The 69,943-nt window shown below is 54.8% G+C and overlaps 1 protein-coding gene across 1 annotated transcript; it reads left to right on the top strand.

Moving 5' to 3' along the window:
- The first annotated feature begins 2,047 nt into the window (after positions 1–2,047).
- Positions 2,048–35,266, top strand: EPHA2 (EPH receptor A2). The gene is made up of 17 exons (XM_033228226.1): positions 2,048–2,351; positions 7,143–7,210; positions 9,404–10,073; positions 20,620–20,775; positions 20,872–21,204; positions 23,502–23,617; positions 24,398–24,551; positions 24,985–25,084; positions 25,609–25,664; positions 25,915–26,040; positions 26,153–26,341; positions 27,200–27,261; positions 27,364–27,573; positions 27,768–27,917; positions 29,229–29,422; positions 30,064–30,219; positions 34,270–35,266. Exons 1-17 carry the CDS (start codon positions 2,096–2,098, stop codon positions 34,373–34,375), a joined length of 3,102 nt encoding a protein of 1,033 aa, XP_033084117.1. The 5' UTR covers positions 2,048–2,095; the 3' UTR covers positions 34,376–35,266.
- The last annotated feature ends 34,677 nt before the right edge of the window (positions 35,267–69,943 follow it).

Consider the following 69,943-nt stretch of genomic DNA (forward strand, 5'->3'; position numbering starts at 1 on the left):
ATTTCATGCGTGCTTTCTGTAGTTCTGGCCCCTGTAGTTTACATGCATGACTTTATTTGATCTTTACAGTAACTCTCTGAAATAGGCTTTACATCTTCCCAGTGAGCAAACTGAGACTCAGAAAAGTGAAATAACTTGTTCAGAACCTCGCGGACTCACTCCACAACTACTGCGAAGTATGGCACACTCACAAATACATGCATACACAAATCCACACTCGCATGCACTCATACACAAATCTCTCACACCCACATGCACATTCATACACACATCTAGATACATCCACACAATCCACACATTCAAATACACACTCACACACACTCATACCTAAATCCTCTCATGCCCATGCACACACACTCATACACACATATACCAATATATATATATTTTTTTTCTTTGGAGACCGAGTCTTGCTGGCCCAGGTTGGAGTGCAGTGGTGCAATCTCGGCTCACTGCAATCTCTGCCTCCGGGGTTCAAGTGATTCTCCTGCCTTAGCCTCCTTAGTAGATGGGATTACAGGTGAGTGGCACCACGCCCAGCTAATTTTTTTGTATTTTTAGTAGAGACAGGGTTTCACCATGTTGGCCAGGCATGTCTCGAACTCCTGACCTCAAATGATCTGCCTGCCTCGGCCTCCCAAAGTGCTGGGATTACAGGCGTGAGCCGCCATGCCTGGTCACATACAACACTTATGTCCATACACACACACGCAGTCATACATACATCAACACTCTCATGTCTACACACATGCATGCACATTCAACACAATCTCACACCGTCACACACATGCACTTATTCTCACAGGCACTTGCATACTCACAGGCTCTCAGAGGACCAAGGCTCTCCTCCCATCCTCTTGGTCAAAGGCTTTAATTAACCCCAACACCTGTAATTAACCCTTCCTCTCCTCCTGCAGGAGAGACGTCTGGACCCGCTTCCCAAGAACAGGCACCAAGGCAAGAGGCCAAGATGTCCATATCCGGCAGAGAGGACCCAGGTGCCTGGGTAGCAGGTCCCGGGCATCGAAGCAAGGATGGGGTCAGAGAGGAAGAGGTAGGCAAAGGGAGTCTGGGGCCTTCCAGGAAATCAGGCCTGCCACAGTTGCTCTTCCTAGACTGGTCAAATGGTGATTGGCCAACAGGCAGCCGTGGGTGGCCGGGCAGGCCGGACAGAGCACATTTGCCGTTTGTTTCACTCACACTAGCCGCTTCTGTCAGGAAGGGAGATGAGCTCATGTCTGAGGAAGTTTTGTGAAGAGGCCTTATCAAGGAGCAGGTGGTATGCAGGTGTCCTCCAAAGTGTCAAAACCTATCAACCAATCCTGCCATGCCAGGGTGGAGGGCTAGGGGTGCTCTGCACTGCCGCCCCTTCCCCCCTTCCCCAAAAAGAAGCAGTGGTTCAAGCAGAGACCACCAGGATTCAAATCCTACTTCTACTACCCATGAACTGTACACCCTTTGGGCATGTTGCTTCTGCTCCTGGAGCCTCAGTTTCCTCTTGATGACCCCTGCCTCCCAGATGAGAATGATTAATAAATAAGATAGTGCATGTCTGATCCATTGCCAGAGGAAATGAACCCACTCTTAGATCATAGTAGGCTTAGAGGCTTCTGAACAGAGATACTCTTCTTGACCATCAACAGCTTGGTACACTCTTCAAGGGTTTTAGGAAGGAGGGCATCTGGGTCTATCTCTGGGCCACTCTCCCAGCCCTGCTGCTTAGGAGGCAACTGCTTACTGGACCCCCAATCCATTTCAGCTCAGGCCTTCAGGCCAGCGTTGAGCTCAGTCGCATTGAGCTCTGTCTCAGAGGTGAAGGACAGAATGGGTATGGCTCAGCGCAAAACCATTCCACGTTTGCAACGAGGATCCCAGGCTCAGAGATCCCTGGGGACTAACCCGTAGGGGCGCTGGCGCTTTGAGACGCTCAAATTCTGGAGGGCCTGCAGAGAGCCCGCGAAGAGCCCGCGAGTCCAGAGGGCCACAGGATCCTCCTCCAAACCCCTTCGGACTTCCCCTCCCTCTCCTCCGGGTGCCAGCCCGGCCCCTTTAAAGACATTCCTGAGGGCGTGGCCTCGGTGACGTCACGCGGGGCATGAATGAACAGGAGTCGGTTCTCACCCAACTTCCATTAAGGACTCGGGGCAGGAGGGGCAGAAGTTGCGCGCGGGTTGGCGGGCGGCAGCGGACACCGAGGCCGGCGTGCAGGCGTGCGGGTGTGCGGGAGCCGGGCTCGGGGAATCGGACCGAGAGCGAGGAGCGCGGCATGGAGCTCTGGGCAGCCCGCGCCTGCTTCGCCCTGCTGTGGGGCTGTGCGCTGGCGGCGGCCGCGGCAGCGCAGGGCAAGGAAGGTGAGTGCGCGCGGCGTCTGGACCCCTGGCCCCCGGGCCCCAGTGCCCCCCAGGGCCCGGCGCGTCTTCACCCGCGCAACTTTGGAAACCGACCTGGTGCCGCCCAGTCCCGGCGAGCTGGAGTCCCGAGGGTGCACGGGCTGCGATGGAGGCGAGCCCTGGCCCCCAACCGGGGTCATAGGGGCTCCGGAGAATAAGGGGTTTCAACTTGGTCGCACGGGCCTCGGAGGCTGCGGAGAAGAGGACGCGGCGCAGGCCACGCGGTTGCAGTCCAGGCGGCGGCTTCGGGAACGGGTCCCGGCGGGGGGCGTGGGGAGTCCCCTAGAGAAGGGGGTGTTTGGGAGGCTTTCCGCGGGCTCAGCTTCTTAGTGACCTGAATTCACTAACCCACTTGCCGGGGTTTTGCGGAGAAGGCATACTGTGCAGGCCTTGCAGTTTGAGGAGGGGGCTCGGGCGGACGGGAGCCCCCTGGCGAAGCCCCTGTTCCCTGAGATTTTCTCCATGCCCCCCTTCACCTCCAGTCCTGGGGGAGAGCGTGGAGGAAGGTTCGGGCCAATCCCTGCTCACACACTCCTTTCCCTCCTTCCCAAGCCGCACTCCCGGGCTCCCGGGGCAGGTTAGGGACAGCGAGTGCGGACAGGAAGTCCCAAAGTCAAGCGTTCTGAGCAAGGGTGACTCAGAACGAGGAAATGCGGCAGGTGGGGGCGCGGCCTCCCTACGTTTGGAGCTGTCAGCCCAGGGCCACCAGGGAGTCAGGACACCCGGGGGTGGGGGACTGAATCATCCACCCCCGCCCCAGTGTTCCCGGAGCCGCGCAGGGTGAGGGGCCGAAGACTTTGCTCATGGCGCGGCGGGTGTGTGGTGGGGGTGTTGTCCCTCCGCTAAGGTCGCGGTGAGGATGGGGGCTCCTGCCCTGGCCGAGGACCTTCCTGTCTACCCAGCCGAGGCCAGCTTCAATTTCCAACAGTGAGGGCAAGGTTTCCCCGCCTGCCTGGGCAGAGCGAGGTTTCCGCAGGCTCCACAAGGGGGAAGCCGGGTGAGAAGTTCCTTTTTTCTTTTTTCTTTTTTCTTTTTTTTTTTTTTGAGACGGAGTTTCGCTCTTGCCCAGACTGGAGTGCAATGGGGCAATCTCGGCTCACTGCAACCTCCACCTCCCGGGTTCAAGCTATTCTCCTGTCTCAGCCTCCTGAGTAGCTGGGATTACAGGCGCCTGCCACCACGCCCGGCTAATTTTTGTGTTTTTTAGTAGAGACAAGGTTTCACCGTGTTGGCCAGGCTGATCCTGAACTCCTGACCTCAGGTGATCCACCCGCCTCGGCCTCCCAAAGTGCTGGGATTATCGGCATGAGCCACCGTGCCCGGCCTGTTTCCTTCTTTTTCTGCCTCCCAATCTGGGTTTGAAGGTTTTGCTGTTCCATGTTGGGAGAAGAAAGAGGCCAGATCTGGAGCCGTTGTGCAGTGGCAGGTGTTGGCCACTATCAACAGGACCCGGGTCTCAACTGGGACCTCTGGTTGCAGGAGGCGCTCATGGTAGGGATTTCTGCCACCCTCAATATCCGCCCCACCAACGTTTGGTCCTCCCCCTTCCTGAGGGACTGTGGTTGGAGAGAAGGGGAGAGACAGCTGGAATCACTACAGGCCTTTCTCCTCGGCTGCCCATGGGGAATGGGGGATTAGGCGGGTGCTTTGCTGCTGCAGCCCCGAGCTGGCCTGGAAGCCTGGAGCTGCCTTGTTCTTGTCCCCTGCGTCCACCTCTCCCTAGCCTGTGATTAAACCCCACCCCCACACCCCATGGGATGCACGGGGAAAGGCTTGTGTATTGCACTGGGGTAGGGGTACATTTTTGCTTCGACTCTGAGTCCCCTTGAAAGACTCCCTAGAGAAGTGTGCCTAGGTGGGCGTGGGCATGATGGCCCAGCTGGCAACTGCTGGTTTCAGTTCCTGGGAACCAGGCTGGATGTGATGTGACGGCCTGGGGGTGCCTTAGGGGGCAGGCAGGAGGACACAGGTGCCTTTTTCACCTACCCCCAGGCTGCTTTGGACTTCTTTCTTGCCCCCTTGCCCCTAGGCTGTACTTGGTTGCCCACGTGGCTCCTGTTAGGTCGTCAACAGCTACTGAATCTGCCCTCTTTTTTACAAATGGGGAAACTGAGGGAGGCCCAAGTCCTTGCCAACCAGGGACCTCTGAACAGAGAACCAGACCTAAGCATCCCGCTTCTCGGCTGCTGGAGCCAAGGCCCTGCCTGCCTTATGGTTGGTGTCATGGTAGATTTCCTGGCATAGCTGGACAGAGGCCTGGGTGGGTGGCAGGGGGTGCTGAGCTGGGGTGCTGCTGATGGGAAGAGGGCTGGAGAGTGCCAGAAAGCCCTTGGTTTCTGGTTCTGCTGGGGCCCAGTCTGCCCTCTGTCCCCTTCCCCTTTTCTTTCATGTTTTCCCCAGAGCCCCCACCTCCCCGCTTCCTATAGGGCTCAGCTAGTCTTGGTTAGAGAGGAATGGGGGGAGCAGGGAGGGAACCACAGGGCAGTGGGTGGTAGTCCTGCATTTGTGGAAGAAACTGTGGAGCAACATGGACCCACAAAGATGGCACTTACGATGGAACTCATGGCAAAGAAGGAGGTGTTTTTTACTTTTTTTCCCCACAGAAATGGGAAGGTAAGGGGATAGAGGGCTCATGGATAAGCCCTGCTTAGCCTAAGCCTCTCCAGGAAGCCGTCTGGGGCAGCTGAGGGGCTCCCAGGCTCCCACCCTTTCCAGGGAAGTGGGAGCCTCTGTCCCTGGAAGAACCTGGGGAAAGAGCCGCGCCCGCGTCAGGGCGGAGGGACCCAGCGCTGGGCGCCTCCTGTTCCTGGTGGTTGGTTTGAGGGAATTTCCCTGGGAGGGGGCCGGGGTTGGAAACCCGGGGCTGGGGGGGCTTCTTCCTGTGTGAGGGCTTCTTTTCTTCTCTGATTGAGCCCTGTGCTACTTCTAGAGCCAGGCCTAGGCTGGAAAGGGAGGGCCCTCCATGCCAGGTTAACCCTTCAGAAGCCTGGTAGCGGTGAGCCCTCTCACTTGGGCACAGACTTCAGCCTCCTGTCAATCTGAGGGGGGGCTGCAGGACTGTGAGGAACCTTTGTCCTACCCACCCAGCTGAAATCAGGAGCCTCCAGATTCCTTCCTGTGTAGCTGGAACATTCCATTTACTAGTGGGGTTAGTGAGTTTCAAAGCCCCGGCCCTGGGCATGTCTGAACAAATCCCTGCCCCTGCCCACCTCGCTGCCCCAGCCACCCTCCCCTATCCCCCACAGCCTCTGCCATGGGGCCGGTGCCACATTGGATTTCCTCTTGCCTGTCTGGGCTGCCTGACCCTTCTTAGAGAGGTTTGGCCCGGTCAGTAGTGGGGGTGGCAGCATTTCACTCCCCAGCCTGGGACCTTCAGCCCAGGTAGGAGGGTCATGTCACTTCAGGAAGGGGTTTCCAAGACCACCCTCAGAGCCCAGCTCCCATCTCCCCAAACCAGTCCATCCCTGCTCCCAGCCTGCCTGGAGCTCTGTCCACCCTTTGAGTCCTTCTCCGGTCTTGGCCTTGAGGAATGGGGCTTCTGAGGCAGATCCCTCATGCTCCAGGGCCCAAAGGAAGCATTGACTTGGTTTCTTTACCCCCACCTTAGGGCTTTACCCTCTGAATCCATCTTGCGTAGGTTCTGTGCCTCAGTTTTTCCAATCTCCTTACCCTCTAGGGAGGGTAACACTTATTGGCAGCTACCTGGACTTTACTTGGAAATGGAGCGGGGGCAGTACCTAGGGTGTTAGGTTTTGGCTATGGCCTCTGAGCCTGGCGGAGAACCTGGGGTGGATCAGTGGGAGGTACCCAAGGGCAGGACTGGTCTAGGGAAGCCCCTGGGAGTGCATCCCTCCGCCAGGCTCCAGTTGCCTCTCTGGGAACAGGATGGTCCTGACACCTGGTCCCTCTGGGCCTAGACTGTCCCCTACAAGCGCTTTCATCCCTGATTCCCCAGGAAACTCTGGCACCCCTGGCAGGGCAGTGGTCAGGATGTGAGAGGCAGGGATGGTGGGAGTGACTTTCCCAGGGAGGGGAACTCGCCAGCTGTATCTTTGGGCCCCTCTTAGGGGCCCTATGGGTTCAGGGATTTATCCTGCCTGCTCTGTGGCTTTTGTGGTGAGAAGATCGGTTTCCAGATACCCCCTTCCCTCCTCCACCCTGGAGCTGTTCCCACCTGTTAACAGGACTCTCTTCTTGGAGTGCCACAAGATGCATGTGTACATATAGGTGCATATGTGTGTGCTACATGACCTGAGTGGGGTTGGTGTGTTTCCTGCTGGGGGGAATGTGGCAGAAACAGACACCAGTGTCCCCAAGGCCCACATGCATGTGAAGTGCTGCCGAAGGGCCTTGTTCAAGGAAGCAGACGGGGTGGTGTGGTGTCATTTAATACCCTGCTCAGTCAAGCTCTCTGCCCAGCTGCTGTTCTCCTGCCGGGCTGAGCTCCCTGGCCTGCTCTGCCCAGCTGGGGACTAACGGAGGAGGGCAGCATGGCTGGAATCCTGTGCCTGGGAGACAAGAAGCCCAGTCCTGACCCCAACCTGCTGTGTGGCTTCAGCTGGGTTCCATCCCTTTTCTGGGCCTGTTTCCCTCATGAGTCAAGGGATAGTTTTCTTGGATATGGTGACCCTGTGTGGTGGGGTCTCTCTCTGTCTAAGAGTTGGGATTCCTGGAGGGATCCTCACCTTTTCTGCCATGGTCTGACTCCTGAAGACACCCCCAGGCTCACCCCATCTCCCTTCTCTCTTTCAGTGGTACTGCTGGACTTTGCTGCAGCTGGAGGGGAGCTCGGCTGGCTCACACACCCGTATGGCAAAGGAGTACGTAAGCCTTCGGGTGGGGAGGGGTGTGGGAATGGGGCTGCTGGTCCCCTGTAGAGATGGAGAAACTGAGGCCCAGGGAGCATGGGACATGGCTTCAATTCAGCAGCTCAGCCAGGTCTCCGGCTCAAGGTCCAGCTTCTCACACCAGACTCAGAGGCAGCCGGCCCAGGCCAGGGCTAGATGGGCATGGGAAGGTACTGGGGGCGGTGGGTGTAAGCCTGAAAGGTGGGGGGAACTGGGGAGACAGAGAAGGCCCTAGTGGAGCTGGGCCTTCCATGTTTCAGAAAGGCTGACAGTCAGAGGGATCTCTGACACCCCCCATCCACCTCTTGGGAGGGAAGGGGTTAAAGGTGTCCCCTGTCTTGAGATCTCAGCCCAGGAGGTGAGAGGTGAAGAAGAGACAGGGAACAGGAAAACCTGATCAAGTTCCTTCCTGCCCGCCCCTTTCCCACCTCCAGCTGTTGTTTCCCCTTCCTGTAGGGGGCTGCATTTCTCTGCCTCATTCTCACCCAGGTCTTCCCGCCTATGCTGTCCTGATGTGACCAGGAATGGGGGCAGGGGCTGGAGGTTTTCCCCCCAGCTGTGTGTGTCTGCTGTGTGATCTTGGGGAAGATGCTGCGGCTCTCGGGGCCTTGTTTCCCTCTCTATACAGTGGGCCCTTGCTGAGTTCGTCCTGGGGCCCTGAGCTGAGAGAGGGGACTGTCTCCCAGGGGCTACTTGGAATAGTCCCCACAGCTGGCCAGATCTGCATGAGTCGGGTTCTTGTCCCTAGTCACCCTAGCTCTGGGCAGGCTTGGCTGGGGTGTAGCCCTGAGCAGGTTCCTAGGATCCTGGAAGTCTAGCTGGGAGGGAACATGGGTCACCTAATACAACCCAGGCATTATACAGAGTGGGAAACTGAGGCCCAAGGGCATGTAGGGCCTTGGCCAATGTCCCACAGTATAGCCTGGGCCTCTCTCCTCCTCCCCTGTGCTTTCATCCATTCTTTTGTTCATTCATTCAATAAACGCTTCCCTGAGCACCTACTCTGTCTCAGGCAGGCTCTAGGGACACAGGTGAATTAGATGCAGACCCTGGCCAAGGAGCTCAGAATCTCGTGTGGGAGCCCAGATGTAGGTGTCCGCATGTGCTGTACCAAGTGCATCTTGGTAAATGGCAAGGGGTACAGGGCAAGGGGAACATGGGCAACTGTGGGAGCTGGGTGGCAGGGGGCACTTGGCCCAACTGTGGCTTAACCTGGGAATTCTTTCCAGAGAAGGCTGAGTTGTGATCCAGGGAGGGAGGAATGTGTTGATCTCCTCCAAAGCCAGATTCTAAATGATGGAGGGGATCATCCATTGTTTTCTGTTTTATTTTATTTTTATTTATTTTTATTTTATTTTATTTTTTTTTGAGACGGAGTCTCGCTCTGTCACCCAGGCTGGAGTGCAGTGACCGGATCTCAGCTCACTGCAAGCTCCGCCTCCCGGGTTTACGCCATTCTCCTGCCTCAGCCTCCCGAGTAGCTGGGACTACAGGCGCCCGCCACCTCGCCCGGCTCGTTTTTTTGTATTTTTTAGTAGAGACGGGGTTTCACCGTGTTAGCCAGGATGGTCTAGATCTCCTGACCTCGTGATCCGTCCATCTCGGCCTCCCAAAGTACTGGGATTACAGGCTTGCGCCACTGCGCCCGGCCCTCTCATCCATTGTTTTTGACTTAATGCCACTCCTGTGCTTGTCAACACACATGCGTGTGCGTTGAATAATACTAACAGTAACAATAATCATACTATCGGCCCATATGCCTATTACCTTGTGCCAAGCACTGTGCTCGGCCAGTGTAGATATTCTGTCCTTTATCCTCACAGCAATTCTGCGAGGTAGGGGGTCTTGCTCCTATTGTATAGATGAGGAAATTGCGGCTTAGAGAGCATAACCCACCTGAGGTCACATGGAGCCCCGGACTCCGCCCTCAGGCTCACAGTCTAATAGAGAGGTTCAGCTTCCAGACATGTGAGAGAGAGACCAGGGGCCAGATTCTGGCTCAGCCACTTATGGATACATCCCCTACCGGCCCCAGGCCTCAGTTTCCTTCACTTTAGAACCGGGAGAGCACGTACCAGAAAATGTCTTCCTAGTGCCCCACTCTGCCACCTGGGCCTCAGTTTCCCTAGGCACCTGTGCACGCTAACCTGTGTCTTCCCCTCACAGTGGGACCTGATGCAAAACATCATGAATGACATGCCGATCTACATGTACTCCGTGTGCAACGTGATGTCTGGCGACCAGGACAACTGGCTCCGCACCAACTGGGTGTACCGAGGAGAGGCCGAGCGCATCTTCATTGAACTCAAGTTTACTGTGCGTGACTGCAACAGCTTCCCTGGCGGCGCCAGCTCCTGCAAGGAGACTTTCAACCTCTACTATGCCGAGTCGGACCTGGACTATGGCACCAACTTCCAGAAGCGCCTGTTCACCAAGATTGACACCATTGCGCCCGATGAGATCACCGTCAGCAGCGACTTCGAGGCACGCCACGTGAAACTGAACGTAGAGGAGCGCTCTGTAGGGCCGCTCACCCGCAAAGGCTTCTACCTGGCCTTCCAGGATATTGGTGCCTGTGTGGCGCTGCTCTCCGTCCGTGTCTACTACAAGAAGTGCCCCGAGCTGCTGCAGGGCCTGGCCCGCTTTCCTGAGACCATCGCCGGCTCTGATGCACCCTCCCTGGCCACTGTGGCCGGCACCTGTGTGGACCATGCTGTGGTGCCACCAGGGGGTGAAGAGCCCCGTATGCACTGTGCAGTGGATGGCGAATGGCTGGTGCCCATTGGGCAGTGCCTGTGCCAGGCAGGCTACGAGAAAGTGGAGGATGCCTGCCAGGGTGAGTGACGGTTCTGAGTGGCAGGGAAGGGGTTCTGGAGTGACAGGCTGCATTCCGGGGTTCTGGTCTTTAGCTTTGGAATCGTGGGATCTTGGCTCATCCCTGCTTTGACACACATTAGTTCTGTTAGTGGAAATTATAGATCCTTCCCAGACATCAGTTTCCTTATTAAGGCTGGATTAACTCATTCATTAAGAATGAATGAATTGTGGCTGGGCACGGTGGCTCATGCCTGTAATCCCAGCACTTTGGAAGGCTGAGGTGGGTGGATCACTTAAGTCCAGGAGTTTGAGACCAGCCTGGGCAACATAGTGAAACCCTGTCTCTACTGAAAACACAAAAATTAGCTGGGTGTGGTGGCGTGCACCTGTAATCCCAGCTACTTGTGAGGCTGAAGCACCAGAATCAATTGCTTGAACCTGGGCGGTGGAGGATGCAGTGAGCTGAGATCGCACCACTATTCTCCAGCCTGGGGTGACAGAGTGAAACTCTTGTCTGGAAAAAAAAAAAAAAAATTAATGAATTCAGAAACAGTAGAATGTGGATTTTATGACTGTTGACTCTAGAACAAGAATGGCTGTGTTCAAATCCCAGGTCTACATTTTTAGCTGTGTGGCTTTAGGCCATTTCCTTGACCTCTCTGTGCCTGAATTTCCTCATCTGTAAAACGGAGATGATCATAGCGTCTATCTCGTAGGGTGGCTGTGATAATCAAATGACTTAATAGTAAAGTGCTTAGGTCAGTGCCTGCCACGTAAGTACTTTTAAATGTGGCTGTTATTTTTGATTCATCCCACGAATGTATACTAAGTAGCTCCTGTGCAGTGGCACTGTGGTCCCATGGTGGAGTACCAGGAGCGAGTTCCATGTCTGTTATCAACTCACTATGTGGCCTTAAGCAAGGTACTTAGCCTCAAACTCCTCTTTTGTACATAGAAGTGACTGAGTTGGACCCGGGGTGCACATCCCCTGGCCGCATTTCAGGATCACCAGCGGAGCTTTTGGGAAATGCTTTTGTTGAGGGAGAGGTTGGAGGGGGGCCAAGGGTCTGCCTTTCTTGTCTGAATCTCCCCAGGGCCACAAACTTCCCATTGGGGCCTCTATTGGTTTTCCATTGGGGCCTCTATAGGTGACACACTGGGCCCAGAAAAGGGCCGATTAAATCAGACTCTCCTTGGGGAATGAGGCTTGGGCATTAGTGAGTTCACATGGAGGAAGCTGTGGCGTGGTGTGGCACAGCGGAAATCTCCACAGCAATGTGGATTTTCAATGGGTGACTTTTTCTGGAAATTGCCATGAGGCAGAGCATTTGTGGAATGCAGGCGGACCTTTGGAGGGCTGGCTCATCCCCTCTCTCTGGCATCTTCTTTGCTGAGATAAGCGGGACATTAAGGAATTGGAGGTTTAGTGGCTGCAATGCACACACCTCGGCTAAATCCCCCCTCATCTCTGGCCTTGGGTTTCCTTTGAGTCAAATGAGAAAGTTCAACAGCACCAGCAGACTTTATGCTTGTTTTCTAGCCATGGATCCTGCAGCCCTGGAGGGGGTTGAAAGGTTGGAGGACCTTGAAGCCCTTTGTGATAGGCCCCACTTGCCTCCCAAAGCAAGTCCTCAGAACCTTACTTAACACGGTCTGTAAACCCCGGATGAGAAGTTCCCTACGAGCCTTTCTGGCCGTAAGCCTGTGGTGTAGGTTCTGCTCCGGCCCATCCCATTGCCCCCTTGTCTTCCCAGCTCCCCTCTGCTGAGTGAGCCCCACTTCCCCAAGCGGCCCCTGCTTTTGGTGACCTCGAATGCACACTCCCAGTTTCAGACAATGACTGCGGGTTGGGGGGGCCCCGGACGAGGCAGCCCAGTGGGGCGAGCAGGCTCCTCCTACATGACATCCTCGCACAAGAATGCGGGGGTGGGGGTGAGGGGCAGCTGAAAACTTTCCACAGGCTGGGGAGACAGGCCCCACAGAGATAAGAGGACGGTTGGGGTGGGGGTGTCTCTCCAGGAAGGAGAGCAGCCTTCCCTCCTCTAGAGGTGGGGGGTCAGGGTTCTGGCAGATTTTGTTTGCAGAGAGCCGAGCAGTCCCCTGTTGGAAGATCAGCCCAGCAGGAGGACAAGTTTCCAAGAGGGAAATTTCCTACTTAGTTGGTGGGACCCTGTCAATCGCTAGTCACCTATTGCCGGATTGTTCCTCCTCAGGGTCCTCCCACCAAAATTCCTTTCAGTGTGGATGGGTGCCGGTGCGTGAGATGCCAGGAACGCCCAGCTGGCTCCTCTTTATGCCTCTAGACTTTTCTCAGCAGCCCCTGGCCATGCTGCCGCGGGAAGTGATGACAGTCGCTACCATATACAGGAGCCGTTGGAGGGGCAGGTGCTGAGCCAAGCAAGCACTTTATCAGACGTGCGAGTGGAATCCACATTGCCTTTCTGTGCAGCAGGGACTGTGATCAATCCCATTTGATAGATGAGGAAACTGAGGTTCAGAGAGGTAAAGAGGCTTGCCTGAAGTCACACAGCTAGGATGTGGCTGCATCAGGATCTGAATCCAGGCGGCGCAGCGGTGCCCAGGCTGCAGGATGGGTCAGGAAACAGGGCGGGAAGTGACCAGTTCCTTTGGAATCCCTGACTCAGCTCCTGGCCCTGGGGCAGGCTCTCTGGCCAGCCCTGGGCATGGCAGGGTCTATTGCAGGGGTTGGGGGCTCTGTTGGAGGCAGGAGTCCTGGAGAGGGTACTGCTGGGCACATTGAGGGAGAATCAGAGGGAGGCACAGGGTCTGCCCTCCCTGCCGGACCCTCCCCAGGCCTGGAGACCCAGATTCTTTCACTAGGGCTCCTGCTGGTGACAAACCAGACCCAGAGCAAGGCGGGGCACCCTGAGGTCACCTGGCACCTTGTCTAGGTTATTCCCAGCTTGTCCGTTTCTCCTCAGGGTTCTTTCCCCAGGAAGCCTGGAGCTCAGGAAAGAGTTAAGTGGACAGAGGAAGGGAGGCACCTCCCAGGTGCTGTGTGCGGCAGGTGGGCACGCTGCCCGGAGCGCTCCCGTGAACTATGTCAGGAATGAGCCAGCTTCCCTTGGTTCCCCCGCCCCGCCTCCGGCCCTGCCTGCGGGGACGGACAGTGGAGTCACTCGGGCTGACCACTGTCCCTGGGGGCTGCTTTGTCTCCCTGTCTCCGCTTCCTGTGCTGGCTTCAGCAGCTGAGCTGGCGGGGCCCCTGCTGGCGCCTCAGCCCTGGGGACCGCTGGCCAGGTGAGCAGGTGGCCAGCGGTCTTGGCCAGCGGCTCAGCTGAACAGCTGGGAGGCCAAAGCTGGGGTTGTGGGGGTTTGGAGATTCCCTCCTGAGAGGCTCCTGCTCCCTCAAGGGGCCCAGCCCCTTGGGGATATCCCCTCCCTACTGTTTCACGATCCCCCAGTTCACAGGGACACCCCATTCCAGGCACCGTGTTGGACATCTCATAATCAGGGCTTTCTTCTTTCTTCACACACAACCCAGAGAGGATGAGGACTTGATCCCCATTTTACAGATGAGGAAACTGAGGTCCAGAGAAGAAGCAGTGAACAGTCACCAAGAGAACGGGAGCCTGGCACAGGAAGGCAGTTGCCCCTGATGTGTGTCCTTCCACCCACGGGCTGTATGACCATAGCAGGTCCCCTCGGGGTCCCACCCCAATCTGTAAAATGAGTGGGCTGGACCTGTGGCCCTGAAGGACGCTGCCAACCTGGTGATCTGAGCTTCCCTCCTGTGGTTTCCCACTGGGGCTCAGTCTGAACCCCGGGGAAGCTATTGACTGTGTGACTCAAGTGTGGTGAGGAGAGGTCCCACTGCTTGCAGCCCAAGTGGCCTAAGGTCCAAAGCTGACAGGGAGGAGTCCCCTGGCCAGGGTATGGCTATGGTGAAGGCGGTCTTTAGACAGGGTGGTCTCGGGCTGTGGCGGGGGCTGTGGCAGGATTCCTGTTTCATCACAGCATGGGTGGTTCCCCAGGTGGGGGACTCTGGGAGCTGCTGACTGTGGCTCGCAGGCTTGTCTCCTCCTTGGGAAGTCCCACCAGGCCTTATTTCTGTGATGTTTCTTCTGGCCTACAGAGGTGGGACCACGGTGGCAGCCCCTCCAGCCCCCCATGGTGTCTCTCACCTCTGTGCCCTGTCTGCCCCACCCTCAACTCACAATGGGGGCAAAGCTAGGTGCTGGCAGCTCCGCTGGGCGGACACCGGCTTCTCCCTCCCTCTCACCCTCCCTCTCTCCCTCCTGGAGGTAAGTGGGTCCCCAGAACGGAAGGAAGGAGGCGAGGGAAAGCAAACAGAAGATGAAAGGCTGGTGGCAGGACGGGAGCGGGAGGCGGGGGCTGAGGTGGGGAGCGGTGCTTATCAATGGTGGAGGAATGTGCCTGCAGATAGCTTCTTAGGGTGTGTGTGAAAGGGACAGAGTGCTGGCAGCCATCGGGCCCTGAGGGCAGCCCCCCTTCTGCAGGGACGACAGGGCCTGCTGGGAGCAAGAAGCCACCAGGGCCTGAGGTTGTCAGCTCCCTTATTTGATGGGTCAGTAACCCATAGGTCACCATTTGCCGTCTGTCAGGGCCCAGAGACAAAGTCCAAGCTCCACATCCTTGGGCCAAGGTGGTTCCTGCGGTTGCCTGCTGGGGCTGGCTTGGGCGGTGACTAGCCCTAGGTGAATTGCCACCATGACCTCTTGACCTCACAACCTTGCCACTGCCAGCCTGGGAGGTGGCTGTGCCTTGGGATGAGGGGCTCCATTGGGGGCTGGACTTGCGTCACGATAAGGGCGTCTGTCCCTGAGTCACCTCATGCTGCCACCTGAGGGGCGGGCATCAGGAACTGGAAAAACCAGGGTATAGCCGGAGGTGCAGCCACTGTGCCCCAGTTCTCCTGCTCGGAGTGGCCCAGGCCTGCCAGACAACCAGGGCCAGAACAGCTCTCCACAGGTGTGCCACAGGTGTGCCAAAGTTAGGCTCTTGTGCAAGGCAGGTAGGCATCCTGGTGGACCTTCTCCACAGTGTCTCTCTGGGCGCTGAAACTGCTCACTTCTCTGGCCCTAGAGTGCATATTTCATGTGTACATGGTAGGTTTGCCACCCATTCTCTCTCCCACTCACTCTTCCATCCACCATCCATCCATCCATCCATTCACTCATCTACCTGCCAACCCACCAAACTACCCATCCACTTGTCCAGTCATCTGTCCATCCATCCACCCACTCATACCCCCTCCACCCATCCATCCATCCACCCCTCCACCCATCCCCTCACCCATCCATCCATCCACCCCTCCACCATCCCCTCACCCATCCATCCATCCACCCCTCCACCCATCCCCTCACCCATCCATCCATCCACCCCTCCACCCACCCACCTACCTATCCATCCCTCATCCATCCATCCATCCACTCATCCACCTGTCCACCCACCAACCCACCCATCCACTTGTCCATTCATCTGTCCATCCTCCACATCCATCCATCCATCCATCCATCCATCCCTCCATCCCTCCCTCCCTCCACCCACCTATCCATCCCTTATACATCCATCCATCCATCCATCCATCCATCCATCCATCCCTCCCTCCCTCCACCCACCCACCTATCCATCCCTCATCCACCCACCCACTCATCCACCCATCCACCCACCAACCCACCCATCCACTTGTCCATTCATCTGTCCATCCTTCACATCCATCCATCCATCCATCCATCCATCCCTCCCTCCACCCACCTATCCATCCCTTATCCATCCATCCACCCCTCCACCCATCCCCTCACCCATCCATCCATCCACCCCTCCACCCATCCCACCTACCTGTCCATCCCTCCCTCCCTCCACCCACCCACCTACCTATCCATCCCTCATCCACCCACCCACTCATCCACCCATCCACCCACCAACCCACCCATCCACTTGTCCATTCATCTGTCCATCCTCCACATCATCCATCCATCATCCATCCATCCCTCCATCCCTCCCTCCTCCACCCACCTGTCCATCCCTTATCCATCCATCCATCCATCCATCCATCCATCCCTCCCTCCCTCCACCCACCCACCCACCTATCCATCCCTCATCCATCCATCCATCCATCCCTCCATCCCTCCCTCCCTCCACCCACCTACCTATCCATCCCTTATCCATCCATCCATCCATCCCTCCCTCCCTCCACCCACCCACCCACCTATCCATCCTTATCCATCCATCCATCCATCCATCCCTCCCTCCCTCCCTCCCTCCACCACCTATCCATCCCTTATCCATCCATCCATCCATCCATCCCTCCCTCCCTCCACCCACCCACCCACCTATCCATCCCTTATCCATCCATCCACTTACCCACCTGTCTACCCACCAACCCACCCATCCACTTGTCCATTCATCTATCCATCCTCCCCACCCATCCATCCATCCATCTGTCCACCCATCCATCCATCCTTCCATCCACCCACCCACTCATCCACCCATCCACCCACCAACCCAAACATCCACTTGTCCATTCATCTGTCCATCCTCCACATCCATCCATCCATCCATCCATCCATCCATACCTCCCTCCCTCCACCCACCCACCCACCTATCCATCCTTATCCATCCATCCATCCATCCATCCATCCATCCATCATCCATCCATCCGTCTGTCCTTCCATTCAGCAAACATAACTGAGCACTGCTGGGCCATGGGACACAGATAAATTGGTCTCCATTCCTGCTCCTCAGGAGCTGCCAGTCTCACAGAAGCTCCTGATACATGCAGGAATAATTTCTAACGGAGCATGAAAGCCAAGTTATGAATTCCCCTGGAGCTGAAACAGTGTTTATCTGTCTCGCCATCATATCCTAGCACCCAACATGGTGCCAGACACATATGAAGTGCCCATTTCTATTTGGTAAACATAAGATTAATAGATGCCCTAATGGGGGCCAGGGGGGCCAGGAATTGGGCAGTCTGGGAGGGCTGTGTAGAGGAGCTTAAGCTGGGTATTAAAGGATGCATAGGAGTTTGCTGGTTGGCTAAGGAACAGTAGGTATTTAGTGTATGTGGGTGTGTTTGAATGTGTGTGACCCCTGTCCCCACTTGCCCGCCCAGAATGCCAGGAAATCCAACTAGATAAAGTCAGGAAGAACACAGGGGCTTGCTGGTGTCCTACTCATGAACTGTGGGACCCCTGAGTACTTGGAAACTCTGGCGGGGTCCTGGAGACAGGCCCTGGTAGCTCTGTGGTTGGAGGAGGGGAAGCACATCTCGTCGGGCAGGCACATGCCCTGTTGACGCTGCCTCTCCACTGTATTATCTGGCACATCCGCAGCGGAAATCTCTCCAAATTCCCTCTTTCCTGGCGGCAGCAGGCAAGCCACCCCCAGGCGCTGGGGCCAAAGAGCCCATCTCTTCCCCTCCTTCCTCCTCTTGGCATAGAAGCAGCCGCACGGTAGGGAGTCAGGGCATTGTGAGGGTTTGCTAAAGCCTTCAGTGGGTCCCAGCCCCAGGCTGTGGGGGTTTATGGCCCCTGCCTGGCCTGAGAGCCTGGGCTGGGAACGCCCCCGAGCTTCCCAAGTCTGCTGGCCCTGGACCACCTGGAGCCAGCACTTAGCCAGGTGAAGTCTCCTCAGCAGACAAGTCAGGGCATTTGGGGGAATTGAAACCCAAGGATAAACACGGCCCGGCTTTCTGGAGTCTCAGTTTTGCTCAAAGATCTGGGGGAGGAGAGAGCTATTTTTGTATCATGCAGATATGTTATGGGGAGGGATGCAATATACTCATGGGTTTCCAAATACAATAGAAGACTTGAAAGACATTTGGGGCTTGAAGACCACTTGAGCCACCCAACCAACCCCCTGGGCTGGATTCTACACTTCTCTGCTCACAGACACAAAAGTGCCCAGATCTGTGGTGGCCAATGCCCTCCCCCTCCCTCCACAACACAGAGACCCACAGCTGCTCTGAAATTAGTCGGGAGCTTCTGGCTTTTGAAGTGGATCAGGCCTTATCTCCTGTCTCTTCAGGCTTGTTTCAGAATGTTGATTGCTCTTTGCTCCAAATTGAAGTGTTCCTAAGAACAGAAGTGGGAAAAGAGGCCCAGTGCGGTGGCTTACGCCTATAATCCCAGCACTTTGGGAGGCTGAGACAGGTGAATCACTTGAGGCCAGGAGTTTGAGACCAGCCTGCATCTCTACTAAAAATATAAAAGTTAGCCACGCATGATGGTGGGTGCCTGTAGTTCCAGCTACTCAGGAAGCTGAGGCAGGAGAATTGCTTGAACCCAGGAGGCGGAGGTTGCAGTGAGCTGAGATCCCACCACTGCACTCCAGCCTGGGCAACAGAGCGAGACTCCATCTCAAAAACAAAAAAAGAAAAAAGAAAAAGGAGTGGGAGAGGAGAGAGGCTGAAAATCAGACATCCTAAGTTTGAGTTCTGGTTTCCTGTCTTGGGAGCTTGGTGACTTTAGGCAAGGTTTTTTGTCTCTCCTCACCTCCAAAGTGGAACGAGCACTAATAGTGCCTGTATATAGCAGGTCTGTTGCGAGGACTAAATGAGTGTAAAGTGCTCAGCCTGAGCCCTGCGCACAGTAGGTGCTTATTGGTGGTCATTGTCACTGGGAGTCCAGGCTCTGTGCAGAGCAGGAGTCGGGTCCCGGGCCTTCTCTGTCCTGCTGCATGACCCAGGACAAGTCCCCTTCCCTTGCCTGTGTGCTGGAGCTCTCGCAGGGCCAATGCTGAGGGTCTGCAGAAGCAGGATGGGCCAAGGAGGTGAGAGCGGCTGTTTGTGTGGTCCCTGGGCCAGGGTGGGGAGGGGACAGGGGTGCAGCGTGGTTCTGAGAGCAAAGTCATTAGCAGGAAGTCACAATCTGGCACCTTACAGAGCTGGGTGTCCTTTGAGTCCTGTTCCCCTGACTCCTGGTCCCCCTCCCCACCTCTGCTCACACAGGGGACTGGACGAAGAGAGTTCTGTTCTAGATTCTGTTCCTGAGAGTTAGCAGGCCTGCTTGGGCCAGGGCACTTGAAATTGGCTTCCCAGGAGAAGGTTGTCCTTAGGCTATTAGGAGCCAGGCTGTCCCCAGGGTCTTGGACAAAAGTTGCCTCCAGGCACAGATTTTTCCTGAAGGCAAGAATCTGACCTCCCCACATCAGACCTCCAGCAGCTTTCCATTGCATCCAGGATAAAGTCCCAGCTTCTTGGCCTGGCATTCAAGGCCTTTCTCAACTGCTTTATTGCTTGTTGCTCCCCACATTTGTGCCCACAAACCCACTCATACCTTCCGTGTTAGTCATACCCTTTCTCACTCCTGACTCCCTCTCCCAATAGCTATCACTCCCCTGCTGAACTCTTATGCAGCCTCTGAACCCCCGCCAAAATGTCCCCTGTGACTTCTCAGACTTCCTGGCCAAGGTTGTTTCCCCTTCTCCACCCCCTTAGCTCTTAGCTCGTTTCCTCCCTCTGTCTTGCAGACCTTGTCAGGTGCTTCTGCTCCCTGAGATCAGGGGTTTGTTTTCATCTTGGTGCATACCCAGCACTGGGGATGGGCCAGGCACAGAGCAGAGGATCATTGTGTGTGTGGTGAACGTGGTGCTGAGGTTGGAGGTGTCTCAGGACCCTCTCACCAGAACAATCTGAAGGATTAGAATTGTAGGGTTGTTGGGGGAGCTCCCTAGGGTGGCCTCTACCCACCCTATCCACTTCAGCAGCTGCCCAAGCCCTGGGCAGCCCTGCACCATGAGCCCTGTGTCTGGGCAGCTTCCTGCCTGTAGGGCCAGGAAGGGGCTTAGGGCAGGGGCAGGATGAGACAGGATAGGGTGGTGGGAGGAAGAAGCCCCCGGAGTCAGGTGCCTGAGCCCCCAGCCTGCTGGGCCAGGACAGGACTGGCCACTGGGGGAGGAAGAGTCACTTCCTGGCTGTCCTTGTGAGTGGCGGATATGACTTGGTCCTGGGAGCAGAGCCAGAGAAAATGCCGGGGGGCTTGGCCTTTCCTGCTTCCTGGTCAGCCCCGAATGGAAAGGCGAGCAGGTCCTGGGCTGGAGGGAACACCTGCAGGAATGGCATCCTGCACTGATGAGGCTGGCCAGTGAGTCAAGGTGGTGGTGACAGTCAACAAATACACATGGTCAAGAAGAGGCAGTCATTGCCCTGGGCAGCTCTCAGCTACCCAGGTGGGGATCTGACAGGCTAGTCTGCACGGATGAATGGGGATGAGGCCGGTGGGCAGCGTGCTTGGTGAAGTGCTTAGCTAGACTCTGATGGGATTCTTGGTTAGCTGAAAGGCGAGGTATGGCCTTAAATGCCAGGCTCAGGGGCGTGGTGCTTCTTGCAGGAGCCAGTGGGGAGTGAAGCAAAGGTTTGCAGCATGTGTGTGAAGCACTTCCTGAGTGCCTGGTACATGCTAGGCTCTTGCCATACATTTTTCCATCACAAGACATTTTGCCAATGAGAAAACAGGTCCATAGAGATTTATTGGCCTGTTTGCAGGGCAGGGGTCCCTGGTGAGGGAATGAGACAGTCACGTGGGGTGGAAGCAGATTGAACTGATGTCCTCGTGCTCTGTCTGTCCTGTGTCCACCAGCCTGCTCGCCTGGATTCTTTAAGTTTGAGGTGTCTGAGAGCCCCTGCTTGGAGTGCCCTGAGCACACGCTGCCATCCCCTGAGGGTGCCACCTCCTGCGAGTGTGAGGAAGGCTTCTTCCGGGCACCTCAGGACCCAATGTCGATGCCCTGCACACGTGAGTCTTGCAGTGGGTCAGGATGGCATGACTGAGGGTGACGTGTGACGTGACCGCCTGGGTCCAGCAGAGCACTGACTCCTCCCGTCTGTGCAGGACCCCCCTCTGCCCCACACTACCTCACGGCCGTGGGCATGGGTGCCAAGGTGGAGCTGCGCTGGACGCCCCCTCAGGACAGCGGGGGCCGCGAGGACATCGTCTACAGCGTCACCTGCGAACAGTGCTGGCCCGAGTCTGGGGAGTGTGGGCCGTGTGAGGCTAGTGTGCGCTACTCAGAGCCTCCGCATGGACTGACCCGCACCAGTGTGACAGTCAGCGACCTGGAGCCTCACATGAACTACACCTTCACCGTGGAGGCCCGCAATGGCGTCTCAGGCCTGGTGACCAGCCGCAGCTTCCGTACTGCCAGTGTCAGCATCAACCAGACAGGTGAGGTCCAGGGGTGGCAGCTGTGCCCTATGGGGCTTGCCCAGGTGGGGCTTAAGGAGGACGGCCACCTGGGGCTCGGGTGTGTTTAGAGAGAGACAGCAGAGTATGTGGTTAAAGGCACAGTCTCTAGAGCAAGCTTGTCCAACCCGTGGGCCACATGCAGCCCCAGCCGACATTGAATGCGGCCCAATACAAATTTGTAAATTTTCTTAAAACGTTATGAGATTATTTTTGCAATTTTTTCTTTTTTTTTTTTTTTTGAGACAGAGTCTCGCTCTTTTGCCCAGGCTGGAGTGCAGTGGCTCGATCTCAGCTCACTGCAATCTCTGCCTTATGGGTTCAAGCGATTCTCCTGCTTCAGCCTCCTGAGTAGCTGGGATTACAGGCACGTGCCACCACACACAGCTAATTTTTTGTATTTTTAGTAGAGACGGGGTTTTATTATGTTGGCCAGGCTGGTCTTGATTGCCTGACCTCGTGATCTGCCTGCCTCAGCCTCCCAAAGTGCTGGGATTACAGGCGTGAGCCACTATGCCCACCTGCAATTTTTATTTATTTATGTTTTTTAGGCCATCACCTGTCGTTAGTGTTGGTGTATTTTATGTGTGGCCCAAGACAATTTTTCTTCCATTATGGCCCATAGAAACTGAAAGATTGGACATCACTGCTCTAGAGCTGCTTCTGAGCTCTGTGACTGTGGGCAGGTTACTTAACCTCTCTGGGCCTCAGTGTTCTCACCTGTAAAGTGGGATAATTGAGGATTGAGGCCAGGCATGGTGGCTCACACTTGTAATCCCAGCACTTTGGGAGGCTGAGGTGGGCAGATCACCTGAGGTCGAGAGTTCGAGACCAGCCTGACCAACATGGAGTAAACCCCATCTCTACTAAAAATACAAAAAATTAGCCAGGTGTAGTGGTGCATGCCTGTAATCCTAGCTACTTGGGAGGCTGAGGCAGGAGAATCGCTTGAACCTGGGGAGCAGAGGTTGCAGTGAGCTGAGATCGTACCATTGCACTCCAGCCTGGGCAACAAGAGCGAAACTCCGTCTCAAAAAAAAAAAAAAAAAAAAGCATGCAGCAAAAGTTAGTTCTTCTTTAAGAAAAAAAAAGATAGCATTCAGCAAAAGTTATTTCTTCTTCTTCTTCTTCTTTTTTTTTTTTTTTTTTGAGGCGGAGTCTCGCTCTATCACCCAGGCTGGAGTACAGTGGCCGGATCTCAGCTCACTGCAAGCTCCGCCTCCCGGTTTACGCCATTCTCCTGCCTCAGCCTCCCGAGTAGCTGGGACTACAGGCGCCCGCCACCTCGCCGGCTAGTTTTTTGTATTTTTAGTAGAGACGGGGTTTCACTGTGTTAGCCAGGATGGTCTCGATCTCCTGACCTCGTGATCCGCCCGTCTCGGCCTCCCAAAGTGCTGGGATTACAGGCTTGAGCCACCGTGCCCGGCTCTTTTTTTTTTTTTTTTGAGACAGAGTTTTGCTCTCATTCCCCGGGCTGCAGTGCAATGGCACGATCTTGGTTCACCGCAACCTCTGCCTCCCGGGTTCAAGCTATTCTCCTGTCTCAGCCTCCTGAGTAGCTGGGATTACAGGCATGCGCCACCACACCCAGCTAATTTTGTATTTTTAGTAAAGATGAGGTTTCTCCATGTTGGTCAAGCTGGTCTCGAACTCCCAGCCTCAGGTGATCCTCCCGCCTCGGCCTCCCACAGTGCTGGGATTACAGGTGTGAGCCACCGCGCCTGGCCTTTTATTATTATTATTATTTATTCTCTCGTAAATATGGGACACCTCTGATGTGCCGGCCCCTGTGATGGGGACAGGTTGGTGGCCTGGGGCTCTGGTCCTGTGCTCCAGAACTGGAAGTTTAGGATCCTAGACTGGGATCTAAAGAGCCTGGGAGCTGGGCATGGTGACCATGCCCATAATCCCAGCATTTTGGGAGGTTGAGGCAGGAGGATTGCTTGAGCTCAGGCATTTGAGACCAGCATGGGCAGCATAGGGAGCCCCATCTCTACAAAACATACGAAAATTAGCCAGGTGCAGTAGCACGTGTCTGTAGCCCCAGCTATTCAGGAAGCTGAGGCAGGAGGATCACTTGAGCACAGGAGTTCGAAGCTATAGTGAGCCAAGATCGTGTCACTGCACTCGAGCCTGGGTGACAGAGCGAGAACCTATCTCAAAAAAGTGAAAGAATCTGGGCTGTGGAGGATCTGGCTCCACGTCCACTTGTCCCCGACAAACCCTGCCTGCCCGCAGGCAGCTTCTTACCTGCTTCCCCCACTGCCTGTCCTGCCCAGAGCCCCCCAAGGTGAGACTGGAGGGCCGCAGCACCACCTCGCTTAGCGTCTCCTGGAGCATCCCCCTGCCGCAGCAGAGCCGCGTGTGGAAGTACGAGGTCACCTACCGCAAGAAGGTAACTCCCAGAGGGTCAGGGCTGGCTCTAGCTGGGCCGAGAGCAGGGGACAGGCTGGTCACATAGATGCTCACCAAACCACCCAGCCATCTGAAGAAGCACTCTTCTGCAGATGGGGAAACTGAGACCTGGGGTCTGCCAGGGGGTTACATCTCCCAAGGCAGCACAGCAGAGATTTGTAGGAGAGAAGACATGGTATCCTTGGAAGAAGCAGTCAGGGTGAGGACACGGGCAGAATTTGGGGACCCCACACAGCTCAGTTTGAGTCCTGGATCATGCATTTAGTGGTTCTGACCTTGAGTGAGTCACTTAATTCTGAGTTTCAGTTTCCTCCTCTGTAAGAAGAGCCTTGGCCGGGCGCGGTGGCTCAAGCCTGTAATCCCAGCACTTTGGGAGGCCGAGACGGGCGGATCACGAGGTCAGGAGATCGAGACCATCCTGGCTAACACGGTGAAACCCCGTCTCTACTAAAAAATACAAAAAACTAGCTGGGCGAGGTGGCGGGCGCCTGTAGTCCCAGCTACTCGGGAGGCTGAGGCAGGAGAATGGCATAAACCCGGGAAGTGGAGCTTGCAAGCTTGCAGTGAGCTGAGATCCGGCCACTGCACTCCAGCCTGGGCGACACAGCGAGACTCCGTCTCAAAAAAAAAAAAAAGAAGAGCCTCAAGTTTGCTAACAAAGGCAAGCCACCTTGCTAGCTCAGGGTGGTCTCCAGCGGGCTGAGCCAAGGCCCCTGCCCTGCCCTCACTGCCTGCTCCTCTGCCTGCCACCCACCCACAGGGAGACTCCAACAGTTACAATGTACGCCGCACCGAGGGTTTCTCTGTGACCCTGGACGACCTGGCTCCGGACACCACCTACCTGGTCCAGGTGCAGGCACTGACGCAGGAGGGCCAGGGGGCCGGCAGCAAGGTGCACGAATTCCAGACACTGTGTGAGTTGGGGGACCCTGGGCAAGGACTGGGCCAGGGCCCAGAACCAAGCAATTGAGATATTTTGGGAAAGGAAGTGAATCAAAGAACTTAGAACAAAATGCCCCTTTCTCGGTCAGCCCTTCGGGGACTGCCCCCAAGCCTGGGGACAGGGAAGCATGGAGGGCTGAGGGGTGGAGGAGCTGGGATGTGAATTCACGACAGTGATGTGAGGAAGTTCAAATCCGCATTGCAGAAAGAGCCAGAGCTTTGAGCCCCATACACCTGCAATACCTCCTGTGAGACCTTTGGGAAGGCCTCTGCTTGACCGTCTGTGAAATGTGCAAAAGTGCAAAAGTGCAAGCACCCAGCACACAGTAGGGGCCCAGGTGTCTTGGGTGCGGTGCGGGTGTTGCTGAGATTTGTGATTTGTGATCAACTGGTTTCTTCCACCAGCCCCGGAGGGATCTGGCACCTTGGCGGTGATTGGCGGTGTGGCTGTCTGTGTGGCCCTGCTTCTGGTGCTGGCAGGAGCTGGCTTCTTTATCCACCGCAGGTTCGTTAGAGCCCATACCCTGGCTCCTCATGGGCTTGGGTGGGAAAATGGGGCAGGAACCTCCGTTTCCTCATCTGAACCATGGGGCCCATAGGACGCTAGTCGAGTCTAATCCCTGCCTCTGGATGGTGCGAGGATATACGAGCTGGAGTGAAGTGCCTGGCACGCGGCGGGGCCAGGACACGGGCTTCATTACCTCTGCTCTTGTTTTTAATGATGTGTCCACACTTCCTCTGGACATGCAGGCAGGAAACCCTGAGTAGCTGTAATGGGAATGCCTTCATCACCACTGCTTAAGGGGCCATTCTGGGGCCTAGATCCCGGGGAGGGAGTCTTGGCTCGCTCCACCTGCCTTCTCCGCACCCTCGGCCCTGAGAGTGGAGCTTGGGCAGCGACAGCGGGGACTGGGCTGCGTTCTGAGCACCCCAGGTCCCCCTCGGATCAAAGTAGGGTCAGGAGGCTTCCCTGGCCGGAGCAGACCTCACTGACCTCCCTGCATTTGGCTCCCCGTGGGGCTGTTTCAGGAGGAAGAACCTGCGCGCCCGCCAGTCCCCAGAAGACGTTTACTTCTCCAAGTCAGGTGAGATGCAGCCCCCGCTCCAGGCCCAGCCCTGCCGGCACCGTCCCCAGCTCTGTGGGGGAGGTGGGGGCAGCCAGGATGTTCCCAGGGCACTGGGGTTGGGCCACAGGCTTCCGTGGGTAGCTCTGAGGGGTCCATCCCCCACAGCCTCGTCCAAGTCTCTGAAGATCATGTGACCTTCTCTGACTGCACGGCACCCCCCATGGGGCCCCTCCTGAGCTGCCTGTGACCCCACCTCTTCTCCTTCCAGAACAACTGAAACCCCTGAAGACATACGTGGACCCACACACATATGAGGACCCCAACCAAGCTGTGTTGAAGTTCACCACCGAGATCCATCCGTCCTGTGTCACTCGGCAGAAGGTGATCGGAGCAGGTGAGGTCGGCCCCCTGCCGAGGGGCCCTGAGGAGGCAGTGGTGGTGACACAGGGTGGGAGCCCTCGTGCTGGGCCTGACTGGGGCGCTCCCCTGACCCTGCCTGCCCACAGGAGAGTTTGGGGAGGTGTACAAGGGCACGCTGAAGGCGTCCTCGGGGAAGAAGGAGGTGCCCGTGGCCATCAAGACGTTGAAAGCCGGCTACACAGAGAAGCAGCGAGTGGACTTCCTCGGTGAGGCCGGCATCATGGGCCAGTTCAGCCATCACAACATCATCCGCCTGGAGGGCGTCGTCTCCAAATGTGAGGCTTGGGGCCTGCCCACATCGGGTGGAGAGGGGCCACCTAGCAGAGGCTCTGTCTGTGACTGTGCCCCCCTCTCCTATACCTGTGCCCACCTTCCCCCTATACCTGTGACCACCTTCCCCCCATACCTGCACCCACCTCATCCACACCTGTGCCCACCTCTCCCCATACCTGCACCCACCTCCCCTACACCTATGCCCACCTTCCCCCATACCTGCACCCACCTCCTCTACACCTGTGCCCACCTCTCCCCATACCTGCACCACCTCCTCTACACCTGTGCCCACCTTCCCCCATACCTGCACCCACCTCCTCTACACCTGTGCCCACCTTCCCCCATACCTGCAACCACCTCCTCTATACCTGTGCCCACCTCCTCTACACCTGCACCCACCTCCCCAATACCTGAGCCCACCTCTCCCCATACCTGTGCCCACTCCTCCACCTGGGCCCACCTCTCCCCATACCTGTACCCACCTCCTCTACACCTGTGCCCACCTGTCCCTGATACCTGCACCCACCTCCTCCCCAACACCTGTGCCCACCTCTCCCCATACCTGTGCCCACTCCTCCACCCATGTTCATCTTTCCCCACACCTGTGCCCTCCTCTCCCCATACCTGTACCCACCCTTCCCCACACTTGTTCCCACCTCTCCCCACACCTGTGCCCACCTCTCCTACACCTGTGCCCACCTTGCCCCATACCTGTGCCCACCTCTCCCACACACCCGGGCGCACTTACCTCTCGCCTGTGCCCACCTCTCCCACACGCCCAGGCACACTTACTTCTCAACTGTGCCCACCTCTCCCACACGCCCAGGCCCACTTACCTCTCATCTGTGCCCCCTCCACAGACAAGCCCATGATGATCATCACTGAGTTCATGGAGAATGGGGCCCTGGACAAGTTCCTTCGGGTAAGGATGTGGGTTGTGGGGCGGGCATGCCTGGCCATGGGGCCTGGGGCTGGCCTGGCAGGTTCAGGGCTGGCCTGCAGCTGAGTGCCTATGCTCCGGCAGGAGAAGGATGGCGAGTTCAGCGTGCTGCAGCTGGTGGGCATGCTGCGGGGCATCGCAGCTGGCATGAAGTACCTGGCCAACATGAACTATGTGCACCGTGACCTGGCTGCCCGCAACATCCTCGTCAACAGCAACCTGGTCTGCAAGGTGTCTGACTTTGGCCTGTCCCGCGTGCTGGAGGACGACCCCGAGGCCACCTACACCACCAGTGTGAGTTGGGGAAGTGGACCTCAAGGGAGAAGCAGCCTTCACCCTGCCTGGTGTCCTCTCGCCTGCATGCCTGGGCGTGGGCTTCAGGAGGTGAAACACATGTAGGAGTCCAGGGAGGGGTCGTGGGGCCTGGTTGCAATGGTCCTGGGGCCAGCCAGAGGGGATAGTGGTGACTGGGCCTGGGTTCCCTGCAGGGTGGCAAGATCCCAATCCGCTGGACAGCTCCGGAGGCCATTTCCTACCGCAAGTTCACCTCTGCCAGCGACGTGTGGAGCTTTGGCATTGTCATGTGGGAGGTGATGACCTATGGCGAGCGGCCCTACTGGGAGCTGTCCAACCATGAGGTGGGTGCCCTTGCCCTCCCCAGACCTGTCCGGACCTGAACTCAAGCCTTTACTCATCTCAAACTCCAGGGGCTGGGCAGAGGAGAGTTTAGACAAACCTTAGGTTTGCTCCATAAATGTTTCTTTCTTTCTTTTTTTTTGGAGACAGAGTTTTGCTCGTGTCACCCAGGCCGGAGTGCAATGGCATGATCTTGGCTCACTGCAACCTCCACCTCCCAGGTTCAAGCAATTCTCCTGCCTCAGCCTCCCGATAGCTGGGATTACAGGCATGCGCCACCACACCCAACTAATTTTTGTATTTTTAGTAGAGATGGGGTTTCACTATGTTGGCCAGGCTGGTCTCTATCTCCTCACCTCAGGTGATCCACCCGCCTCCGCCTCCCAAAGTGCTGGGATTACAGGCGTAAGCCACCGCACCCAGCCCCGTAAATATTTCTTGAGGATCTACTGCGTGCCAGGCCTCGTGCTGGGTTCCAGGAGCTGGTTCAGAGAGTGCAGAGATGAAACAAGGAGTGGGATGTGCGTGTGTATCCGTGTGTCCATGCGCGTGTGTGCATCCATGTGTGTGCACATGTGCATGCATGCATGTGTGTGTGTGTCTGTGTGCTTGGTGCCTTACTCAGCCTGGTGACCTGGGAGGCTTCTCAGAAGAGGTCACGTCTCTGCCAAGACCAAGGGCACTATAAGGCAGCCAGATGAAGAGAAGGAGGAGAAGAGAGATGGGAGGGAGGCTGGGCTGAGGGCACACAGTGTGGCTGCTACCTGGTGCCCTGTGAGGGAGCAGGGTCCCTTCTAGCTGGGAGCCCTGGCACATGCCTGTAATCCTAGCACTTTGGGAGGCTGAGGCAGGAGTATCACTTGAGCTCAGGAATTCGAGACCATCCTGGACAACATGATGAAACCCCATCTGCACAAAAAATTTAAAAATTAGCCAAGCGTGGTGGCACGTGCCTGTAGTCTCAGCTACTCAGAAGGCAGAGGTGGGAGGATCACTTGAGCCCAGGAGGCTGAGGCTGCCGTGAGGTTTGATAGTGCCACTGCACTCTAGCCTGGGTGACAGACTGAGATCCTGTCTCAGTCAAAAAAAAAAAAAAAAAAAGTCCCTTCCAGTGAACTCTGGCCACAGCCTCTTAGGCATTTGCCCTTTGGGCAGCTCTGAAGGTTGGGTGTCAGCTCAAGAAAGACCCTTCCCATCTGTTTCTGGGATGTTCCTGTTTCCCTTCCCTCCCCTGCCCACTTCCGTAGGCTGGAGGCTGTATAGGGTTTCAGTGGCTTTCTGCAACAACGCCCCTGACCTTCATGCCCCGCCAGGTGATGAAAGCAATCAATGATGGCTTCCGGCTCCCCACCCCCATGGACTGCCCCTCCGCCATCTACCAGCTCATGATGCAGTGCTGGCAGCAGGAGCGTGCCCGCCGCCCCAAGTTTGCTGACATCGTCAGCATCCTGGACAAGCTCATCCGTGCCCCTGACTCCCTCAAGACCCTGGCTGACTTCGACCCCCGGTGAGTTCTGTGCCCTCTGCCCATGATGACCCCAATTTCCCTTCTGCAGACTCCTGAACCACTTCGGTAGAGTGGCCACCCAGGGGAAGTTGAGGGGTGCTGGGGGCTCAGAGGTTATGTGTGGACTTGACTTACTTAGACTGGACACGATGACCCAGGAAATCCTAAAAGAAGCAGCCAGCTTATGTTGCGGGTACAGGGCACTGTGTGAGCAGTTAATATGTTTTCATTCATTTAAACAACGTATGAGATGAGTCCTCTTCTACAAAATTATCCTCATTTTGTAGAATAGGAAACCAAGACACAGGGTGATTGAATATCTTACATGGCTGGAAGTGGTCAGGCTGGGATTGTGACCTCGGGATCCGGAATCTCTGCTCGTAGCGTTTTATGATCTGGTAGTTATTGGTGGTGGTCCTGTTAGTAGGAGTGGAGGGGCAGCAGTAGTTACAGACGCTGAGCGCTCCCAACGTGCCAGGAGGTCTCATTGAACCCTACCTGACTGGGCTTCCCCATTGCCCAGATAAGGAAACCGAGGCACGGGGCAGCTAAGTCAATCATCCAGGTTAGGGAGCAGCAGGCGCGGGGCCCAGGGTGGACTGGGTGCTGCAGCCCCTCACCTGCAGTGCTTCCGGTTGCAGGGTGTCTATCCGGCTCCCCAGCACGAGTGGCTCGGAGGGGGTGCCCTTCCGCACGGTGTCCGAGTGGCTGGAGTCCATCAAGATGCAGCAGTATACGGAGCACTTCATGGCGGCCGGCTACACTGCCATCGAGAAGGTGGTGCAGATGACCAACGAGTGAGTCAGGCCCCTTCCTGTTCCCCCACCACCCCTGCCGCCTCCCACTCCAGAGGCTGCCTCCATGCCCCCAACCCTCTTCCCTGCCCCTCAATGCTCCTCTCTTTGTTCTTACTCTTCTGGTAAGAGGCTCCTTGGAAGGCAAGGGCAGAACTCCGCCAGCAGCTGGCAGTTCTGGGCGCCCACTCTCAGCTCCCTCCTCTTCCTGCATCCTTTACCAGAGTGGGGAAATAATAGTAACCGTAATCATAATGGTAGCTACTGTTTACTGAGGGCTATGTGCCGTCTCTGCTTGAGCACTTTGAATGAGAAACCAGCGGGGTGAGTCCTGTTAACAGGTGAGAAACAGGTGCAGAGAAGTGCAGTGACCCACCCAGGGTCCCACAGCCACTAGGGGCAGAGCAGGATTCCAGCCCCAGTCAGTCGGGGTCCCAGAGCACAGGGATCAGAGAGGTCGTTGGTAGACAAACAGGCTGAGATGTTACCGGCTTGCCTGAGGTCACACAGCCAGCTTGGGGCAGTCTTCTTCAAGATGCCCTGCTTGCTGCCCAGGGGAGAGTTGAACCCCTGGCCTACCTCTCTCCATTTGGTTGGCTCTCAGCCTGCAGTCCCACCTGGAGAAGCGCCACTGACTCCCTGCTGGCCCTGGGTTTGGCCCTTTGTCGAGCTGCCCCATGGGAGCTCTTCTCTCCTTCCCAGCTCCAGCACTGAGACTTTTCCCGGCATGGCCTTGGCACAGACACCTCCTCCTGTCCCAGGAGGGGGAAGACACTATCCTCTTAGCCTTTTGTGCCTCTAAAAATAGTGGCGGGTTTCAACAACCCAGCTTGTGCATGGCCCAAGGTCATGGCGGGAGCAGACCCAGAGGCTGGGAGGTTTTGGGAACTGTATGGATGGGATGACCTGGGCCTCCCATGGTTCTGGGTCACAGAAGTTCTGGGATTTGAGCCTGTTCATGAACATTCTCTAGGGCCTTTGGAAACTGCTCAGCTGGGCTTCCAACCTGCTAGCCAAGGCCACAGTCCCTCTCAGGGGACAGTCCGTGATGGGAAGCAGGCAGGGGCAGAGCTGACCAGAGGGAGGCAGGGAGACGTAGGGAGCGGAGATGGATCACAGGATATCTTTTGCTGCCGGCCAGCACAGCAGGGCCACAGACTTGGGCTCTGCACACATGCCTGGGTTCAAGTCCCACATCTGCCACTTCCTAGTGGGTGACCTTGATCAAGTTTGATGGGATTGCATGGGTGCAGTGCAGATGACACCTCTGGTATACAATAGGCGCTAAATCCTTGTTGCTCTCCTCTTTTCCTCCACTCCCTTGCTTTCCTCCCCTAGTGCTGTGCAAATGCCCCCTCCTTTTCTCCTTTTCCCTGGGAACAGCCACAAGACCCTTTGCCCCTCCAGGGGCTCCCACCAAGGACAACACAGCCTCTCTTCTGGTGACCAGAGCTGAGGGCAAGGAGAAGTGCTTATAGGAAACACATGTTCTTAGAGGCTTCCCTAAATAGCTCAGGGTGCTCCTCGCCAATTCCTTTCCCACGAGCAGGGATGGGGCGGTCTTGGATGGATGGAGGCTGTGTGTGTGTGAGTGCTGCAGTGTGCGTTGTTGTGAAAGGGCCTGGATAAAGGCAGGAAGTCATTCGCTCTCCCCCCCACCAGCCGCTGGTGCTCAGAGCTGGGGCCTGCAGGCCTCCTCCTTCTCCTCTGCCTCTTTCCAAATAAATGGAAATCTCAAAGGACTTTTTAAAACCTGAAGCCTGGGTCTACACACGCCATGGGTCCCAATGGGAGGCTTCGAGCTGGTTGCAGGGGAATGTGTGCCTTTCCCACTGGGATCAGGATTTAGGCTTCAGTGTCCCACCCCCTCCCCTTCTGAACCTCCTGCCTCCTTGAGTCCCTCCCAGGGGACCAGGTGCCTGGTCCCCTGGGGTCTCACAGCCACTATCTCTTCTCTATTTGTGCTATTTTGGAGTCAGTTGGGTTTCTAGCTAGACTAGTGGTCCTAGATGTTTTGTGAGCAGCTGATGAAAGGGGTGGAGGTTGCACCCCGGAAAAATAGCCCAATCCCAGGCTCTGTCTAGAGCTGGGACTGCAGCATCCGCATCCTGTGTAGGGGTCGAGGGCACAGGTTGTAGATCTTAGGGTCTCCAGTGTCCTTGGCATAGGCTTGGCACTGAAGGAATGCTTGCTGAATGAATGAATGATCTGACACGTGAGGCTCGAGGCCATTTCTCACTCCCGTCTCCCTGCACCCAGGGCCAGAACACAGCAGGAACTCACCGAGTATATGGCCTTGGAGTCTTCTACACAGGGCTTCAGGAGCAAACTGTGTTCCCGTCCTGTGAGATTAACCACTGCTGTTTGCAAGAGGGACCAGAGGTGGCCCAGCAATGGCCCAATCTCTGCTAAAGCATTCATTCGCTCATTCATTCATGCAGCAGACACTCCCTGGGGACCTACTATGTGCCAGGTCTATCCTGGACCCTGGGCAGGGGTGGGGGCAGGAGCAGGGGCTGTGAGGGTGATGGGCCCAGATGACGAGGTCACAGCACTTGTCCTCCTGGAGCTTACAACCCACTGGTTCTTAAACTGGATGTCAGGTTTCTTCTGGGATTCAACCAAATGCAGACTCCCTGCTCCACCTGCGGAACTGCAAATCTGGGGTCGGGCCAGGGTCCTGTCTCCTTCTCCGTGGTCTGAGCGCTTGTCCAGGGGCCATAATTAGTGACCTTCAAGTGTGTGGGAAAATGCTACTTTTTCAGCACCTCCAACTATATAGGTTAGAAACGTCCCATGCGGGTAGCATAGGAAGTTCTCCCAAATGTCCCAAATGTCCCGGCTTTCCTGCTGCTGAGGGAGCACCAGCCTCTGCTGGAGGTCCCGGAGTGCCCCCCGACTCACCTGGGTCTGCCCTTCCCTGCTCTGCGCCTGTCCCGGGGCTCCCGGAGCCTGTGGGAAAGTCATGTCTGCAGAACCGCAACTAGGATCTTGCATCATATAATTAGCTCCCTTTACAGCCAAAAGACGGCCCGTAAAAACCTGGGTGTTTTCATGGGTTTGGGCTAGTGGGTGAGGACAGTGGAGGAGAAAACTCCCAAAGTGAGTAATATATGCCCTCCTCACAGGTTCCTGGGAGCATAAGTGATTTCATGAGGGGACCGAGGGGCATGGAAGGGGGGCCCAGGAGAGTATGTACCCTGTGGGGGTGGGAAAGCAGGGCTGTGGGCTCCTGGGCACATCTGTCCATCTGGAACTGATGCTGCCTTCCCCTTCGGCCGCTGGTTTTGAGGCCTCTCGCCCTCCAGATGGACAGTAGCTCCCATTTTACACGGGAGGAGACTGAGGTTCCCCCAAGGGAAGACATCTTCCTAGTCACTGGATCTGGTGACCTGCAAGCTTCACCCATGGAGACTCGCAGAGTTGAACCCTTTAAGAATTTCCCGAGTCCTTCCTTCATGACCAGCAGTGGGAACTTGGAAGGAGTGAGGGAAAAATGAGGCAGCGCGTGGGAAGAGACCTTGGGCAGAGAGGCTTTGAGCGACATCCCTAGAGAGTTCCTGGGAAGGAGGCCTGGGGGCACTGGGGACAGCCTGGGGTTGAGGGGAGGGGAGGCATTTGTTCATAGCTGGTTTGATTCCCGGCTCTTCCACCTCCTAACTGTGTGACCTCGGGCAAGTCACTTCACCTCTCTGACCTCAGTTCTTTAATCTGCAAAATGGGGATGAAAAGAGCACCTGCCTCACAGATAATTCAGAAGATTTGATTTATTTTTATTTTTTAAAGCATCGTACAGAGTTGAGGCTTCTGTCATTTTCCTAACTTTGTTGATGGTGGGCCACCGTGGCAAGCTTCTAGGCTGTGACTCCTTCTCCCAAGCCTACCTAACCAGAGCTCTCTTGCCCTACAGGTCCCCAAGGCCCCCTCTCTACCTTCCTCCTCTGCTTCCCTCCACTCCCCTCCCCTGCCACCCACACAGTCCTGTCCCTGCCCAGCCCGGCCCCCTCCCCTGCTCTAGCCCCTAACTCTCCCTCTCTCCCTCCGGGCCCACAGCGACATCAAGAGGATTGGGGTGCGACTGCCCGGCCACCAGAAGCGCATCGCCTACAGCCTGCTGGGACTCAAGGACCAGGTGAACACGGTGGGGATCCCCATCTGAGCCTCGACAGGGCGTGGAGCCCCATCGGCCAAGAATACTTGAAAAAACAGAGTGGCCTCCTGCTGTGCCATGCTGGGCCACTGGGGACCTTATTTATTTCTAGTTCTTTTCTACTGATACCCCCTGCAACTTCTGCTGAGGGGTCTCGGATGACACCGTGGCCTGAACTGAGGAGATGACTGGGAATGCTGGGCCGGGCCCTCTTTCCCTGCAAGGAACACACAGCTGAGCACTTAGCAGGCACCGCCATGCCCCAACATCCCTGGAGCAGGAGCCCCGCCACGGCCTTCGGACAGACATGGAGGATATTCACAAGCCAACCTCCCCTTCGTCTTCTCCCACATGAGGCCATCTCAGGAGATGGGGGGCTTGGCCCAGTGCCAAGTGAACAGGGTACCTCAAGCCCCATTTCCTTACACTAAGAGGGCAGACCGTGAACTTGACTGGGCGAGACCCAAAGCGGTCCCCGTCCCTCTAGTGCCTTCTTTAGACACTCGGGCCCCGTGCTCATCCCTGACTGGCCAAACCCTTGCTTTCCTGGGCCTTTGCAAGATACTTGGTTGTGTTGAGGTTTTTAAATATATATTTTGTACTTTGTGGAGAGAATGTGTGTGTGTGGCAGGGGCTCCCGTCAGGGCTGGGGACAGAGGGTGGCCTGTGTCAAACATTCCTGAGCTGGGGACCCGGGGGCCGGTGCTGCAGGAGCGTCCTGCCCATGCCCCAGTCGGTCCCATCTCTCATCCCTGTAGATAGCAGGTTCTATTCTGTCAGTGTTCACGATTTTGTTTTGTTGAAAATTTTTTTCGAATCTTAATTTATTATTTTTTTTATATTTATTGTTAGAAAATGACTTATTTCTGCTCTGGAATAAAGTTGCAGATGATTCAAACTGATCTTGGCTCTCAGTCTTGGGAAAAGCAGTGGGGTCTCAGAGCTTCCTGGGTGGGAGTTGAGGGGGTGAGGGTTCCCCCCAAATACCAAGTGTTTAAACAGATATTCGTGCACAAGGCAGACACATCACTTAACCCTGGGAGCAGGGGTGGGTGGGAGGTGGGCAGGGGGCCAAGAAGCCGGTCCTGCCGAGCCCGGCCTCCATGCCAGCAGGCCCCCATCGCCTTTGATCTCCAGGCTGCTCAGAGTCTTCTGGAGGGTTGGGAGGTAGGAGAAAGCAAGAGCCGCCATCAGCTTCCCTCCCACGGCTCCCCGGAGCTGTCGAAATAGATCCTTCAACCATCCACGTAGGGCTCTGAGGTTTACACAAGCTTTTCACAGGTTTTGGCTTGTTGGAACCTCAACACTTTGTTATGAGTTTTGTGGGCGGCCCCATTTTACAGAAAAGGAAAATCAAGCTGGAGCCCAGCAACTGGACTTGCTCAAGGCCACACAGCAAGTTAGGGGCAGAGGCCAGAATTGAAAGCAGGGTCAGAAATTTCGGTGGGATGCTTTTCTCTTAGATGAGGAAATGGAGTCTCAGAGACATGCAGCGACTTGCCCAAAGTCACACAGCAGTCTCAAGACAAGTCAGAGTTCTAATTTCTCTTTTTTTTTTCTTTTTTGTTTTTGAGACAGAGTCTCACTCTGTCGCCAGGCTGGAGTGCAGTAGCGCGATCTTGGCTCGCTGCAACCTCTGCCTCCTGGGTTCAACCGATTCTCCTGCCTCAGCCTCCTAAGTAGCTGGAACTATAGGCGCACGCCACCACACCCAGCTAATTTTTGTATTTTTAGTAGAGATGGGGTTTCACCGCGTTGGCCAGGATGGTCTCGATCTCTTGACCTTGTGATCTGCCCACCTCTGCCTCCCAAAGTGCTAAGATTACAGGTGTGAGCCACCGCGCCCGGCACCAGTGTCCTAATGTCAAACCTGAGCCTTCTCCACTCTACCGGGTTGCAGCCCTGCATGTCAGAGGTCATTCATACCGGGGGTTAGTTAGGAAGGTGTCAAACACAGGTCACCAGGAACGTAACCAGGGAACAGAGATGAGCTGAGGCCCAGGAGGAAGACTTCCTGGAGGAGGTGGTCCAGAGCTGAGACCTCAGGGACTACTAGGAGTTAACCAGTGAAGCCAAGGGAGGGTGATGCAGAGTGAGGCGCGGGGGCGTGAAACCGCATGGTTGTGCAAGGGAACCACAAGCAATTTGGTGTTATTAAGGCATGACGTGAGGTGCTGGAGAGGTCTCTAGGGCCTTGTAAAGCAGGCCCAGGAGTGGGGATTTCAAGCTGAGAGCAATAAGGAGTCATTGAAGGTTTCAAGCAGGGAGTGGCATGATTGTTGTCACTGGGAGAGGCAGGTCTGGAACCCAGAGCTCCTGACACTCAGCCTGGAGCTTTGGGGAGACACAGGAGAGGTGCTGGCGAAGTCGGGAGGGTGTTCGGCCTGCCCTGGGGTGTCAAGGCTGGCACGCTTTGCCCTGACCCCTGCTGCTGCAGGAGAGCTGCCTCCCTCTGGGTCCTGGCCCACTGGGCATTCATGAGACATCTGACCGCCTGTGTCAGGTGTGGCTGGGGTTGGGTGAGCCATGGGAGGGCAGGGAGCACCTGGCTGGGCCTTCCTCCCATTGGTGTTGGGCCACCTGAGTGTACTGGGCATGATGGCTGAGTCAGGCCTTCCTGGTGCCTGACCCAAGTGGCCACAGTAGCTCTGTGGCTGGGCTATGGCTACTATCACTACCACTGACAAAGCTGTTGGCCCAGCAGGGAGTAAGCCTGCAGCTTGCAAACCCACAGCAATCTGGGCTATGAGGGCACGTCAAGACCAGGCCTGAGTCCCATTCCCAAAGCAACTCGGCCATGGCCCTGCTGATGAGCAGGAATGAATGCAGGAAGTGGCTCAGCATTGGGGGAGGTGGCCTCGTGTGCTCTCGAAGTCCTGGACATAAGGCCCTTCAAGGGCATGTGAGAACGCATAAACCTGTGGGCCACAGACAGGTCCGACGCTCAAAACCCAGTGAGCAGCTGTCTGCAGTCTCCAATGGACCCTGCGGTTGGCAGGAGGGGAAACTTTATTTTTAAATGAAAGCAAATCCAGAGCTGTCTCCTAGAGGGCCTAAATGCAGGAACACCCCTGTAGCAATAAGAACACCCAGCCCACAGATCTTGGTTCCTGAAAACCATTCTCCAATAAAAGGAACCAGGGCTCCTTAGAGAAATGGCTGATTCTGGGGCTGAAGCAGGGAAAATACAAGATGAGCTGGCAGCATCTTGGGGCATCAGAGAGTAAAGAAGTGCTCAAAAATAAACAGGTGGGGCTGTGCCAGAGAGACACAGGAGCCAGCCCTAAAGAACTCCCAAGGGCCAAATCTAGAACAAGCTGAGCAACAAAACGATGAGGTATTAGATTAAATCCGAAGTCGAAAATAAATGTTCACGAGTCCATACTGACATAAATAAATGATTAAAGGCTGGGTGCAGTGGCTCACGCCTGTAATCCCAGCACTTTGAGAGGCCGAGGTGGGTAGATCGTTTGAGCTCAGGAGTTTGAGATCGGCTTGGCCAAGATAGTGAAACCCCATCTCTATCAAAAGCACAAAAAATTAACCAGGCATGGTGGCACGTGCTTATGGTCCCAGCTACTCAGGAGGCTGAGACGGGAGGATCTCCTGAGCCCGGGAGGTGGAGGTTGTGCCACTGCACTTCAGCCTGGGCGACAGAATGAGATCTCATTTAAAAAAAAAAAAAAAAAAAAAGCTTGAATAAATAAATAAGTCGGGGGAGACTAGACAAATCTTCCTTACAGATGAATTTCAAAGTGGTGGATTCTTTTCCCTCTAGTGGATAAAGCTTGCTTCCCCACTGCCTGGACTGTGGACTGGACACCCTTCCAAAGAAAGGCAGTAGGGAAGTATAGAAGGGGTTAAAAAATAAGAAAGAAAACGAAAAATAACTTTACAGTGGAGAAACCTGGCAAACAGCACCGTAACCAAGTGATCAAAGTTAATATCATCAGAGAAAAAACAAACAAACCAACTCAGAGCAGAAGGAACATTGAGCTTGAATTGAAGATCAGGTATCAGCAAATACTTACACAAGGCTTTCTGGGCACCACCCACTGTTCTAAGCACTTAGCCTGTGTTTACTTATTTACTTCTTCCAACAGTCCTTCAAGGTAGATATTATTAATATCCCATTTTACAGATTTGAACACCGAGGGGAGGGAGGTTACATAACTGGCCAGAGATGTTCTCTCCCCTCTCTGCCATCAGGGACACTTCCCTAGACAAGGTCTGAGAAGCACTGGATCTGGGGAAACTGAGGCACCATAACCTGCCCATGGTCTCCAAATGCCACCACATCCCACACCCCAGGTATCCAGATGGTTTGCTCCTCTGTCCCTTCTCTCAGTGGCCATTTCTTGCTCTATGCCAGGCTGGGCACAAGGTCCACAAAGATGGATAAGGCCTCTGTCTGCCCTCATGGGACTCTTAATCTGGTGGGGGCAGCAATGGTAATACAGTAGGACCCAGGCTAAGAAGGGGCAGAGCTGGGTGTTACAGGAGCCAGAGGTTAGGGCGGAGGGGCACCTGACCCAGCCTAGGAAGTCCAGGCAGGCTGCCTGGAGGAGAAGCCATCCAAGTTGAGGTCAAGGTCAAGTGGGAGTCCACCAGATGGGGGAAGACGTGTCCCAGAAGAGCCTGGCTCTGACTCCAGACCTCTGTGGGTGGGGCTTGAGTCTCCCCTCCAACATCTGGGTCCCATTTGACCAAGACAAGCTTCCTCCACCTCCTATGCCACCCTAACCCCTGGCTGTTGTGTCAGGAGCAGCATAGGACAGCAACCATGCCCTCATTCCCACCCCGACCACAACCTTCATCTCTGGTTTTAGTTTTCTCTGCTGAGCAGTGGGCGTGCAGCCCGTTCTGGGCTCTGAGCTGCAGGAACCTTGGCAGGCCTTTGACGTATCCAGCAAAGCCCCGTAGGAGGTAAAGGGCAGTGGTGATGGGGGCACTGGGTAGGGAGGTGCCGGCTTTCTCTGCTGCTCCCAGTCTGCACGGCAAGTTAAACCCATGTCACCAGGCACCAGCCTGAGATTTCCTAATTCATTAGCAAATTCTGGAGGGACAGGCAAGCTCTCTGCTCGCCTCCCCATTCACACGTCCTCAGCTCCAGCTGCAGCCCAGGGCCTGGGATGGGGCCTGGGGCACCATAGATGCTGCTAGAACAGGGGGCAAATGAATGTGTGTGGGAAGTGCTCGAGTCCTTAGCTCGGGTCCTCTGTGCCTTCGCCCATTCTGTGCATTGTGCCTCCATCGCCCATCGCCACCCCCAGAACTATGTCTGGTACCCAGTAGGCCCTCAATAAACATTTGTTCAATAAACGAACTGGGGGGACAAGAACTGGGCTTTTGAGATCCAAGGGCCCTGTGGAGCCGGATATGGGTTCTGGGAACACGGTAAGTGCTGTGCAATGGTCCTGGGCTCCCTCTGGCTGGCCAGGAGGGACCTCAAAAGCTGGTAAGGAGAAGCAGCTGAGTGTTTCTGAACACCTACCATTGTAGGTGGTGGGTGTTCCTTTAGCATTGCCTGCTCCTAGAGGAGTTGCTAACGAATTAGGAAATCTAAGGCTGGTGCCTGGCAACACGGTTTTAACTTGCCACGGTGCCAGTGACTCTGCCATGCCAGTGCCCAGCCCAAGACCCACACTGTCTTATGCAAGGGTCACAGTGACCCTGAGAGGTATACATTTATCCCCATTTTGGGGACCCTGAGGCTCAGCGAGGTTACAGTATTCAGACCAAGTTCCCACAACTAGGAGGTGACAGAGCGGCACGGGAGACAAGAGTCAGCTCATCCCGCGGCCTGCTGCTCGGTGACACTTGGGGACCTTGGGCTTCTTTTTAGGAAATGGCAGGAAGATCCTTGGACTGGGAAGGGGAAGACAGAGGTTCGGTTGGGGGCCTCCTATTGACTTGGCTTTGGACTCCTGGGCATGGCCCTTGGTGTCACAGGGGCTTAGTTTGTCCGTCTGTAGTGAGGAAGGCTCCAGGAAGTCTGTCCTGGCTGAGATGAGGGCCCCTGCCCCCACCACAGAGTTGCCCCCTCCTCACTCCTGGCACCCTCTCCCCAGGCAGCCCTGGGCAGCCCCAGGTAGCCCGGCCAGCAGGCCCCACTCCAGCCCTCTGGGTCTGGCTTTTCAGTTCAAACCGTCAGCCAGTCTCTGTCGGCAGAACCAGACCTAGTTTCTGGGAAGCTGCAGCCACATTCCACCCCTGCCTGGGGTGGGGGCCTCGTTTCTCCCGCTGGGCCCGGGCCCCATTTCAGCAGCCTCATCACATTCCCCACGGCCTCAGCAGCCTGATGGATGGACGGATGCAGTTTCCACACTGGCAGAGCAGGCGGCTGCATGATCAGGTCTCCTGCTGGGCGGAGGGGCCTTTCCCCCAGGACCAGGCCTCATGGGCCCCACCAACCAATCCCAGCATCTGGCCACAGGACACACTTCCCCAGACTCTGCACCCCTCCCCTGTACTCTAATGTGGTCCAGACTCCTGGACCTGCCCTCAGTTCACCATGAGCCCTCGCCCACCCCCGCACACATCCCTCCCTATTTTTGTCTGCAGAAAATGCACCCACCCTTCCAGGCTCAAATCAAATCACCCGTTCTCCAAGAGACCTTTGCAGGCTGGATGTGGTGGCTCACACCTGCAATCCCAGCACTCTGGGAGGCCAAGGTGGGTGGATCACCTGAGGTCAGGAGTTCGAGACCAGCCTGGCCAACATGGTGAAACCCTGTCTCTACTGAAAATACAAAAGTTAGCTGGGTGTGGTGGCGCGTGCCTGTAATTGTAGCTACTCAGGAGGCTGAGGCACTAGAATCACTTGAACCCAGGAGGTGAAAGTTGCAGTGAGCTGAGATCGATCGCATCACTGCACTCCAGCCTGGGCGACAAGAGTGAGACTCCATCTCAAAAAAAATAAATAAGTAAAAAGAGAGAGACCTTTGCAGAGTGCACTCTGCTGCCAGGCAATGGGGACACGTCAACCCTGCTTCCCCCAAGCTCCTATCGAGGCTGGCTATGGATCACAGAGGGCTTGAATGACACTCAGGTGTGTCTGTCTGACCCTCTCCCCTGAGATTCTGTGTGTGTGTGTGTGTGTGTGTGTGTGTGCATGCGCGTGTATGTAATAAAATGCTAATAGCTAACAATTATTAAGCACATCACATGCGCTGCCGCTGTTCAAAGTGTTTCCCATGGATTCATTCATTTCATCCTCCTAACAACTCTGTGACCTAGTCCTACTATTGCCCCATGGGCTGGGGGCCGTTTCTCCCTTCTGTCCAGGCCAGTCCTGGCTTTGGCCTGTCGTCCTGGTATAATTGGCTGTAATAGCTCCCCCTTTCACACTCTGTCTTTAACTGGACAATAATTGATCCAGTCACCCTACCATGAAGTGCAGAGAAGTGAAGGGTTTGCCCAGAGCTCCACGGCTAGCAAGTGGCAGCGCCAGGATTTGAGCCCAGCCCCTTGCCGCAGGGCTTTGCTCTAAGCTATCAATGAATTTCCCAGTGAGTGAGCCTAGGTCTCCTTGTGCTTTTCTCTCCACCCTCCTTTTATTTTGCAAGATTCTTTCTTTTTTTGTGGTTTTTTATTTTTTCTATTTTTTTCACATCTCACTCAGTCTCTACACAAGATCCTTGAGATCTGCTAAATGCCACCCACTGCCTGGAGCTCTTCCCCACATCCTCAGCACGATCTTACCAGCTCATGAGCAGCACCCTGGAAGAGGGTGCCCCCATCACCCTTTTCTTGTTGTTGTTGAGACGGACTCTCACTCTATCGCCAGGCAATTCCAGCTCACTGCAACCTCTGCTTCCCGGATTCAAGCGATTCTCCTGACTCATCCTCCTGAGTAGCTGGGATTACAGGTGCGCACCACCACGCCCGGCTAATTTTTGTATTTTTAGTAGAGATAGGGTTTCACCATGTTTGTTGGGCTGGTCTCAAGCTCCTGACCTCGTGATCTGCCAGCCTCGGCCTCCCAAAGTGCTGGGATTACAAGCTTGAGCCACCGTGTCCCACCTCCCATCACCCATCTTAAAGGTGCATCCAACCTCTACCATGTTTCATTTGTGCCACTTTGGTTTGCTGCTGTGGCCCCACGCGGTGAGATAATTTTCTATCACTGATCCCTGCCTCCCACTTAGTGGCCAGCTCCATGAGGATGGGGACAGGCATGTTTTTCCCTTAGATCCCCAGACCTGACACCCAATGGGTACCCCCACATATTTGATGAAGGAGTCAGTGGATTCAATGATTGCTGCTCCGTGCTGGGGAGAGAGCAAGGGGCGGGAGAGCCCAGGTGGCACTGTCACAGAACTCCTATTCTGTCAGAGAGAATACTCCAAAGATAAATGTTGTGATATGACAGGCGTGGGGGCTGCGGGACCCAGGAATTGAACAACATGCTCAGCCTGTGGAGAGTCAGGAAGGCTTCCTGGAGGAGGTGGTGTCTAAGCTGAGATTTGAAGGAAGAGACAGTAGGAAAGGCTAGGGAACAGCAATTGTTAGGCTCAGAAGTGGAAGGAAGGCCAGCGTGGCTGAAGGCTCTCGCTGCAGGGGGCCAGGTGGCAGGGAGGGACAAGGCTGGAGGGGTGGGCAGGGTCTGAGCCTTGTTGCTCTGTTGAAGATTTTATTTTTATCCTAAGGGTGGGCACCAGGAAGTCGCTTAATGCTCCTTAACTGACAGGTGGTGGTGGTGAGCCAGGATAAAGGGCAAGAATATCTCAACTTTTACTTTTTTCAAAACGGCGCTGTTCCCTTTTTTAAAAAATGGTCTAAGTGTTGACTCACACCAAAGAAAAGTCAATTTATTTGCCTGTCCTTAGTGGCATTGCAGCCAATGCTGCCTGGCCCTGCCGGCCTGTTCTTCAGAACCACGGCTGGCCAGGACTGAGCCACCGAGGATGCTGGTGTCCTGGCCCCACCCCCCACAACCCCCGCCCCAGCCATCTGTCCCACCCCCAGTCTGGGCGGCTGGAAAGGTCCATTGTGGCGGCCTCTGACATCACAGCAGGAGGCAGCATGATGTCACAGGGCCCCATTGTGGCTGCGCAGGAGGGTGTCCCCCACCAGAGGCCCGCTCCCCACCCCCAGCCTCCAATCCTATTAAGCACGGGCTGGGGACAAAGGAAGGCGCTTTGTGTTTTACCCATGTCTGAGGGAAGGGACGGCAAGAGGTTGTGCATTCCAGAGCCCCCTCCCCCCGCCCCCACCAGCTGGGCCTCCAGGTCAGACTGGAGACCCTGCTGCCACCCCCGTGGCTGTCTCCAGGCCCCAGCCCTCCTGCCTCCCCATCCCCCGCTAGGGAGACCACAGATATAAAGGAGCTCCAGACCCCCTGCCTCCTCCTGCCCCGCACCACTGTCAAATCTAGGGCCGGATCCCAGGCAGAGGAGGCTGCAAGCAGAACCTGTGGGGTGAGGAGGAGAGACCTGGGGGGCCTCCCAGTGGGGAGCCATGGGCCAGGAGAAGGAGGCCATGAATCTGCTGGAAGATAAGAAGATCCCAATCCCTGATAGGCAGGCCTGGGGAAAGCAACCTCAGGGCACAGGTTGGGGACAGAGGCCTAGAGAGAGACAGGGACTTGTCACCCAGGGAACCAATGAGCACTTATTAAACACCTGCTGAGAACTATACTGGTCTGTGCTGGGGTCATTTAATCTCGCAAGTCTGGAAGGTGGTGTCTGGCATCAGCCTCAAGCCTGGCTGCTCTGTGCAGGCACTCAGAGAGGGAAGCCCCTCACGGGGACAGCTTGGGGACAACTTGGCAGCCCCCTCCTTCTCCCAGGTGTCCTTGAGTCTCCAAGGTTGGAGCTGTGGGGGCACAGGACTGATTTGCAGCTCCTCCTCTGCCACGAATTCACATGCCTCCCTTTGCTGAGCATCTGTTTACTCGTCTGTAAAATGGGCCTGACGGTACCTCCCTCACGGGGTGTAGGGAAGACTGGATGAGAGTCTGTGAGCGCCCGGAATGCTACTCACGCCTCACCCCTTCCTTAGCTGGGGCGCGGGTATTTCCCTAGTCCTGACACCAACACTCCAACCGCTGTCTCTCCTTGGATTCCAGTCCCCAGCCAAGCCCCCTCCCAGGCTGGCATCGGCACCGTTTAATGGACCTGTCTGGGCCCTAGGCTGGGAGGAGGGAGCAACTGACCAGGGGCACGTGGGCAGGGCAGGCTGAAGTTTCAGGAGAGGCCTCGGCAGCCCCGCCTGTACCGTGTGGGCTTCTCTATCTTTGGCTGAGTGCCTGGGCATGCAAGGAGATCGGGGGCGGCTCAGTTTCGGGCAACAAAGCCCCCTTTCTCCCCAGCTGGAGGAATGCCTGGCACCCCTCCCGCCCCTGCCTTGTTCCATATCTGCTACCCGGTCCCAGACCCCAGTGTTCACTCCGTGGAGCCCAGTCTGGAGCCCAAGAGGCAGCCATGGCCCTTTATGGGGTGGGAGCACCACCACCCCCCTCAGCACTGTTCCCCCCACCTTCACATGTCCCACTACACGCACACGTGAGGGCATGCAGCCCTGGCCCCCCAAACAACCCAGCCCTCGGGTTGGAGCCCCAAGGTCCACCCACAATCAAAGCAGTCTAGGGCAAAGTTGTCCCCAGCTGGCTGGGAACCAAGAGGGGCCCATGGAGAGCCATGTGGTCAGTGCCCACCTACACCTGTCCCTGATTATTATTATTATTATTATTATTATTTATTTTTTATTTTATTTGAGACGGAGTCTCACTCTTTCGCCAGGCTGGAGTGCAGTGGCATGATCTCGGCTCACTGCAACCTCCGCCTCCCAGATTCCAACGATTCTCCTGCTTCAGCCTCCTGAGTAGCTGGGATTGCAGGTGCCCGCCACCATACCTGGCTAATTTTTGTAATTTTAGTAGAGACGGGGCTTCACCACGTTGGCCAGGAAGGTCTCAATCTCTTGACCTTGTGATCCCCCCGCCTTGGCCTCCCAAAGTGCTGGGATTACAGGCGTGAGCCACCGTACCCAGCCCTATTTTTTAATTTTTTTTCTTGAAACGGAATCTCACTTTGTCACCTTGGCTCATGGCAACCTTCACCTCCTGGATTCAGGCGATTCTCATGCCTCAGCCTCCAGAGTACCTGGGACTACAGGCATGCACCACCACACCCAGCTAATTTTTGTATTTTTGGTAGAGATGGGGTTTCACCATGTTGGCCAGGCTGGTCTCAAACTCCTGGCCTCAAGTGATCCACTTGCCCCGGCCTCCCAAAGTGCTGGGATTATAGGCATGAGCTAATGCACCTGGCCTAGGCTAGTTTTTTTTTTTTTTTTTTTTTGAGACAAGGTCTCACTCTATTGCCCAGGCTGGAGTGCAGTGGCATGATCTCAGCTCACTGCAACCTCCGCCTCCCGGGTTCAAGCAATTCTCCTGCCTCAGCCTCCCCAGTAGCTGGGACTGCAGGCATGCACCACCACACCTGGCTAATTTTTGTACTTTTAGTAGAGACAGAGTTTCACCATTTTGGCCAGGCTGGTCTGGAACTCCTGACCTCAAGTGATCTGCCCACCTCGGCCTCCCAAAATGCTGGGATTACAGGTGTGGGCCATCGTGCCCAGCCTGTCCCTGATTTTTTGGATCAGTATTGGCTTGAGAAATTCCGGAGCGGGAGACCCTGACTCTGTCCAAGCCCCTCATTTTTACCAAGGAAGGTGTGGAGACCCAGAGAACAAGGGTTGCCCAAGGCCACAGAGCCTGACTGGGCGGGGACCAGAATCGAGGAAGGCTGATGAAGGCCACCCAAGTGCTCTGGTGGGGCCGTACCCCCAGCTCAGCCCAGGGCAGAAAGAAGAACAGGCCCCCCCCCAGTGATGGTGGCACCCTTTGTATAGATGAGAACACTGGGACTCCAAGAAGAGAGGCCCAGGGTCTCCCAGAGGAGCAGAGTGAAAATTAAAGCTCCAGTCCATGGATGGGGAGGGGGACAGTGAGTCCCCAAGTCTCCCCCTCGGTACTACACACCCAGCACAGCCCCAGGCCTCAGCTGGAGGCTGCTCGGTGCTCAGGCCCGGCTGCTGCCCTGGCCTTGACCCCTGAGTGGGGGAGCTGCCCCTCCTGCCACAGCCCTGCCGGACTCTGCCCAGACACCTCAGGAATGCAGGGGGAGGAGGACTCAGGGAAGAGGCACCTAGGGTCTGGGTTGGACGGAACAAAGAAGCCTCGTGTCTGCACTCTCTCTGCACCCCCAGCTGGACCACAGGTGGCAGAGGGAGGCCCGCAGGGGTGGCTCAGGCACGTGCCATCGTGTGCTGTGTGACCCTTGGGATGTAGCTGCCCATCTCTGGTTTCCTGGGATGCAAAATGGAGTTCCAGAGCCTGGGCTCTAAGGCAGAGGAGCCTGTTGAAGCTCTGAGGTTGGGGCTTCTGGCAGAGGGAGGAAAGAAGTGGGGGCCCAGCCCTGTGGCGGGCTCCTCTCCCTGCCTCCTCCTGCAGCCTCAGGAATCGCCTTAATTACAGCGTCAGCCTTGCTGCGCTTCCTGCCATAAACCCAGGAATCTAAATTAGAAGGCAGGAGGTCGGCTCCCCCTTCCTTCTGACCCCCCAAGTCTGCCGGGAAGTTCTCCTGGAGACAGGCTGCCAGCAGGAGCCAACCTCAGAGGGAGACTAGGGGGGCCCGAGAGCCTAGAAGAGGGTGAGAGGCTGTCCACAGAATCTTCATGCCTGTCACTGTCCGGTGCCCACTTTGTGTCAGCAATACTGCAGAACTGATGTAAAGGTTCCTGTTGACAGAGGAGGAAACTGAGGCATGTGCCCAAGGTCTCCCAGAGTGATGGTGGCTGAGCTGGCTGGATCCAGGTCTCTGGGTCTCTGGCCAGGGTTGGCTGCCTTTGCAGAAGGTAGACTAGCGTGTGGGGGCAGAGGAGATGGCCCGTCCACATGTGGTGGGGTGAGGGGACCCTGAGCCATGAGTAACCCCCAGCTCCAGGGGGAGATGGGAGGGAGACTGGCAAGGAGTGGGCTGGGTGTGTCTGAGCAGAGAGCTTGATTTCTGCAAGCCCTGCCTGGGCTCCCTGTTGTGGCTCTGCTCACTCCTCGCTGGACCTGACTAGATGGGCCAAGCCTGCACAGAGGCCAACTATGGGCAGGGCCACGTCAGATTTAGAAACCCAGCCAGGGACCCGTGTGCATGGGTCTGAACATATGAGAGTGTGTGCTGGTGTCCCTGGGCATGCGCACCTGTAAGTGTGTCTCCATGTGTAAGTGTATGTGTCACTGTGTCTTTGTGTGAGTGCGTGCGTTTGTGTGGATTTGTGTGTGACAGTGAGCGTGTGTGTGTGTGTGTGCACACGTGGTGGGGAATGAGGTCATCTGGGCAGAAGGGAGCTGAACGTGTCCAAACCACTGGAGCCACTGAGGGAGAGAGACAGACTCGGGAAGGGGGGCAGTGGGTGATGAGGCTGGAGAGAACAAGACTGAGGCTGAGGGCGGGAAAGAGATCAAGGCAGAGAGGACAGATGCAGCCAAGGACCGGGCAGGGGACGAGGTAGGGGTGAAGCAGACAGACAGACAGATGGGATGATGGAGGATAAGGGGGCAGATAAGGTGGGAGACAAGGAGAGGCCCAAGAGAGGCCCAGAGAGAGCCTGCTTGTGAAAGGGGGCGCCAGGCTCATGCCTGTAATCCCAGCATTTTGGGAGGCTAAGGTGGGAGGATCGCTGGAGCTCAGGAGTTCGAGACCAGCCTGGGCAACAGAGTGAGACCCTGTCTCTACTAAAAATAATTTTTTAAAGAGTGCATGCCTGTGGTCTCAGCTACTCTGGAGGCTGAAGTGGGAAGATTGCTTGAGCCTGGGAGTTCGAGGCTGCAGTGAGCTGTGATTCTCTACACTCAAAGCTGGGTGACAGAGCAGGACCCTGTTTCAAAAAACAAAAAGCTTGAGAAATAGGGACCCAGAGACCTAGAGAGCTGAGAAGAGGGAAGATGGGCCCCCAGAGGGGAGGGCAGCTGTTCAGTCTAAGGGGTTTCCCGACCCCCACTACCCTGAGTGGAGGATGGAGGGAGGACCCTTTATGGTTATTTTTATTTCAGGTTGAGGGCTGTTTCTGGAGACCCTGATAGTTGCATCCCAGGGTGAGCCTACCTAGGGAGCAAAGGCTCAGTGGGGGACAGGGGTGGCCCCTGGATGGCCCCCCGGCTTGGTGTGGGTCGGGGAGGGAGCCCTGGGGACACTTCCAAAGGAGCTGCGGTGGAGGGGAGGCCAGTACAGAGCCCCCATCTGGGCAGGGCTAGGGTAGGAGTGAGGCATCCCCTTCTCCTCAGTCATGTCCCCAATCCTCTTTGATCTTCCCATCATCTGACCCCTGGAAGGGGCTTGCCAGGCCCTGCTGGCCCTATGATCTGTCCACCTTGTCATCTGTGCTCTTCCCGACCCTGTGGTCTTCAACCAGGGGCAATAACCCTCCCACTGCCCACCCAGCGGACATTTGGCTCTCTCTGGAGACACTTTTCTTTGGTACAGTTGGAGGGATGTCACTGCTGATATCTGATGGGCAGAGGCTAGGGAAGCTATAATCATCCTGCAACAAAGAATTTCCGGCGCACTCACCTTTCTTTCGTTCCTAGCGCATGTCATGCATGTCACGTTCATTTCTGCCTCAGGGCCTTTGCACTTGCTGTTTCCTTTGGCCGGAATGCTCTTCCCCTCAGATCATCACACAGCTGCTTCCTTCTTACTTTTTGAGAATCTGCTCAAAATCCTTTCCTCAGAGCTGTCTTCCCGACACCCCCAGCCTCCCTGCACTCTCCATTCCAAACCTCTGGTTCTTTCCTTTGCAGTACTCATCCACAAATCGTAAGAATCTCGTTAATTCTTTTAGATCCTTATTTACAGTTTATCTATCCTCCACTTGGCTCTGGGCTCCTTGAGGGCCAGGGACTTTGTCTGGCTCTCGGCAGTACCCGCACACACCGAGTATTAAGTGACAAGATCGAGACCTCACTTAGAACAACCAGGAAGCTTTGCTTAGGAGACTTTGCTTGTTAACTCATTTCAGTCCTATGAGGCAGGCACTGTAGTTATGCCCATTTCACAGACGGGGAAACTGAGGTTCAGAGACAGCAAGTGATTTGCCCAAAGTGACATAATTAGTCAATGCCTGAGGTGGGATTTATGCCCAGGCACGCTGACTCCAGGTTCACTCCCTCACCACCACACGACAGCCTTGTAGAGAGCTGAATATATGTCTCGCCATCAGAAAGCATGTCCTGCAACCCAGGTCCCTGTCCCTCCCTCTCCCTGGAAAAGCCTCCCCACTCTGGGCCTGAAGTTCTGTTCTCAGCAGAGCTGTGGCTTCCAGAAAAAAGAGGGGGCCTCTTCACTCCAGGTCAGCAGGGAGCTAAGGCTCTTTTTGGCAGGTCCCTACAATGAGGAGACTTGGGGATCCAGGTGTGGAGAGGGAGCCCCAGGTCTTAGTCACCTCAGTGGGGCTACAACCACTGAGTCAGTCACTGCTGACTCTCCCAGGCACTGGAGACAGCAGCTTGTGACAGCCCTGCCCTCCTCCAGACCCAGAGCTGAGCAGGAGGGGCCTGGGAAGAAGCGCGCCCCTTCCTCATGCCCCTTGGGTAGGGCAGGCTAGGCTGAGCACTGGAGTGAGTCTGAGGGCTGTGCTGAGTCCTGCACCAGCACCCGGAGTAGCTAAGGAGGGCCCCTGTCTCCCCCGGGCTAGCCTCAAACTCCTGGACTCAAGTAATCCTCCTATCTCTGCCTCCCAAAGCACTGGGATTACAGGAATGAGGCTCTGTGTGCAGTCTCCCCAAAACTTATTTCCCTGTCCTCGTTTAGGTGTCCCTTGAGGCCGGTAAACTACGATCATGCCACTGCACTCCAGACTGGCAACAGAGCAAGACTTTGTCTTTTTTAAAAAAAAAAAGAAAAGTTTTGGGGCGACTGGGACAGGACCGTGCAGCTGGTGGGAGACTCACAGAGATACCAGTGCCTGGCAGAGGGGCAGAAGGGGATGAAAAGGGATAGTCAGTGGGCTCTCGGCCGGCAGGGGCCTCCTTGCTGGGAACGGGGTCAGCAAACAGCTCTGGGAAGACTTCCAAGCTCCTCCCCCATCTCAGACAGCAAGGGCTGCCCAGCTCGCACCCACGGCTTCCTGGTGAGCACTTCCTGATGTCCCTACTGTGACCCCTCCCCCATTTTGGTTGCTGTTCTTTACTAGGGGCCACCATATTGGCCAGGCTGGTCTCAAACTCCTGGCCTCAAGTGATCTGCCCGCCTTGACCTCCCAAAGTGCTGGGATTACAGGTGTGAGCCACTGCACCTGGCCTGTGAGTCATTATTCTTATTAGCTAGCATCATCTGTGAGGATCTTTGTAAAATTGAGATACAATTCACATTCCAAAATATTCATCCTTTTAAAATATATACAACAGTGGTTTTTATTATAGTCACGAGGTTGCACAGACATCACCATGGTCTCATTTCAGAACATTTTCATCATCCCAAAATGAAGCCTGTAAGCCACGCCCCATTCTCTGTCCCCCACCCCGGCAACCACTAATCCATTTTCTGCCTCTAGGATTTGCCTATTCTGGGCATTTCATATAAATGGAATATACAGGCTGTGGCGGTGGCTCATGCCTGTAATCCCAAGCACCTTGGGAGGCTGAGGTGAGCGTATCACTTGAGCTCAGGAGTTCGAGACCAGCCTGGGCAACATGGTGAAGCCCCGTCTCTACTAAAATACAAACTTTAGCCAGGCGTGGTGGTAGCTCGTGCCTGTTACTCGGGAGGCTGAGGCAGGAGAATCACTTGAACCTGGGAGGTGGAGGCTACAGTGAGCCAAGATTGCACCATTGCACTATAGCCTGGGCGACAGAGTGAGACTCCATCTCAAAAACAAAACAAAACCCAAAAATGGAATATACAGTATGTGGTCTTTGTAACTGATGTATTTCACTTAGCCTAATGTTTTCAAGGTTCAAGCATGTAGCACAGATCAGAACTTTATTCTTTTTTTTAATGTGAATAATGTTTCATGGCAAGGATTGTTGATCAAAAAGTGAAATAATAGGCACTCGGTATAGACAGTATAGACCGAGAACGTGTCCAGAAGTAGGTTCTGTGAGGCACAGTATACAATTTTCTGACAGAGGGATATGCATAGCACAGAAAGTGGCAGAAGCAGTGTGAAGCAACGGCTTCATTCCTGCAATTCTGGTCTCAGCTAAGTGACATTATTGTGTGAGATCAGATGAACATACCGTGGAGTGAGCGGGTGGAGAGAAAGGTTAGGCGTCTTAGGGTCTGGCGGAAGGTCTGGTGGAGGGCAACTGATTCCATCTTGTCTTTGTTCTGCATCTGATAAACAGGTTTACAGCCAGCAACTTTCAGTGAAATATTTCACAAACTCCAGTCATGCAGGCATGAGATGAGCATTAGATGATAGGTCTAGGTTTTATTACCCACGTGTCTGACTGCAGCCACCCTGGTCCACTATGAACATTTTCTTTTGAATGGTCCTTTTTCTGAGAGGATAGACCTTATTTTACTTTATTTTATTTTATTTTATTTTGAGACAGAGTCTCACTCTATTACCCAGGCTGGAGTACAGTGGTATGGTTTTGGCTCACTGCAATCTCTGCCTCCCGGGTTGAAACGATTCTCCTGCCTTGACCTCCCGAGTATTTGGGATTATAAACATGCACCACCATGCCCAGCTAATTTTGATATTTTTAGTAAAGATGAGGTTTTGCCATGTTGGCCAGGCTGGTCTCAAACCCCTGACCTCAGGGGATCTGCCCGTCTCAGCCTCCCAAAGTGCTAGGATTACAGGCATGAGCCACTGCGTCCGACCAACCATATTTTATTTAGCATTCACCATTGTATGGGCTTTGGAGTTGCTCCCACTTTTTGGTTATTATGAACAGTGCTATTCTTAACATCACCTCTGTTTTTCCTTCTCTGGGGTATTCCTAGGAGTGGCATTGCTAGACCATAGAGTAACTCCTCATTTAGGTGGTTTGTTTGTTTGTTTGTTTGTTTTTGAGATGATATTTTGCTCTGTTGCCTAGGCTGGAGTGCAGTGGCATGATCTTGACTCACTGCAACCTCTGTCTCCCCGATTCAAGCAATTCTCCTGCCTCAGCTTCCTAAGTAGCTGGGACTACAGGTGCATGCCACCACATTCAGTTAATGTTTGTAGTTTTAGTAGAATTGGGGTTTCACCATGTTGGCCAGGTTGGTCTCAAACTCCTGACCTTAGGTGATCTACCCCTCTCGGCCTCCCAAAATGCTGGGATTACTGGCGTGAGTCACTGTGCCCAGCCTCATTTAGGTTTTTGAGGAACTGCCAAACAGTTTTCCAAAGTGGTTGCACCATTTTATATTCCCAGCAGCATGTGTAAGTGTTCCAATTTCTCTGCATCCTTGACGGCGCTTGTTATTGTCTGTCTTTGGTTGTAGCCATCTTAGTGGGTGTGAAGGAGTTTCTCACTGTGGTTTTGATTTGTATTTCCCTAATTGCTAACGATATTGTCTTAGTTCAGGCTACTATAACAAACATACTATAGACTGGGTGGCTTAAGCAGAAATCTATTCCTCACAAAGTCCGAGATCAAGGTGCAGCATGGTCAGGTTCTGGGGAGGGCTCTCTGCCTGCTTCATAGATGACTTCCTGATGTATCTTCACAAGATAGACAGCAGAGCATAGGATACAGAGCAGAAAGAGCAGAGAGCAGGCTGGACACAGTGGCTCACACCTGTAATCCTAGGACTTTGGGAGGCTGAGGCGGGAGGATCACCTGAGCCCAGGAGTTTAAGACCAGTCTGACCAACATGGTAAAACTCCATCTCTACAAAAAATAAAAAATTAGCTGGGTGTATTGGCATGTGCCTGTAGACCCAGCTATTCTGGAGGCTAAACTGAGAGGATCTCTTGAGCCTTGGAGGATGAGGCTGCAGTGAGCTGTGATCGTGCCACAGTGCTGCAGTCTGGGTGACAGAGCAAGACCCTGTCTCTAAAAAAATAAATAAGAAAATAGGCCGGGCGCGGTGGCTCAAGCCTGTAATCCCAGCACTTTGGGAGGCCGAGACGGGCGGATCACGAGGTCAGGAGATTGAGACCATCCTGGCTAACACGGTGAAACCCCGTCTCTACTAAAAAAATACAAAAATCTAGCCGGGCGAGGTGGCGGGCGCCTGTAGTCCCAGCTACTCCGGAGGCTGAGGCAGGAGAATGGCGTCAACCCAGGAGGCGGAGCTTGCAGTGAGCTGAGATCCGGCCACTGCACTCCAGCCCGGGCGACAGAGCGAGACTCCGTCTCAAAAAATAAATAAATAAATAAATAAAAATAAATAAATAAATACGAAAATAAAAGAAAAAGGGAAGAGAGACAGAGAGAGCAAGCTCCTGTTTACCTTATTCTAAGGGCACTGATCCCATTCCTGAAGGCTCCATCTTCATGACCTCATCTCCCCCATCTCCTAACACCATCCCATTGAGAGTCAGGATTTCAACCTATGAATTTGGCAGGGGGGACACAAACATTAAGTCTATGCTACTATGAAACACGTATTTGTATTTTGACGAAGTGCAATTCACGTTTTTGTTTTTGTTTTGTTTTTGCTTTTATTTATATGTCATGTATTTGGTCTCCAACTCCATTTCCTGGCACACAACTCCTAAAACCCTTAGAATCCCCAAAGTGACATCTTTGTGTATGTTAATAAGTGGACTAATGGCTAGCCGCTCCTCAGTAACTTTAGGCTGGGGCTGATCACCAGAAAAACCAAGGCATGATTAAGTGCTTAGTTCTTTCAGCCTCATCTCCCAATCTCTGGGAAGGAGAGAGGTACTCAAGCTTAAATTGCTCATCAACGGCAAATATTTTAATCAATCACACCTACATAATGAAGCCTCCGTAAAACCCAAAGGACCAGACCTAGGGAGCTTCCAGACAGATGAACAGGTGGAGGTTACTGGAGGGGGCGCTCACCCAGGGAGGGCATGGAAGCTCTGTGTCTCATCCACCACACCTTGCCCTTTGCCTCTCTTCCCCTCCCCTCTCTTCCTCTCCCCTCTCCTCTCCTCTTTTTAAAGACAGTCTGGCCAGGTGCGGTGGCTCACTCCTGTAATCTCAGCACTTTGGGAGGCCGAGGCAGGCAGATTTCCTGAGGTCAGGAGTTCGAGAACAGTCTGGCCAACATGAGGAAACCCTGACTCTACTAAAAATACAAAAAATTAGCCAGGCGTGGTGGTGTGTGCCTGTAATCCCAGCTACTCAGGAGGCTGAGGCAGAAGAATCGCTTGAACCCGGGAGGTGGAGGTTGCAGTGAGTCGAGATCGTACCATTGCACTCCAGCCTGGGTGACAGAACGAGACTCTGTCTCAAAATAAAATAAAATAAAATAAAATCCGGTTTTCCCAATATAATTTCTTGAAAACCACCTCCCCACTGAATTTTTTTTTTTTTTTTTTTTTGAGACCGAGTCTCACTCTGTCACCCAGACTGGAGTGCAATAGTGTGATCTCAGCTCACTGAAACCTCTGCCTCCTGGGTTCAAGCGATTCTCTGCTTTAGCCTCCCAAGTAGCTGGGACGACAGGCGCACACTACCACACCTGGTTAATTTTTGTATTTTCAGTAGAGACGGGGTTTCACCATGTTGGCCAAGCTGGTCTCGAACTCCTGACCTCAGGTGATCCGCCCAACTCAGCCTCCCAAAGTGCTGGGATTACAGGTGGGAGCCACTGTGCCCAGCCTGCTTGGTTATTTTTGACTGACCTGCTCATTGTATTTGAAAATTATTTGTGAGAATAATTTGAGGCCTAGGATGATGACACCCAAATTGTCCCTTCAGACAAGTTTTTTTTTTTGCTTCTACCAAGCACTTAGGGGCACCACTACGAATCCAAGGCCACTTTAATTCAAGTTCAAGACTTTCATCTCATTCTTCTTTTCTTTTTCCTTTTTCTTTCTTTTTTTCTTTTTTTTTCTTTCTTTCTTTTTTTTTTTTTTGAGACAGGGTCTTGCTCAAGTGCACTGCAGTGACACAATCGTAATTTACTGCAGCCTCCATCTCCCTGGCTCAAGTGATCCTCCCACCTCAGCCTCCCAAATAGCTGGACTGCAGGTGCACGCCACTAGGCCTGGCTAATTTTTTAATTTTTTGCGGAGATGGGGTTTCACCATGTTGCCCAGGCTGGTCTCAACTTCCTGGGCTCCAGTGATCCTCCCGCCTTGGCCTCCCAAAGTGCTGGGATTACAGGAGTGAGTCATCGTGCCTGGTCTCAAGGCTTGCGTTTCTTGAATCACTCAGGATTTGGTTTTCATCTGGTTCATCCTTGTTCTGAGGATGTCTCAAAGGTATTGTGGGGTATCAGGCTCCTTACCTTGGACAGAAGGCTGGGCTTACCTTTTATCCTGCCCCTCTCAGCCCCCATGAGGCCATCAAAGCTACAGCTCAGTTTCAAAGCTGTTTCTTCCGGATTGGCAAATGCCCTCAGGGAAAATATGACTTTCTTCTCTGGATTCTTACCCTCTCCTCTCCTAGATTTTTGATAAGGGATTCTTTCTTTTTTCTTTTCTTTTTTTAAGACAGGGTCTCACTCCATCATCCAGGCTAGAGTGCAGTGGTACAATCACTGTAGCCTCAGCCTCCCTCAGCTCAGATGATCCTCCCTCCCTCAGTCCTCCAGAGTAGCTGGGACTACAGGTGCATGCCACCATGCCCGGATAATTTTTGTATTTTTTGTACAGATAGAGGTCTTTGTATGTTTGCCAGGCTGGTTTTGAACTCCTGGGCTCAGGCGATCTGCCCACCTTGGCCTTCCAGAGTGCTGGGATTACAGGTGTGAGGCACCTAGCCTGGCTGATAAGGCATTCTTATTGCCTTGTTAATTAAACAACAACAAGAACAACAACAAAAACAAAAAAACAAAACACTTTTTTTGTTGTTCAGATGGGGTTCTCACTATGTTGCCCAGGCTGGTTTTGAACTCCTGGCCTCAAACGATCCTCCCCCTCAGCCTCCTAAAATGTTGGCATTACAGGTGTGAGCCACTGAGCCCAGCCAGAAGATGGTTTTTAAGAAACTGGATCAAGGGACTTTAGTTGTCCTCAGAAGGAGTGTTGGTTCAAATTACAGATCCTATCATGACTCAAAGCGGAAGCCCCAGCAAAGCTGTTATTTCCCACAGGCATCAGGCTGTGCCTAGCCCAGGATGAACCCTCTCTACCTATCTCCAATCTCAAAGCTCTGCACAGACCTTTGCCACCAGAAGCCACCCTAAGTCAAGGTCCCTTGCTCTCAATTCTGGTCCCGAGGGTGTACGTCTCCATCACTGTGGTCATTCACCATCCAACACTTATGTGGCACCCATGTACGCCAGGCCCATCCCAGGCACTGAGGATTCAGCTGTGAACAGGACAGAGGCAGGTTCTTACCCTTGAGGAGGGGAATGACAGTAGGCGACAACCCAGTGTACCCAAGTTTGGGAGGGAGAAATAAGAGCCATGGGATGCATTGTAAGGAAGTCCAACCAGGAGAGGCTTCCTGGAGGAGGTGATATGTAAGCTGAGGCTTGAAGGATGTGTAGCAATTATCAGGCAAACAGGAATATGGGAGCAAAGGGTGTTCCAAGCAGAGTGAAGGACATCTGTGAAGGTGCATAGTAGTGAATCAGAGTGGAGTGTGAGGGAGGAGGGCACTGACAGGTGAAGCGGGAGGTGGGTTCAGCACCCTTGTCGGGCTTTATGAATTCCCCTTTTCGGTTTGTTTGTTTGAGATGGAGTCTCCCTCTGTTGCCCAGGCTGGAGTGCAGTGGCACAATCTCGGCTCACTGCAACCTTGACCTCTTGGGTTCAAGTGATTCTCCTGCCTCAGCCTCCTGAGCAGCTGGGACTATAGGCGCCCGACACCATGCCTGGCTAATTTTTGTGTTTTTAGTAGAGACTGGCTTTCACCATGTTGGCCAGGCTCGTCTCAAACTCCTGACCTCAAGTGATCCTCCCGCCTCGGCCTCCCAAAGTGCTGGGATTACAGGTTTGAGCCACCGCGCCCAGCATGAATTCCCCCTTTTCCCTCTTCCCCTCCAAAAGATGGGGCTGGAAGCCTGGAGGATCCCACACTTGAGGGAAAACGAACTCTCTGGATCTTCCGTGTGAAATGATCTCTTTTTGGAAAGGTCACTGCCCTTGGCGCACACTTCAATCCTCAGCTTCTGCCATCTTCTCTTTCTGCCCGGGGCAGAATGGAGGATGCCACATCCCCTTGGCGAATGAGAGGCAGGATTTGAGGCTGAATGGAGCCACAGAGACTGTCTTCCTCAACTGCCTGCCAGCGTCCTCCTTATAAACCCTGAGGCTCCGCTGGGCCCTTCCTGTGGCACCTCCGGCTCTGTCCTGGTCATCCTGTTTGACTTGGATGTGGTCCCTGATCCAGGGAACGAGGAGGGATGGAATGGGAGGATACGGAGCCCTGACCTTGAACCCTTGGAAATGGCCACAAGCAACACTTCTTCCTACCTGGCCAACAGTGTAGTGATTGGGGACACATGGGATCCCTGGATCTCACCTGCTCCTCAGGTTACCCCAGCATCAAACCTGGAAAGAAAAGGCTTGGTTAACCCTCAGGGAACCAGGGCTTGATAGAGGAGACTAGAAGCTTCCTGTCTTGACCACTCAAAGTTTGATAGAAGGGAAGTTTTAGTTTTGTTTGCTTGAGACTGAGTCTCACTCTCCCACCCAGGCTGGAGTGCAGTGGCGAGATCTCGGCTCTCTGAAACCTCTGCCTCCCAGGTTGAAGTGATTCTCCTGCCTCCGCCTCCCAAGTAGCTGTGATTACAAGCACATGCCACCATGCCCAGCTAATTTTTGTATTTTAATAGAGATGGGGTTTTACCATATTGGCCACACTGGTCTCGAACTCCTGACCTCAGATGATCTGCCCGCCTCAACCTTCTAAAGTGCTGGGATTACAGGCATGAGCCACTGCACCTGGCCGATAGCAGGGAGTTCAGTGAGTAGTTTCAACTGGGGAAGGGCTCCCTTCAACCAGTTATCCCACTTGCCTCCACCCCACCCCATTGTCCAGATGGATAAACTGAGACTTGGTCACATGACAACTGAGAGGCAGAGGCAAGACTGAACCTGGATCTCCTGACTCCTGGCCCAGTGCTTGCTGCTTTCTGCCATCCTCTCCACACAGATGCCTGATGGTGGTGATAATGGTGGTTGTGGTGATGGTGGTGGTGATGGTGATGGTGGTGGTGGTGGTGATGGTGGTGGTGGTGGTGGTGATGGTGATGGTGGTGGTGACGGTGGTGGTGGTGGTGACGGTGGTGACGGTGATGGTGGTAGTGGTGGTGGCAGTGGTGGCAGTAGTGATGGTGGTGGTGGTGATGGTGGTGATGGTGGTGGTGACGGTGGTGGTGGTGGTGACGGTGGTGACGGTGATGGTGGTAGTGGTGGTGGCAGTGGTGGCAGTAGTGATGGTGGTGGTGGTGATGGTGGTGATGGTGGTGGTGGTGATGGTGATGGTGGTGGTGGTGATGGTGGTGGCGATGATGGTGATGGTGGTGGTGGTGGTGGTGACGGTGGTGGTGGTGGTGACGGTGGTGGTGGCGATGATGGTGATGGTGGTGGTGGTGGTGGTGACAGTGGCGGTGGCGGTGATGGTGGTGGTGGTGATGGTGGTGGCGATGATGGTGGTGGTGATGGTGGTGGTGATGGTGGTGGTGGTGATGCTAGTGGTGACAGTGGTGGTGGCGGTGGTGGCGATGGTGGTGGTGGTGATGGTGATGGTGGTGGTGGTGGTGGTGGTGGTGGTGGTGTTGACGGTGGTGATGATGATGGTGATGGTGGTGGTGGTGGTGACAGTGGTGGTGGTGATGGTGATGATGGTGGTGGTGGTGGTGGTGGTGGTGACAGTGGTGATGGTGATGATGGTGATGGTGGTGGTGGTGGTGGTGGTGGTGACAGTGGTGGTGGTGATGGTGATGATGGTGGTGGTGGTGGTGGTGGTGGTGGTGACAGTGGTGATGGTGATGATGGTGATGGTGGTGGTGGTGGTGGTGGTGGTGGTGGTGGGTGTGTCAAGGCTTGCATTTGGGCTGTGGTGAATGGAGTTGCAGGGCCAGCAAGGAGTTAACCTTCTCCACCCAACAACCTGGAAATGCAGCCTCCTGGGAACAGCTGGCGATGACAAGGCCCTTTCTCACCTTGTCATGCTTCACTGGAGGCTGACATTTTCCTGGCCCCTGGCTCCAGAGGCATCAACAAAATGGGCTGAACAAAACACGTCTCGTTCAGTTGTTCTAAGACCTTGTCAATGCCTTCTAGCCAAAGACCACCAGAAACACACCTGGACAAAGCTGAGTTTACTGCTCATTGATACGAAGGAAGACGCACACCTCAGGAAAGCGAGGGGTGTCTAACAGGGTGCAGGAAGGACTTAGAGGATTCGGGCTCATGTTGGATGCTTTTGAGGAGGGTTCAGGGAAGTGGAGTTTGCTCTGAATTTTATTCTGTCACGAAGCGGGAGGTCATTCTTTGATTGGAGATCTTAGGAATTTTTATCTACAGGGGGAGAGGAGTGAACTGAAACCAAAACTGTAATTGGCAAAGAAACCATCGTCATTTGTTTAGCCAGGAGAGAGGCACGTTTGCTCATTTTTGTGATTCGGGTCGCTTTTGTTTCTTTTTGTCTGTGTTCAGATATAGTTGTGAAATGGTCTTGTTTTTTGTCTTGATCATCACGGTCATAGGGTGACCTTGTGTAATGCTGGTGATCTGTGAAATGGAGTCTCTCTAACAGGATCACACCAAGGGCTAGCTAGGAGGGCCAGGCAGCTCCAGGCTGTCAGGGGCCGCTTCCCTCTTTCTTCATTTGAAAGCAAACAGCATGGAGCCTGGAAAGCTGGCCGCATCGCACAGGGTGCTCATGAGGGGCAAATGTTAGCTAGGTGTCATTCGCGAGCCCTCAGGCTGCAGAGGAGGCTCTGCTGAGGTCAGGAAGCTGGAGAGCCTTTGGCATCAGATGGGTCCTAATCTTGACTGCTCACACTTTTGGTTGCTTTGCAAGTCACTTTCCCCTTTGCAACTTCATTCTTTGAACAAATACTTAGTGAACAGCCATCGTATGCCAGGTTTTGGGGACCTTGGGCCAGTGCCTTAACTCCCTGGGACTCAGTTTATCCCTCTAGAAGATGACACTATCCTAGCCTGGACAATAAAGCAAGACCCTGTCTCTACAAAAATAAAAATAAAAAAAATTAGCTAGGTGTGGTGGTGCATGCCTGTAGTCCCAGCTACTCAGGAGGCTAGGGTGGGAGGATTGCCTAAGCTTAGGAGGTCAAGGCTGTAGGGAGCTGTGATCACGCCACTGCCCTCCAGCCCAGGCCACAGAGTGAGACCCTATCTTAAACAAAACAAAACAAAATAAAACACACACATGCACACATACAAAACAAAAATCAAAACCAAAAAAAAAAAAAAGAAAGAAAGAAAATGAGACTATTGCTGGTACCTAAAACAAATTAGTGCTTACTCCCAGGGTTGCCATGAAGTCAAATGGAAAACTCAGTGTAGAGGTTCAGGCACAGAGTCCTGTACATGCCACCTGGACCTCCCAGGGGTCCTCTGGGCCTCATCAACCACTTCTGCCTAGTGGCCCTTTATTAGTAGAGAACCAGGGCCCATTCCAGGTTCAGCCTGCTCTGGAGAACAAGGCCCCTGCCCCACAGCCCAGGGACCTGAGACCCCAACTGGTCCCCAGGCAGATCTGGGAGTGCACAAAGCAGGAGGAGGAGATCCTGGGGTTTGGACCACCCTCTCCCGTCTACACTTCCAGCTGCTCCGGAGGCTGGGCCATGTGACACAGTAGAGGACTGGTCCTTGCAGGCAGCCGAGCCCCTTGTTCACCTGGCACTGCCCAGGTGTCAGCCCCACCTCCGCAGGCAGGGTGCTGCCTGTTCCTTGGGCTTGAGACTGACCCTCCATACGTTAGGGGGATGCCCTTCCAGAAGTGACATTCTGTGACTCTCTGGCCCTCTCCAGAGCAGCAGTGGTGCCAGTGCAGCTGCTGGGCCTGGGAAGGCAGAGAAGGCACCAGGGCTGTGGGGGTGGAAGAGGGCATGTACCATCCTGCCTCTCAGGTGTGGAGGAGGGGGTGGTGACAAGGAGGGTGTGAGAACAGCACAGAAGGAAGTCTGTGTACCCACAGACTTCCAAAGACCACCAGAAACACACCCCGACAAAGCTGGATTTACTGCTTGTTGATACGAAGGAAGACACACACCTCAGGAAAGCGAGGGGTGTCTAAGAGTGTGACTGGGAGGTGATGGTGGGAGGGCCCTTTGCATGGACTTGAGTGGTGTGGGTGGGGGTGTGTGCCTGGGTGCACCCGCATGGGTGTAGATGTGTATATGTGTGTGAGCAGGACTCTGACAGAGGGGTGGGTGCATGTTCGTGTGGGCAGGTGTGATGCCCCTTCTGAGACCTTGGACGGGTCTCAGAAGCAGCCTGAGTTTAGGGTTCAAACTGGCCTGAGTTATTCCCAGTTGAGCTCCTTTCTGGCTGTGTGACCTTGGCCAGGTCACTTGCCCTCTCTGAACCCCATTCATCCCTTCCACAAGTACACCTTGAGATCTTGCTGTGTGCGGGGAGCAAACAAGGCAGAGAAGGTCCAAGCCTTCATGCAATTGGTGGTCTTGCCTCAGTTTCCCCATCTTTAAAGTGAGGGTGGCAATATCTGTCTTCCAGGCAACATCTGTCAAATGCAGGGTATCGGGGGCCAACTGCTCAGTGGAGGTCTGTTTTCTTCCTCCTTCTGGAAACCTGGAACTGCCCGCCTTCTTCCAAGGGACACAGCTCTCAGCTGGTGGATAGAGGGAGCCAAGCTCCCTCCACTTAAGGCACGACCCAGTTCCCAGACGGCCCTTGCCCTGTTGTGCTGGCAACGGCCCTGGGAGGGCATGGCAAAAGCATCTGGGCTGGGTGGGTGAGGCAGGGGCCTTGGCATTCCAAAGAGCTGGGCGCTTCTGGACAGTGGAGGGGCGCAGGTCTGGAGGACAAAGATCCTCTGTTGGCCCCCATCAGAGTCCCCCACACACACCCAGTACAGGCACTGGGCATCGATGTACGTGGGATGGAAACTCCTCCAACAAGTTGGGACACCCTCTTTCTCTGGGTAGGCGGGGCTCACGGGGTGGGGGACTGGAGATAGAGCAGAGGAGGTGGCTGCCAACCTCCCACTGGGCAGTTGTTTACACCCAAGTGATGAGCTGGCTCTTGGCTTCATCACCTGCTCACCTGGCCAGGTGTGCCAGGAGAGGCTGGCTGTTCCTGCCTGGCCCCAGTCAGCATTCAAGGTTCCGGCCCCGCTGGGAGAAGGCACGAGACTGAAGGGGTGGCCAGAAGAGGGATGGCTGAAGGTCTTTGCTTAGAACCCGATGTCTGGCCAGGCGCGGTGGCTCAAGCCTGTAATCCCAGCACTTTGGGAGGCCGAGACGGGTGGATCACGAGGTCAGGAGATCGAGACCATCCTGGCTAACACGGTGAAACCCCGTCTCTACTAAAAAATACAAAAAAAAAAAAAAAACTAGCTGGGCGAGGTGGCGGGCGCCTGTAGTCCCAGCTGCTCGGGAGGCTGAGGCAGGAGAATGGCGTGAACCGGGAGGCGGAGCTTGCAGTGAGCTGAGATCCGGCCACTGCACTCCAGTCCGGGCGACAGAGCGAGACACCGCCTCAAAAAAAAAAAAAAAAAAAAAGAACCCGATGTCTGATTTCCTCTCTGCCTGATTTCTCTCACGTGCCCACAGCAGGCCTGGAGTGTGAGGAGCTGCAGTTCCCTCTGCAGGGGAGGCTGGCAGAGATTTAGGGCATCCCTGGCCCAGAAAGGATGATGCCCTGCAAGAGGGGTTGGTGACCCCTCTTTTCCACATCAGTGAAGCTTTGGGGATCTTGATAGAGGTGGCTGCCATCTGCCAATCCAGCAGGCAGGTGAAAAGGAAGTAGTTTGTACCCAAAGTAGGAAGGACTCAGGTTAGACCCAAGAGAGTCGTTGCAGCCCACAGAGGAGTTCTGGAGTCAGAAACGGATGCTTCCTTGCAGGACCTGCCTTTGGTGGGCTTGGGAGGTAGAAGAGAGGCCAGGACAGATGGAGGAAGGGGGTAGGTCCCCTCTCCCTCTTGCCAAGTGAAGAGCATGTGGAGCCTGCACCCACCTACCCACCCACCCAATTCCCTCCACGTTGCCAGCCAAGAGAACCCAGGCCTAGGAGTTGCACAGTTAGAATTGTAGGGAGGTCATGAGCGAGCTCCTTTAACTTCCCTGGCCCCAGTTTTCATCTTCTGTATGATGGGCAGCATGTATTTGACTCTCAGAGCCTGGGGGAGACCAAACTGTGTACCAGGCACTTCGTATGTACCACACACAGTGTACCAGGCACATCATATGTGCCACGCATGGTGTACTGGGCACTTCGTATATGCCATGCACGGTGTACCAGGCACATCGTATATGCCACACACGGTGTACCAAGCAATTCGTATGTGCCACACACACTGTACCAGGCACATCATATGTGCCACACACAGTGTACCAAGCAATTCGTATGTGCCATGCACAGTGTACCAAGCACATCATATATGCCACGCATAGTGTACTGGGCCCTTCATATGTGCCACACACCCTTGTACATGATGCCCTTGGCTGCTTCTTCTGAGGCAGGCACCATTATAGACCCATTTTACAGATAAGGAGATTGGGGCTTAGAGTCCAAAGGAGACACCGGGTAGGGCAGGATATGTCCCTCCCGTGGGTCCCTGTCCTCTTCCAGGGAGCAGGCAAGTGAGGCAGGTTCTCGGATTGTGGTATGCAGGAGAGGCTGACGGCTCAGCTTGGGCTTGCACTGGCTCCAGCTCGGGGAGTTCTTATTTTCTAGGCAGGATGTTCTCTCCTGGTCGCCTTCCAGAGTTTCATTTCTTTTTTTTTTTTTTTCGGTTTTTTGAGATGGAGTCTCGCTCTGTCCCCCAGGCTGGAGTGCAGTGGCGCAATGTTGGCTCACTGCAAGCTCCGCCTCCCAGGTTCACGCCATTCTCCTGCCTCAGCCTCCTGAGTAGCTGGGACTACAGGTACCCGCCACCGTGCCTGGCTAATTTTTTGTATTTTTAGTAGAGACGGGGTTTCACCGTGTTAGCCAGGATGGTCTCGATCTCCTGACCCTGTGATCCGCCTGCCTCGGCTTCCCAAAGTGCTGGGATGACAGGCGTGAGCCACCGCACCCGGCCTAGAGTTTCATTTCTTGAAGCAATGCGTCACAGTTGCAGAGTTGGTCTCCCCTAATAAGGATGTGGGAGCACTGGCAAGTAGGTCCCTGTGCCTGCTGTCCTCCGCTCACAGGGCTCCGCTCACACGGCTCCGCTCACAGGGCTCCGCTCACAGCCGGCCCCTCCGCTGTCCAGGCAAGAGTGCTACTCTCTAGCCCTGTGGGTAGCTCCTGCTTCCTTGCATCTGTTTCTGGGTTCTGGGCATCCGTGGCCCAGGTTGTTTGGTGCTATGGTGTCGAGAGAGGCGGGAGGCTTTCTTTGTTCTGCCTCAGTTCCAACCTCACTTTTGTTACGTTCAAAAGACAAGAGGGATGGACTTCACATACCATCAGGTACACAGTGGGCCACGACACCAGGAAGAGGAGGGGCTGCCTGACTCCAGTGCCTGCACCTCCAATTTCCCTCCTCCCTCCCTTCCTTCGTTCCTTCCCTCCCTCCCTCCCTCTCCTCCTTCTCCTCCTTCTTCTTCTTTTCTTCTCTCTCCTTCTCTTCTCTTCTCTTCTCTTCTTTGACAGAGTCTTGCTTTGTCACCCAGGCTGGAGTGCAGCGGTGTGATTTTGGTTTACTGCAACCTCTGCCTCCTGGGTTCAAGCGATTCTTGTGCCTCGGCTTCCCAGCGTGCTGGGAGCCACCGCCCCCTCTCCTCCCCCTCCTCCCCCTCCCCTTTCCCTTCCTTTTTTTTTTTTTTTTTTTGAGACAGAATCTTGCTTTGTCACCCAGGCTGGAGTGCAGTGGTGCAATCTTGGCTCACTGCAACTCCACCTCTTTGTTTCGAGTGAGTCTTATGCCTTGGCCTCCTAAAGTGCTGGGATGACACGTGTGAGCCACTGTGTCCAGCCTTCAATTTCTTTATTTTTCTTTCCTCCCCATCATTCATAAGCATCCATTAACCCTTATTCCCTCACCCCTCTTCTATCATCTCACTGAGGCCCAAGCTGTGGTCTCCTCCTTTCACCTGGGCTCTGCCCACTTCCCTCTAGCCTCCAGCCTGGCCCCTTCCTGCACCCTCATCTGATCACCTCCCACCCCGGTGCTGAATCCCTCAACAGCTCCCCTTTGCCTCCTGATGAAGTCCCAACGAGTGGCTCTGGCATTCAGTGCCTGCCCTGCGGAAACTGGCCAAGCGGTGAACCACGTGGGCCTGCGGGGCCTTCTCCTGATGGCCAGTGTCCAGGCGCTGAGTCAGCCCTGTGTGTGGAGGTGAGGGAGACAACGGCTGCATGAGTCGCTGGGGAAACTGAGGCCCCAAGAGTGGCCTCAAGTCCCATGCTCCATGTCCCATGGTGGGGAAGCTCAGCAGAGGCCCTGCCCCTTTCCCCTGTGTCTTGCCCCTGTGGGCACTGGGCCCCTGGGAGCCAAGTGGCCCATGGATAAGGCTGAACCCTCCTCCTGCCCTGCTGGCTTCTCAAATCCCCATAAGTCAGAGCTGAAGAGTGGGTGGTATTCTGCGCAAACCACCTTCAGTGCTGTGTGTACCCATTGGCCCCTCTGCCCGCCTGCCCGCCTGCCCGCCTGCTGCTCCCCGGGGCCATGCATATCAAGGAAGCAACGAGCCCAGCTACCCTTCACAGGCAGGTTTGGGGCACAGGCCCCTGAGAACTTCTCCCAACTCTGTCCCAGGGGAAGCCTGCAGCTCGGCCCACTTCCCCCTCTCCAGGCAGCGAGGTCTCCACCCTGGTGCCCACCCTCCTGGCCCTGCCCAGGCGGCCTCCAGCAGGTTGTTTTCCCGGCTGGGCCTGGCTCAGCCTCCGGGGCCTGCCGGTCACGTAGCCAAACTCGTTCCTCTTCTCCTACTGCCCAGGCTGCTGAGCACAGCGGTTTCCTGCTGGGGAGAGCACAATGGAGCCCGCCCCAAGGGACCCACCCCGGGGAGGCGCCAGCCCAGCCAGCTGTGAGGGCTGTGTGTCCCAGGACCGGGCCCACGCCCTCTCTGAGCCTTGGTTTCCCTCCTGAGAAGTGAGAAGGTGAGGCGAGGTCATGGGAGGCCACTCTCCAGTAGTAACAGCCACCTTTCCCTGAGCGCCAAGCCCACGCCAGGCCCAGCATCCCCACGTCCTCACCACCAGCCTGTGGAGGGGGGCAGGGGCCAGGACACAGTGAGGTTAACTCACTTGGCCACAGCCGAATCTCCCTTTTCTGTCCAACATCTCAGAGCTTCTTCCTGTCTCCTGTTTGGGATTCTGCTCTCCCTGTCCCCATCCCTGCCCTACCATCCCCTTCTTCCTCTCAGGAGGTGCCCAGCCAGGGCTGGTGCAGAGAAATAGGAAGAAGTGTTAGAAAGTACAAATTAGATCAGAGGGCACCTGGACCAAGGTGGTCCTGGTCTACCTGCCCCAGCTGGCTGGTGGGAAGGAGAAGGTTTGGGAGCTGTGGGGAGAGAGGCTGATGTGGAGAGGCACAGGGAAGAGGGAGAGGGACTAGGGAGGTTCAGAGGCTGAGTCAGTGGCCCTACAGAGTTCTGTTCCTGCCTCCCTGCCCTCCTGCTTCCGCCCTCAGCCCGAACAACCTCTTACTCCTCTTCCACCTAAAGCCTGGGACCCAGGGCCTCTCAATGGTGGGAAGGAGGGAGAGGGCTACCCTCCCCACAGTGACACTGCCCCAGGATGTATCAACGAGCAGGGAGCAGGGAGGACTCCCCAAGTTCTCACAACCTCAGTGTGCCTCCCCAGTGTAAAGCCATGTTGATGGGCTCCATTCCCAAGTCCTGGGTCAAGTTGAATTAATCCCAAGTTGGAGCACTAGAAAACTGTTATTTGCAAATATTATTGTTACCATTTAGAAATATGTGCACAACCTGTTTTGTCTTTCAAGAAAACTATCCACCTATAAAAAACAACCTTGACAAAAACAGTTCTGGTTTGACTGATCATTTTGTTTCTTTCTTTCTTTTCCTTTTGAGATGGAGTCTCATTCTTGTTGCCCAGGCTGGAGTGCAATGGCACGATCTTGGCTCACTGCAGCCTCCACCTCCCAGAGTTCAAGCGATTCTCCTGCCTCAGCCTCCCGAGTAGCTGGGATTACAGGCACCGGACACCAAGCCCGGCTAGTTCTTTTTTTTTTTTTTTTGTATTTTTCATAGAGACAGGGTTTCACTATGTTGGCTAGGCTGGTCTCGAACTCCTGGCCTCAGGTGATACACCTACCTCAGTTTCCCAACGTGCTGGGATTACAGGCGTGAGCCACTGTACCTGGCCCATTTTGTTTCTTTCTTTCTTTTTTGTTTTTTGTTTTTTGAGATGGAGTTTCACTCTTTTTGTCCAGGTTGGAGTGCAGTGGTGTGATCTTGCCTCACTACAACCTCCGCCTCCCGGTTTCAAGCGATTCTCCTGCCTCAGCCTCCTGAGTAGCTGGGATTACTTATAGGCATGCACCACCATGCCTGGCTAATTTTGTATTTTTAGTAGAGATGGAGTTTTACCATGTTGGCCAGGCTGGTCTTGAACTCCTGACCCACCCACCTCCACCTCCCAAAGTGCTGGGATTGCAGGCGTGAGCCACCGTGCCCAGCCTCGCATTTTGTTTCTTTAAGCAGTAAGTGTATGCAGTGTGGGTCCTGGGTGAGCCAACATTGCACTGTGGATACATTTCTATGTCCACGTGCTATTTGAACAGAAGGCACCCTAAATAGAAATGTTGCTTTGAAGCAATATTTACAGAACATGCAAACTTCTGTGTTTGTATTTGGAAAAAATAAAACAGATTCTTGTTGCCAAAGGAAAAAAAAAAAAAAAAAAAACAAGGCGCCAGGCACAATGGCCTAGGCTTGTAATCCTAGTACTTTGGGAAGTTAAGGTGGGAGGACGGCTTGAGCTCAGGAGTTCAAGACCAGCCTGGGCAACATAGCGAGCTCCATCTCTACAAAAAATTTAAAAAATTAGCCGGGCCTGGTGGCATTATTACTCAGGAGGCTGAGGTAGGAGGCTAGCTTGAGCCTGGGAGGTTAAGGCTGCGGTGAGCTGAAGCCAAGCCAAAAAAAAAAAAAAAAGGCAAGCAGGCATGGCGGCTCGCACCTGTAATTCCAGCACACTTTGGGAGGCTGAGGTGGGAGAATGGCTGGAGTCCAGTAGTTTGTGACCAAGCCTGGGCAATATAGTGAGACCCTGTCTCTATTTAAAGAAAAAAAAAAAAAGTGACTGGGCTTGGTGGCTCATGCCTGTAATCCCAGCACTTTGGGAGGCCGAGGCTGGTGGATCACCTGAGGTCAGGAGTTCGAGATCAGCCTGATCAACATGGTGAAACCCCATCTCTACTAAAAATACAGATATTAGCCAGGCATGGTGGTGCACTCCTGTAGTCCCAGCTACTTGGGAGGTTGAGGCAGAATTGCTTGAACCTGGGAGGCAGAGGTTACAGTGAGCCGAGATTGCGCCACTGCACTCCAGCCTGGGCGACAGAGCAAGACTCTGTCTCAGAAAAAAACAAACAAACAAACAAAGGCACAGCCCAGACCCTCCACCTGACAGTGCCATGGTGTGTCCCCAGAAAAGTGGGTCCCCAACGCGGGACTTCCTCAGAGCACCGCTGAGGTTTCTGGTGAGAACCAGGGAGACGGGGAGGAGCAGTCCTTCCTTGGCAGGGCCTGGGAGGCTCCCTTAAAGGAAAGAGGAAGTGACTACTGTCCCCAGAGCCACATCTCTCCCCTCCTCAGTCCGAGGCCTGGCAAACACGCTTGAAGCCCACCACCCCCAGCCCTCCAGGATCAGAAAGCTTGACCTTGCCGCTGACTAGCCCTGAGAAGTGTCAGCAGAAATCCAACCCTGAACCCCGAGGTCCACAGAGGGACCTGCTCCAGCCCAGCTGACCCACGCTCTCCTCCTCCCCTCCTATCTCCACCTTGAGATACGGAGAGCTGCGCTCTGGATGCCCTCTCAGGTGATGGAATTTGGAATCCTAGCACTTGCCTCTCAGAGCCTCAGTTTACTTATCTGCACAACCATCCTCTAAATAATCCCACTTCCTCAGCTGGTCGTGAGGACGAAAAGGGATAATGCACATGAAGAGCCTCACCCAAGAGGTACCGAATCATATGAATGTTTATTTTTTTTTCTTTTCTTTCTTTTTTTTTTTTTTTGAGACGGAGTCTCGCTCTGTCACCCAGGCTGGAGCGCAGTGGCGGCGATCTCGGCTCACTGCAAGCTCCGCCTCCCAGGTTCACGCCATTCTCCTGCCTCAGCCTCCCGAGTAGCTGGGACTACAGGTGCCTGACACCACGCCTGGCTACTTTTTGTGTGTTTTTTTTTTTTCAGATGGAGTTTCGCTCTTGTTGCCCAGG

This window comes from Trachypithecus francoisi, unplaced genomic scaffold (assembly GCF_009764315.1).
Source record: "Trachypithecus francoisi isolate TF-2019V2 unplaced genomic scaffold, Tfra_2.0 Lachesis_group12, whole genome shotgun sequence".
Lineage (NCBI taxonomy): Eukaryota > Metazoa > Chordata > Mammalia > Primates > Cercopithecidae > Trachypithecus > Trachypithecus francoisi.

Coding starts and splice junctions, on each gene's coding strand:
- EPHA2 (XM_033228226.1), top strand. CDS start 2,096: ATGAATGAACAGGAGTCGGTTCTCACCCAACTTCCATTAAGGACTCGG. Junction 27,574..27,767: donor AGGCCACCTACACCACCAGT/GTGAGTTGGGGA, acceptor GGTTCCCTGCAG/GGTGGCAAGATCCCAATCCG. Junction 29,423..30,063: donor CTGGCTGACTTCGACCCCCG/GTGAGTTCTGTG, acceptor TTCCGGTTGCAG/GGTGTCTATCCGGCTCCCCA.